This window comes from Lygodium microphyllum, chromosome 9, assembly GCF_053477565.2.
Source record: "Lygodium microphyllum isolate KBCC chromosome 9, Lygodium_microphyllum_v1.1.10, whole genome shotgun sequence".
NCBI classification, from domain to species: Eukaryota; Viridiplantae; Streptophyta; class Polypodiopsida; order Schizaeales; family Lygodiaceae; genus Lygodium; species Lygodium microphyllum.
In genome coordinates this window covers 59,728,056-59,800,144 of record NC_141143.1, presented here as the reverse complement: position 1 = coordinate 59,800,144, position 72,089 = coordinate 59,728,056, and the positions used below count along the sequence as shown (strand labels likewise).

The window sequence follows — 72,089 nt, the reverse complement described above, 5'->3', positions numbered from 1 at the left end:
TATATACTACACCAAGAATGTAAGGCTAGTTACACACTGCCCTGGATGGATGCAGCAATGGAAAAATATAGGAGTGTTATATAACATGTCAAAGATTTGATAGGGCCCACATTTTACAAGTGGACAAATTTGGGTGAGAGAACCTCCCTAGTTTGCAATTTATGAGTTTGCACTCTATATGCTCAAGGAAGTGTTTATGGTTGGTGAATTTTGAAATCGACTTTGCACCTCCAAATTAAACATTTTGTGTCCATCAGAGAGTTGTTTCCTAATACTAAGTGTTTGCTATACCATCCCCAAATGTCCAAGTACAAATTACAAATGTCAAATCTTCAATTGAAGTGCTAAGATGGCATTGATGGCAAATCCAAATTTTTACATGAAACCTACTAGAATTGCATGCAATGATACATCCTTTGCATTATGAAAGGAGATATACTAGTTGACAAATTGAGAAACTACCAATTCCAAGTCTAGCTTAGATATTTGAGATTTCAAACTCTTGATTGATAAAGATTCTACATTACTTGAGGAATGATAAAAAGTGATTGATATTTCCACAAAGCTCTTGCATATGAATATACACAAAAACTTGATGAAAGGAAAACTTAAGACATATAGTCCCTTATAGTTTCACAAAGCATATAATGTATACTAATAGATGCAAGGAAAAAAATATAATGGTATGAATGCATTTATTGTGCACATAAACATGTCAAAATTTGGCATGTCGAATGTGCGAGGTACATGTGCACATTTGCAATGTTGTGAGCTTACATGTCCCTTATAAGCTCATTTCTATAAGAATCCACACAAACTTACACATCTATGAGTTCAAAAAACCACTAGGAAGCCTTTACTTCTTGGGAAACCCCTTGACAATGCTATTAGATCCATGTATCTAAATTAATAAGATAATAGTACATCATAGTGTTAGTCAATATGATAATTTATTAGATTTATGAAAGAGAAAACCAAACAAAGTTACATATTGTAACCATGAAAGACAAGTTTTCAAAGAAGAAAATGTAAAAATCCTATAGAACTCTTATACTCACTTAGGTCTCAAACATACAAGATTGGGGTATTCCATGGATGTGTGCCCATACTCCTCACACTAGCAATAATATGACATTAAGCTTCTCAATATGTTAAGGATGATTTTTTAATTACTCCTTAAGACTCAAGGAGATGATAACATGGGTAGAAGAAGGCACATCCCTTTTTAAAAGTTTTAATGGACTGAAAATCTACTATATCATAATAAAATATATGCATGTATGCTCAATGTCAAGAATATCATAAAGAGTAATGAGTTCTAAGAAAGTGCATTGTTTAAATTGACAAGCTAATATTGGAAAACCATACTAGAAACATGTGTCATTAACAAAATAATGAACTTCCCAATGTAAAAAACAAGTTCATATATTTGCACAATTCATCCCTACATGCTAAGGAATTATTTTCGTCATTTTTTTCATTTCTCTTACAAGTAGAGGTTTCACCTTATCTTCCTTGTCTACCTTTTCACTTAATGTTGCATGATGCTTAACAAATAATATTACACTAGCACAATTCAAAGCCTAACCAAGTGATGTCACAAAGACAAAAGGGCTAGGAAAGAAGGCAAATGGGTAGTCGACAAAGCCACCATAGAGGCAAAAATACTAAGCACTAAGTTGCTTTAGGATTATGATATATTAACTCTTATAGCTTTAGTTATTGGATTCTCTTTTGTTTGGAGAGGATATGACAGATCCTCTTGAGGAGGCCATGGTATGGGATGTACTATGATAACCAATAAAACAAGTTAAATTAGCAGTTTGGTGAAATGTAGGTTTCATAAGGCCATGGAAACTTTAAAGTCAAGGGGACTCTAGAGGAAGAGGTGGATGGCAAAAGAGAGATTCGAGCAATTTTGGTATTCCTTGTCATTGTTGTGACAAAACGAGTCATATTGCAACCCAATGTTATCCTAAGAAGGATAATATCCACTATGCTAAATTGCAACAAGGAAACTATGCATCATCTTCATGATAAAATAAAGACAAAAATGAGTGCCTATTTGTTATGTAGCATATGATAAATGCTATTAAAGGAAAGTAGATATATGATTATGTATGGTCTATTGATTCATACTCATCTAATCATATAACTAGCCATGTTGAATGGTTTTGAGAGATGTAGGATTTACAAAATCTAGGTTATGTCCAAACGGATGATGATTTATGCCACCCAATGTCACACATTAGAAAAGTTTCATTCTCCTTACATGATGGTCAGACAAAGAGTATGTCAGATGTATTACATGTGCCATCCATCACAAAGAATTTAGTGTCTTTTGGCCAAACAGTAGAGCAAGGGCTACAAGCTCCATTTAATACAAAGATTATTTTGTGGAAGATTTTAATGATAAGTACAAGTTGGTGTTGAAATAGAAATAGGCTTGAAAGTTAAGTGCTTGAGGTCAAATGGAGGGGGAGAGTACCTCTCTAATGAGTTCAATGACTTCTTGAGATCTCATGGGATAAAGAGACAATTTATATATAAGTATATCCCACAACAAAATGGGGGTTGCAAAAAGAAAAAATAGACATATTGTAGAAATTGCACGGGTATCAACTGAAAAGAATTTTTCAAAACATATTTTGTTTGAAGTTGTTTATACTACTATCTATATTATGAAAACACTCCCACAAATATAGTTCATTGGATGATCCCAAAAAAGAATGTTTTACAGGCAAGAATCTCAATGTGTCACGCTTAAAAGTATTTGATTGTATTGCATATCTTCATGTGCCATATGAGCTATGAAATATGCTTGATTTGAAGAATGTAAAATGTATATTAGATACTTTTTAGAGCAGAAAGGATATCGTTATTATAACCCTATCACAAGTGAGTTCAAAGTGAGCAAGGATGTTGCTTTTTATTATATGAGTACTTTCTATGCATCTAGTAGTGATGCATTGGATGGTGATGATGATAGTTATGTATAGAAAAAAAGCAAGAATCATAGAGCCTTAGTGGATCAAAAATATCATTTAGTACTATATCTATAGTTAGTCCTTGATCTGGGAGACTAAGGAGCAGCCTCACATCTTCAAGTGCATTTATTAGTGTTGTAAGTAAAGACAAAGTGAAGAAAAAAATGATGTATTTGCTTGTCATTTGGAGTTCATGAAGATTCTAGTGGTTCAGAGAGTTTGGATGATGAGCTTGCAGTCACTACACTAGGTGTATAGAGAGCGCATAGTAATATAAAGGCTTCATTGAGTGATCCAATGGTAGATAGGTTTGATTAGAAGCCAGTAAGACGGGATCTAGTACCATTGTCTAAGGGTAAGAAAGATATTGGCTATAAGTGAGTCTATCAAATTAATCATAATGCAAATGGTTCCATTAGCAGGTATAAGGCTATGCTCAAACATATGGCATAGATTATAAAGAGACATTCAATCTAGTTATTAGAATGGTAGCTATTAGATGTGTGATTGCTTTGGCAGTAGCCACTGGTTGGAGTTTGCAAAAAATGGGTGTAAAGAATGCCTTCTTACATGATGAATTGCAAGAAGATGTGTATATGGAGCAATCAATAAATTATGAGGATATAGAGCATCCCACCTGTGTGTGCATATTAAAGAAGGCGCTCTATGGGTTGAAACAAACACCCAAAGCATGGTTTGACAAGATTGAAGAGTATCTTGTTAACACTAGCTTTTATGTTTCTAATACTGATCACTTACTTTATGTGAGAAAGGTAGATGCATGTTTGGTTATCATAGTCATCTATGTGGATGACTTGATTATTACAGGTGACGGTGAGAGTTGGATCGCAAAAGTCAAGGATTATTTAAAGAAGAAGTTTGAGATGAAGGAATTGGGTGAGCTGAGGTACTTTCTTGGTATTGAGGTGATCAAATGTGCTTACGGTATATAGCTATCCCAAAGGCAACTTGGATATGTTTTCCAAGTATGGTATCACAACATGTAAGCCTCTTTCAGTGCCATTGGTATTGGAGAAAAATGTAAAGTTGAGTGTTGATCTTAGAGATGAGATATAAGACCCTACTATGTTCATGAGGATAGTAGGGAGTCTAATTTACATGAATATCACAAGGCCAAACTTGAGTTATAGTGTTGGCCTCATTAATTAGTCTATTCAAATGCCTAGAAAGCCTCACTTGGATATAGCTAGATGCACCTTGAGGTATATGAAGTCCACTCTACATTATGGAATCTTTTATAAGACATGTATGGATATACATGTGTTTGAATACATAGATACAGATTGGATTGGTAGCATGTTTGACAAAATATCTACCAGCGGATTTCCCTTGGTAGTGGAGCAATTATGTGGAGTAGCAAAAAGCAACATATAGTTTATTTATTAAGTACAGAGGGGTTGCTATGGTAGCATGTGAGGTGGTATGTCTACAAATGTTATTGGGTGATTTGGATATACAAGGAGATGGTTCAATTGTCATTCATTGTGACAACATGAGCATCATGCAATTAGCTAGAAACCCAGTGTTCCATGCTAGGATAAAACACATCGAGGTGCATTACCACTTTGTGAGAGAGAATGTACTTACAAGGGAGATTGAGTTAGTATATGTCAGCATACAGGATTAGATAACTGGCATTTTCACAAAGGCATTGGATACAAAGAAGCTTTAAAATTTTTGAAGCTTACTTGGAGTTGCAGACATACAATTGAGCTTGGGGAGGAGTGTTGAGATGGCAAGCTCAATATATGTAGACATTGATGATGGCCCACCTGGCTAGATGGATCCACACATCTACACTTAGCACATCGATATTCATTATGATCCTCACTATCACTAATTATATTTGTTACACCTACCTACAACTAGCAAAGTTATAATGCCAATTGATTAGTATAGTCAGTTATGCACTATTTGACTTAGTATGCCACTTTCCTTTATGTTATATATTATCTATACTTTGTGTATATTGTATTGTGTGTGAAAAATGAAGAAGAAACTAGCAAGAAAATGTTTTGGCCTCCATCTATCTTCTTGTGTTCTTGAGTGAGCTTCCTCTTGTGTGTATGATGTGTGTTTAACACAATAACTTAAGCAAGTCTCCCCACCACATGATTCATAATAATAGAATGCAGAAATAGATTGTGATAGTCTTATTGTGTTTTATTCTACCCTATGTAGACCCTTTCTCTTTTCTAAGTTAACAAGATCTACTTCAAGTGTTTCCATATTTATCCACCCATGTTGTTGCAAACGTGTGGTAGAAATATAGCTATAATGTTAGTGGTACAAGTGAAATGCTACCTTAAATGTCCTAACGATTTTCACATAGCTTAATAATGAAAATTCCTAATAGCATATAAGTAAATAACATTGAAGTAGTGGATGTAGGATTTATTAGGGGCATTGTTATGGGATCTAGACAGGGTTTTGCATATGTATGCAAAATTGTGGGATTGATGATAGTAGTTGTAGGTGCTTATGGCTCATGAATCTACCTCTAAGCCTCCTTGGAGCTAATGTTCAAGAATGAGAGAGAGAGAGAGAGAGAGAGAGAGAGAGAGAGAGAGAGCCATTATATGTATGTATACAATGGGATTCTCTCTCTCTCATCTCCCACCTCTCTCTCTCTCCCTTCCTTCCTTCCCCTCTATCACTCTTTCCCCCCTTTGTTCCCCTCATCTCTCCCTCCCTCCCTCCCTCCCTCCCACACACACACACACAAAGAGAGAGAGAGAGAGAGAGAGAGAGAGAGAGAGAGAGAGAGAGAGAGAGAGAGAGAGAATCTCGTTGTATTCATGTGAGACTATTGAATGTTGAGATATCAAGCTCAAAATGAGCTAACACTCATGTACTTGGATGATCATTTTTGCATTCATATTATTGACATATTTAGTATCTGCATCAGCATATCATTCTAGGAATACTTTAGTCCACCTATTGAAGTTATGGGATATCTATATAGTCATCCTTCTAGTTATAGTGTTCACACTATGGACGACTTGCATACTATGTATGTTGTTGTACTCTCTCTTTTACTCTTGGTATATTGTTATAGTGAAAAATAAGAATAAGAAAAAAAAAAGACTAGGGTTTTCAGCTTTCTATCTTGTGTGCATTCTTCGTGTTTTTTGTGTCTTGCAAGAGCTCTCTCTCTCTCTCTCTCTCTCTCTCTCTCTCTCTCTCTCTCTCTCTCTCTCTCTCTCTCTCTCTCTCTCTCTCTCTCTCTCTCTCTCTCTCTCTCTCTCTCTCTCTCTCTCTCTCTCTCTCTACCCCATATTTTTTTTCATGGTATCAGGCATCCAATTTAGGAGCTGTGAGCCACAAGCACAAGAGTCTACAAGAAATCAATATTGTGGAGTACACTTGTGGAGATCTCTATCCTAGGATCTTTCATTGACAACCCATCTTTGTAACAAGCTCCAATCTACACCTATATGGCTAAATTTGCATTTTGGTGTGTTTCAACTTCCATTAAGGAGCTCTCTCTCTCTCTCTCTCTCCCCCATATTTTTTTTCATGGTATCAGGCATCCAATTTAGGAGCTATGAGCCACAAGCACAAGAGTCTACAAGAAATCAATATTGTGGAGTACACTTGTGGAGATCTCTGTCCTAGGATCTTTCATTGACAACCCATCTTTGTAACAGGCTCCAATCTACACCTATATGGCTAAATTTGCATTTTGGTGTGTTTCAACTTCCATTAAGGAGTTGGAGGTTGTCCGTGTGTGAATTTAGTAAGGTTTGCAAAATTTCCAAACCTCGTCATTTTGCAAATAGGTTGTAGGCATTGGATGTGGAATGGATTATTTCCAAATTGTCAAACATTATAGGTGTTGCTCAAGGTATGCTTATGTACTAAGTTCAGTACATGTGATAGTTTACCTAAGCTAGTAGGTTATTGATAAAAGAAAATTTTTGCATTTTATTATACAATGTCTAAGAGGTTTAATCAAGGTATCAGTGATAAGATTGACAAGTATAGCTTCCATGGTTGAAAGTTTAGATCAACCAATTTCCTTATGGGTAAACACTAGTGGTATATTGATGCCGAGTCTATAGAGTTACCGGATGAAAATTCCACAACTGAGTAGGCCAAGGCATGATTAGTTTAGTTTAAGAGGAATGGATCTACTCAAACATTCATTATATATGTATCAATGATACAAGGCATAGAGACAATTCAACATGCTCTTACACATATTGATACTACCACATAGTAATACAAAACTTCATTCAGATTAATACTACTTGGACTAGGCTTGATAACTTTAAGGATAAATGTTGATTTCAAAATAGAGATAAATCTTTTCACTTTTCTTTCCCTCATATGTTTGATGAAATTTTCACTTTTCCCAAGAAAGGAGAGACCAAAGAATAAGAAATACTTGAGCTAAGAAAGGAGAGACCAAAGCATTAGAAGAAGAAATGCCTTATCATACAAAAATAGAATTGGTCCCTATTTTTGTTGAGCTTACTTTCTTACTACTATGGGGTCAATAAAACTACACATGGAGCTTGTTCATTTGTTTGTTTGCATGGCATGATGAAGGAAGTGAGCTTTGAAGTGGAAGCATGGAGCAAAAGCAAGAGCTATAGTGGAAGGAGCAAGAGCAAGAGAGAGAGACACATACAATGTGGGAACTCCAATAGTCACAATGTGTGAACGGCCTTCCCTTTATTCAAATTTCACTGAAAGAGTAAAAAAAAAAAGTGACAAGATGGACACCCGCCATCTGCAATGTACAGGTGTGCGGGCATGATAGTATTGTCAGTGTAACTAATACACTTGGCAGCTAGACACATGCGCCTTTACCCCCAAATGACCTCTCACTTAAAGGCTAATGTGCCCCTAGTGAGAAGAGAACAAGAAAAAAAGTAACAATGTACAAATGTACATAAGTGCAACAAGATGAGGAAAGACGTCATCTCATCCAATGCCCATCAACTTTCTAAGGCAAAACACTCTGTTGAGAGACTTTTAGTAAGCAAATGTATGGAATTTTGGTTAGTTTAGATCCTGACAAGGTTCAACCGACTTGTTCTCAATAACATCTTTGATAAAGTGGTAATGCACCTCAATGTGTTTTATCTTCGCATGGAAGACCAAATTCTTGGCCAATTGAATAGCATTCATAGAATCTAAATGTAGTGTAGGGACCACATCGATAATGCCAAGGTCTACCACTAGACGACCTAACCAAAGAGCCTCCTTGTAAGCCTCAGTTGTGGCTACAACATACTCTACCTTTGTAGTATATAGGTCCGTGCATTTCTACACCTTAGACATCCAAGAAATAGCATCTCCAACAAAGATGAAGACATAGCCAAAGGTGGACTTACTACTATTTGTATATTATGCATAATCAGAGTTAGAGTATCCTGCGATTCTATATCCTAGTCACCATAACAGATACACATAGATTCTATGTCCTTCAAGTACCTCATGATACCCTTGACGACATCCCAATGCCATCTGCCAAGTGTAGCCATATAGTGTGCCACAACTCCTACACTGCAAATGCTATGTCAAGAAGAGTGGCTATCAACTGCCCACTATAGATGCATAAGGGATCTTGGCCAACTCGGCCTTCTTCTCATCAAAGTGTGGAAAATCGACCTAAGTAACCTTCACAGGAGAAGGTAAAGGATAGCCAATAGGCTTAACATCCTACAAATGAAACTACTCGAGGACCTTTTGGATCTACTCTTTCTGTGACAAGTAAAGGAGCCCCTTAGAGAAACAATGTGTAATGCGCATCCCAAGAATATGAGAGGCATGTCCCATGTCCTTCATCTCAAAGTTCTTCTTGAGATGACCTTTCAAGGCATCCAACTCATCATGAGGAGTCCTAGCAATCAACATATCATCCACATAGAAGATCAAAATCATAAGGCTGCCACCATGAGCCATCTTCCTGTATAAACACAGATCCATATCACTACAAGAATATCCCTGTAGATGCATAAAAGCATCAAACTTGTGGTACCATCCCTTGAAGGGAGAAGCCCAAGTGGAAGCATGAGCAAGTGTAAGCAAGAGAGGTGTAAGCTATGGAGAATGGAGCAAGAGAGCAAGAGAGAGAAACTCAAGATGTGGGAGCTCCAACGGTCACAATTTGTGACAGGCCTTCCCTTTATTCAAATATCATTGAAAGAATAAAGAATAAAGTAATAGTGATGGGTCTGCTGCAGTGTGCATGTGCAAATACTGCCAATAAAGTACAATGTGTATATGGAGTACAACAAGATGAGGAGTAGAGGTCATCTCATCCAATGCCCATCAACTTCCTAAGAAAGACAAAATAATCTATTGAGAGACTTTTCATGAGAAGACCTGTAGGATTTTGGTTAGTTGAAATCTTGACAAGGTCAAAAAAACTTCTCCTCAAAAACCTCTCTAATAAAGTGGTATCACACCTCAATGTGCTTTGTCTTCGTATGAAAGACCATATTCTTAGTTAACTAGATAGTACTCATAGAATTCGAATGTAATGTAGGAACCACATCATTCATCCACCAACAAATAGCCTAACCAAAGAACCTCCTTGCAAGCCTCAATGGGAATTGCAACATACTCAGTCTCTATAGTAGAGAGGGCCATGCATTTCTGCACTCTGGACATCCAAGAAACAACACCCCCAACAAAGGTAAATACATGTCTCCATATCCTACATCATTAGAGTCATTGTACCCCATCACTCATGTATCCTAGCCACTATAACATATGCACATATCTATTGTGCCCTTCATGTACCTCATGATACCCTTGACGGCATCCCCATGCCATTTTGCCAAGTGTAGCTATATAGTGTACCACAACTCTAACTGCAAAAGCTATGTCTCGGGACAAGTAGCTGTCATGGCATACATCAAACTACCCATTGCAGATGCATAAGGGATCTTGGCCATCTCAGCCTTCTGCTCATTAGACTATGGGCAGCAAACTACATACAATCGGTCTGGCTCATCTTCACAAAAGAAGACAAAGGACAGTCAATAGGCTTAACATCATGCATATGAAATCACTCAAGGACCTTTAGGATATACTCCTTCTGTGATAAGTAAAGGAGCCCCTGAGAGTGATTATCTCAAAGAATACATGAGGCATGTCCCATGTCTTTCATTTCAAAGCTCCTCTTGAGCTAAGTTTTTAGAGCATCTAGCTCATCAAGAGCTCTCCCATCAGCAACAATCAACATGTTATCCACATAGAGTGCCAAAATCAAAAGGTTGCCATCACAAGTCTTCTTTGTGTATAAACATAGATCCATATCACTGCGTGTATATCCTTGTGAATGCATAAAAGTATCAAACTTGTGGTACCATTCCCTAGGTGCCTGCTTAAGACCATAATGGCTCTTTCTCAATTTGCACACTAGGTGCCTACTTAAGGCCATAAAGGCTCTTTCTCAATTTTCACACTAGGTATTCCCTACCTTTTTCCTCAAATCCCTTAGGCTACTGCAGATAAATCTCCTCATGCAAGTTCCCATGTAAGAAATCCATCTTGACATCCATCTAATAAAGGTCTAGATCTAACTGAGCAACCAATTCTAGTACCATGCATAGGGTAGTCATATTGACTACAGGAGAAAAGACTTTCTTAAATGCTCCTATTTAAAACCCTTAGCAATCAATTTGGAATTATAAGCAGGCTTGGGGCGTTGAGGTGTACTCTTCAACTTGTACACCCACTTGCATGGCAAAGGAACCAACTCCCATATATGATTTTTTTGTAAAGAGTAAAATTTTGATTGCATAGCCCTCTCCTAAGAGTGACTCTCACCATGCCACATGGCCTCATCATAAGTGAGAGGCTCACTTGCATCTATTGCCCTATCACATAATCAACGAAGGGCTCAAACTGCTCAAGAGAATGTCTGGCTCTAGCAAAGTGTCTCAAGGCAGGCTTAGGAGCCTACACATTTTGTCTAACTAGCTATGTGGGAGCAAGAGGCTCCTCCTGAAATATAACTCTACGTATCTCGACTATCCGCTCAGGCTGCTTTCCGCTCAGGCTGCTTATACATCTTTTCCTCATGGAAAACTACACCATAGCTCTGGATGAATTTTCAAGCCTGTGGATCCCCTAGGTGATAGCCCATCTCACCTACATCCCCATAACCAAGAAAGATGCATTTCACAAACTTAGGATCTAGTGGTTGTCCTTGGGTACATGGTGGAAAGCCTCACAACCAAAGACATGAAAATGAGCATACGAGGGAGATTTTCTAGACCACACCTCTTTTGCAACCTAAAAGTTAATAGGACTGCAAGGAAATCGATTGATTAAGTGTATAACAGTAGTCACTGCCTCAGCCCAAAACTGTTGTGGTAAGCCTTCCTGGCTAAGCATACTATGAACCTTTTTCTGTATTGTCCTATTCATGCATTCATCCATACCATTCTAGGGTGGGGTGTATAGGGTGATCAACTTATGCTTAATACCCCTCTCATCGCAAAAATACTCAATAACTTTAAAGACATACTCACCCCCATTATTTGATCATAGGCATTTCATACCTAGACTAGTTCTCAATCAATGCAAGCCAATGCTAAAAGGTAGCCAAAACATTAGATTTTTATGGGATATGCCCAGACCTTATGTGAGTAATCATCAATGAATGTGACAAAGTACTTCACATCTCCTAATGACCGATAGGGCATAGGTCCCCATACATGAGAATGAATAAGAGCCAAATAGTGCCAAACTTCTTATGCACACTACATGTCTACCTACCATACAAACAATTATCACATGACTCAAAACACTTATGATCAAGGGGCAAAAGATATTGCAAATGAGTAAGCATTTTCATTCCCTTTAAGGACATGTGCCCAAGGCGATGATGTCAAAGAGATACATGTGAAAGTGCAGCCACAAACAAAACATGATCTATGGATCCAAATACAACCAAGGGATATAAAGTGGCAGACTTGGCATCACATACGAGAACAAGGTTCCCATGGGGGTTATCTTCCAAGAAGAATCCCCAAAGAAAACAAAGTAACCCTCATCATCCAGTGTGCCAATAGAGATAAGACTCTTCGTGATAGCCGATACATGTCAAACATTATAGAAAGTAAACATATTGCATGAATCAAAACTATAGCTAGATATCACCAATACCAACTATCTACAATACCAAGTCATTTTCCAAACGGATAGATCTAGTCATACTACGATACCACTCCCTATGAGGGGTCACATGAAAGGAAGCCCCTAAATCCATCAACCAACATTGAGTAAAACTAGGCAAGGCATTAGTCACATGTGACATCCAAATATAATCATCATTAGATTTAGGTCGCTACACTACATTGATCTCTTCGATCTTAACACTAGACTTAGCAAGGACAATTCTGCAATCATTAGACTTGTCCAGTGCTTTTCCTTTGTCCTTTTCCTTGTGGTTGTTATCACGCATTTTATGGCAGTGCGGCCTAATATGTCCTACTTTCCCACAATAATGGCATGTCAAATCAGACTTACGTCCATGGAACTTACTGCGAGATTGTCCACATGACTTAGAATGAGACTTCTGTGAGTCTCTACCATGGCAGTCATTCCCACTCTTGCCATTTTGACAACCCCAAACAGTCATCAAACCATGAGACATATGAGAAGCATCCACATTCTTCCTATTTATCTCCTCTATCTACAGTGCACCCTCTACATCACACAATGTTAGCCCATTCTTGGCCATATTTGCACGCACATGGCAATACAAAATGTGTCCCAAGACTCAAGCTATGTGACCAACAATAAGAAAGGTGGAAGATTGTCCTTAATGTCAATATCCTGCAGGATGACAATTGGCCAATGATAGCATGAAACTTGCTCAAATGCTGAGAAACATTGGTACTTTCCTTCATAATACGAAGGTCCATACGCTAGTTTAGCCAATACATCTAGGAAGCAGGGCTCTACTTATCATAGAGATTACGAATTTTCTCCCAAAGATCCCATGCAGAGACTGCCCATTTGTGACAACATTATAATAAACTTGCTTGTTGAGGGACAAGATAATCGTGGACCTACAAAGCTCATAAAAGTCACCCCATACATCCAAATAGCCCATTTTGAATGTCAAAAAATACATGCTACACCTTTACTCATTATATGTCTTCAAAAAAGTGGCTATAAAACCGTTTTTCTATTTCATCAAATTGAATGTAACAATACTAGTCCCAAAATTTCTTGCCTACTCACCATCTTCTTATAAAATTGGAATTGCTTCTAGCTTAATCCACCTTCTCATGTGCTAGTACTACATCTTACCCTTACTTGTATTGTCTCTCTCCAATTTCTCCCACAACTTTAAGCTACTTGTGAACTCTTCCACGCCTATCTACTACAATCCTATACAACTAGCCATGACTTTGGAAACTAACAATATGTTAATTGGAATGCTTTTGTGTGTGTGTGCGTGCGTGCATGCATGCTAGAGGCTAAATTGGCTTACAAGAGAGATTGATACCATCCATTTCGTGTCTCAAACTATCGTGCAAAAATTGAAAAGAAACTATATAGTTAAATGCATCGCATGTCTAGTCCTTATCTAGCATATTATATAAGGGTATACTCATGACAAGTCTTAGTGGCCCTAATGTCTAAGGCTTTGGAGGAGGGAATTGTGACATGTTGGAGGGCTTGAAGAAGTTGGTGATTTATGGTTAGGGTCATTGCCTCTGCATGTTAGGATGCCCTCTCGATGCCTTTGTAACTCTAAGAGGAAAAGACCAAGGTGATAAGGGTAATCTATCACTGGCCTAAGTGGACTTGAAATCTCTTTCAACAAGTGATAATATCACCTCTTAATCATATCCTTATGTGGCTATCTCAATCTCAAGGTGGCTGATGATATATTTATCTAGCAAATAACAATTGTCATAGCAAGGGATGTATGCACATCTATTTATCCTAGACAGTTGTAAACCTCTCATATATGAAAATGAGAAAATGGTCATATCTTGATAGGTAGGGACCATGACTAAGTCTCTTGGGTATGGATCTATATCACATCCTATTTTTCAAAACATTCATCTTCTCTCTTCAGAGTATAAAGCATGGGAAGACTTAATCTTATTTCAAGACATTCCTCTTCTCTCATGAGAGTATAAAGCGTGGGGAGAATCATATTGGAAGGGTGGTAACTTGTCAATGTCAAGTTCATGCCTCAAAATCTAGTGTACTATAGCATGACATGATAGTTGATTGTTGTGTGTAGCAATACCTTGGGGCCTCTAGAGCTTGGGATGGTAGCCTATATAGGCTCATGCAAAATAATTGTAGTATAGGTGATTGTCTAAAATGTGACCTCCTCTAGCATGGGGTGTGCTACAAGTTGTGCTTTGATTATCTCACATGCTTCAAAAGGATTACTATGAGCTTGGGAGATCAAAAAGGTTTGAGGTCGCTCCATGCACCAATCATAAGTGGAGAGGGTAGGGTCCCATGGAGGTGTTGTGCTATATGCTCTAATTAATCTATTAAGGGACCATCCTTCTATATAGATTTCTAAAAATGGAGATGTTGGGATATCATAGAGATGTGCTGCTATATCATAATCAGAGCAACTAATGTATTAAGGGGCCATCCTTCTATGTGGGGTTCTAAAGATGGTCCTCGTGATGATGTTGCATCTATGGAAGTGTAGCATACCCTTGTGTGAGATTTTATGATGATGTTTATCTCATGGGAAAAAGACTCCTTAGACAAGTAAAAGTGATGCCAAAATGTACATATATGTTTCCACTTGGTTACCTCTAGATGTGATGTCTCTCTCATAACTTGGATAAAGGTGTAAGTGTGATTTTTCCAAGGTTGAATTGAGAGCATATAAATCTAATGCATCAATGTGTCATAATCCCACCTATAAACAAGGTGTTAAGTTGATCATCAACATAGCATAATAAATTAACAAATCCTCCCTAGAGTGATGCAAGATGTCAAGATGATCAAATGTAAACTATAGGTATCAAGACGATTATTGACATAGCATAGTAAAATGACAAGCATCCCTAGAGTGATGTATCACCACCATGTTGTCTACATGTGAACTTAGAAATCTCATTTATACATAGGGAAAAAAATGTCTAGGAGAGTGAGCATTTTTCCCACACCCCCAAAATGCTATACATCTCCTTCAATGAACCATGTAGGCATCTTATCCCACCACTCCCTTATATGATACAATGATCTACTGCTCTTATATGAGCTAGCAACTCATGATGATTGGAATGTACATCAATTGGACATCAAAACTACATTTCTAAATTATAAGTTGCATGACGAAGCGAATGTTTTTTAGTCTCGTGATTTTGTGCAAAAGGGCAAGAAAACAAAATGTACACATCAAAAAAGGCTTTGTAAAGTGTAAAGCAAGCACTTCAAGCTTGGTGTGACAAGTATGCACATTGAAAAGGAATTTATATAGTGTACAACAAGCACCTAGAACAAGAAAACGAAGTGTACACGTCGAAAAAGGCTTTGTATAGTCTAAAGCAAACAACTTGTGCTTGGTATAAGAAGACGCATGCATACTTGACTAGATGTGGCTTTAAAAGTATTCCAACTGCAAGCACCTTATACGTCAAAAATGAAGGTAATGTGCCCCTGATCATTGTAATTTATGTTAATGACATACTACTTACTGAGCCAATGAGAGACATTGTTGGGTTTAAGACTAAGTTAAATTCAGCTTATGATATGCCAAAGGGCCTATTTGTAAAGAAGCCAAATCAAAAAATTGAATAGCCATAGCGAAGCCACATTATGCTTTGACTCAATGCAGCCATAGCCATGAAATATAAATGTGGACATGAATGAACAACAAGAAACACACCTCTTGCTATGGTGGATATGGATACTCGCCTCCATGAATAGTGGGAGAAGGAAACATCAAAGTGCTCCACAATGAGATTTACAAAATGATCAAAAGGTCCCAAAGTACCAATGCTTTGTATTGATGAGAACTAACAAATGTGTGCCCCATCATCACCACAATCATTGTTACCTTAGAAAGGACAAATATCCTCTAGACAATTGTATAGATTTGATTGCTCTATCTTTTTTTTTTTAATAGTGGGCTACTTTTTGGATTAAAATCTCAAGAACTAGCTGTTAAAAAATTTGCATATTTTTCCCGAAAAACTGGCCCTAAATACTTAAAATCAAAGTTTTCAGGCACATTTTCCCCCATTTTCTGTAATGAAGACGGTTAAACCCCATGCCCTTTCCTTTTGGGTTCTTTGAACGAGTTATGTTAAGGTTATTTAACGAATGTGCGACGCGTTCTGTGGGCACTCCTTGAAGAGCTGACTTCTAAAGTCCTGCATGTGTTTAGTGCTGATCAGCAGAGCTGCAAAGCTTCTCATGCAAACACGATGTTCAAAATGTACTGGCCATGATATTTCTTCTATCGATGACCTGGTGGATTCCTGACTTCATATGGCATGGATCTGTGCTCCATAACAATAAATTCCATTTTCAGAGAAACTTCTACTCATCTAACTCCAGATCCTTTTGGTGCTTTCACTGTTCAGTATAAATGATCAGAATCGGGTAAGCTAAGCTATCTGCTGCATGCAGCATTGTACTTTGAATCAGATAATGTTAACCTCCATTGCAATTATTAAAATTCAACCAGACTGGGGACTTCCGAGTCTACTTGCCTATCGTTTCTACATTTTGGGCTTTTTCCTATACTTACCAATCGTACATAAATAATGTCAAGGGTCTCTGGGTTGTACGTTTGGATGCGCACCTTGCATGTTTTAGAAATCATGGTTTATTTCTATAGTTTAGAGAGAACAATGTTACAACAAGCCCAAACTATTTTCTTTCGTCTTGTCAATTCTGAAGCGTTCAATCTTCTCGCATATAACAAAACTATCTTGAAATCAAAGAGTGTAATCTGTTTACAGACAACCAAACTACATGCAAAACTCTCTTAAAAGCTACAAACAATTCTAAGACCAATTGTGGGCCTCCAGAGAGCAACCTAGGATTGGTAATACTTCCAGACATAATAGTCTTGGTCATGATTTAAAAGTGTAATAAAGACCTGCCAACCACTATCAATGGGCCTCCAACCTACTCACACACACCAGAGGTGGTTTGGCAGGACTTTTGCCAATTCTTTGCCTCTTGTATTTCATGGTGCTTGTTCTTGGCAGCATATTCTCAATAGAAATGAGGTTCTGTGTGATGAGCACAAACTCTTCAGTGGTCTTCCTGAACTTGAAATAAATGTAAATAAGCATGTACATGAGGCCTCCGATGCGTTCACCCCAATATTTACAAATAAAACGAGGATGATCGTTTTACAGCGCACCAATTTGGTTCACAGCATTTTGATTCTAGCATTGACAGTGAAGTTGGAGAAATGCTACTGAAAGCGGACCACCACACAAGAGATGTCATCTGAGCTTTTTTGTTGAACTGCAAAGTCAACTAGTTGTTTCGCAGCTGTCTTTGGATCTTTCGTCTTCCTTATGAGATCAACGGCAGCTTGATTTTCTATCACCTGCAGTGAAGGCACAATCAATGATCTACATTTTCATTCTTAAGAGTGGCAATTGCATTATTGTCAAATATTTCTGCAAACACAACCAACCTTCCACAAGCCATCACTTGCTAGTATTAAGAACTCATCAGCACTCTGTATAAGCAAACAATAAACATCCGGATCCACCCTTAGGTGTGGTTTCAGATTCTTGTCACCAAAAGCACGACCAACAGCAAGCTGCCCATTAACACGTGGCACATCACCTGTGATGAAACATGCAAACAATTCAAGTACTTCGCCCAGATCATGCAAGATCACGGCAGAGAGTTATTAACCCTTTCTAGGCATGCACTCCTGTAGCTGCAAGTAAAATACCCAGCATTTACTGAATACTTAACTACCTCAGCTGGATTTCTGTTTAGCAAACAGCCTATGAGAGTCATCTCGAATAACAAGTGTGAAGATAGAAACACAAATTCCCTGTCCACTCCATTCTCTCTATGGAAAACCCCATTATGTTTCACAATTTAGCCTAAACATTGCATTGACAATTTGAGGTGTAATCAGCAGTCCTCTTCTGCTAGCACGTATTTCTTCAAACTACCTTGAAATTTTAGCTCCCATCTTTGCACTAAGTCTCTTATAACTGCTCCCAGCTGAAATGTTTCCCTTAGTGCTAGGAAGACTAAAAAACCTTGGATGAAACATGCAGAGTCCTCACAAAAAGATCCTACCTGGAAGAGCAGTTACAAATCCACCTTTCCTCTCAATGCTCTTTCTTTCAGATACAGGATCATGGTCTAGTGTTAGCTGTGTAGCAATTCCCGCTCTAGAAAGAACAGCCCTAGAATCACCAACATTTGCCATGTAGACACTGTTACCATCTATAACGATGGCAGTCAAAGCAGTCGAGCCACCAGTTCCTAGTTCTGCAGATTTCTCTAATATTGCTGCATCTGTATCCAGGTAAGCTTCTGTAATGGCTGTTGATGGGTCTGTCCAAAATGCAGGCTGCAAATATTGCGTAAGATTACTTGAGCTGTTTTTGGAAGAAAGAAACTTTTCATCTCCCAGCTCACAAAGCCTGCTACCTCAGTCAAAATATATTCATTGACCAGTTGCTGTAAATTGTATTTCTCAGCAATACCTGACTCAGGATGTTGTTGAGAAGATTGGCTTGCAGATATCGTGACACCTCATGTCCCAAATGGCCATCATACACAGCAAAGAGGCCCAGATCATGATTTTTAACACGCCTGATTTCAGTAACAATGAAATCTTCCATAGACCGGCTCGACTTTCCTTTCATGATAGCAGATCCATGAACAATATGACGTTGAAACTTTCCCCAGGTCTTCTTTCTATCAAACCCTGCAGCGATCTGCCAGCATTTGTAGAAAACAAGTCAAAACTGCAATATACATGCCAAACAATGATTATGAACAGCCTAGCCATAGATTTTATTTTGTATAATGACAACCTGTGTCTTTTAAGCAACTTGGATAACACTTAACTTGTCAATGACAACCTCCATCTTTTAAGAAATTTGGATAACACTTTATAAGCCTGTCAAATCATCACAGAATTCATGTATAGTTTTTGTACTTAAGATATGAGAATTCTGAATCTCTTGTCATATCTATCGTCCCACAACTCATATAAAACTGGTTGCAATATTCTCAACTCCACATTATGTGCAAATGAAAGTGTGATCCACGTGGCAAAAGCATATTCCAAGCACAGAAGATGACGTGACATGTAGCAGGAAGGGCATTTTGTACTGCACCAAGAGAGACCCGTAACTCCAACCTGCACATATAACATGGCACACACCATAGCATATAAAGATTGTAACTGTCAGCCCCTTCACACAGCTCATATGCATCAGTGAGGTTGCTTGCCGGAAGCTGAAGATGATGACAAGAGTGATGAGGGATGCTGGAATGAAAAGATGCAATGATGGAGTGATGTGACGGCTAGTCTTATGGATAACCCTTGTGGTGGCAAGACGGATCAATGTTGAGCCTTGATCATGGTACACACTGGTTCAAGTACAAGCCATCATGTGTAGAGAGCAAGTGCCAACACCAATGCTAGCAAGCCAAAGCTAGAGAGCCAGTGCCTATGCCCATACCTTTGAAATTCACAAGCCTCTTTGTCTTGTGTTTTCTGACCTACCTCAATATCGAGTGTAAATTGTAATCACTTTAATATCAGCTAGTTTAGGACCCATCCTTATTGTCAAAATGTCACTGAAAGCAATGTGTAAACAGTATAATTGAAATTTGAAGAGATGAAGACAAAGAATAATCTCAAAAGTGATGAAGAAGGGCAATACAATGCAGCCATAGTCAACAACAAAAGCAAACCTAGCACATATGCCCACCAATTGAGCGCAACATGGGTTGGCTAGCCTATGAATCTACAACATGATCGCAGGTTGGACTCGAAAACGTTCCCAATCAATAGATAGACTAGCCAAATGAACTATATTGTAGCTCCTAGCTAGAAAAAGCAATGTTTTTAACTTAGGTAGGCATGGGAATAAACACAAGGTGAGACAAAGCCGGTCATCTTGCTGCACGATGAAGTAATGGTACATTGGCACCTATGAGTTTGCAATGGGGAGTCCAAAGAATATGTGAAATAACCATAGCCATCAGAAAAGAAGAGGATGTTGGTGACGAGGTAAAGCTACATCGTAAGATGCTAGATGTCTAGGCTATTGAACCACCACAAAGACAACATGCAACTTTGGCACTTGACCAAAAAAAATCAAGCATGCAGATCTAGCAAGGCTCAATGAATGTTGCACATGCAAAAACAAAGGTCTATCTTGCATACTGCCTTGCAAACATAGCTCAAGAGTGCACGTGAGAAATTTTGTCTTCTGCTGCACCCACACATTTCTTTACTCTGTTATTCATTTTAGCTTTTCTTTACTTTTATTTTGTTTAGCACTGAAGCATCTCAATATGAAGCATTGGTATGCAAGTTCTAGCCTTTATTTCGGTACTTACATGCTGGGTTTCGTACTTCAGTTAAGGACTAACATGGAGGTTTGCACCAGTCCTTCCTAGGCTAAAGACATGGGTTGCTAGCCATTCCTTAGTAGTTTCATCTTCCTATGAACCTTGTTCTTCTACCAACATAGAGGCTTCATCTCCCATAGTGGATCTTCATGCATCTCTTGATGCTACCACAGTGGCTACTTCTTCCCAACTCTCCCAATTGGGGTGCTTTTTCATCCTTCTTCATGGCTCTCAAAACCACAAAAACACCACCATCAAGCTGCTCCTCTTTTGGCATTAACATCCATGGTTCAAAGGGGAATTTCTTGGTATATACAAGTTTAGCATTGTCTTCTTGTCCTTGTCATCGACATCCCTTCCCTCCATACTTACCCTTTGCATTGCATGATCATCATCAAGTTCTCTCCGAGGAACCTTGGTGGTGGCTTGATCACCCACTGCCTGGGTATCCATGGTCCGATTCTGGTGGTTCTTTGTTGAATGGACTCTAATGCGTTACTAACATTGTATCATTGTATTGTATCAAATTCCCCATGATCTAAGAGAGGGTCTTACTAGTCTAGATAGCTCGTGTGTGAGTATGTGTTATGCCAAGCATGGCTAGGTCATTTAGGCATTTTATTATGATCATTATGATGTGCATTTTATTATGATCATTATGATGCGCATTTGGACATTATATGTTGGTCGACCAATATTAAATGCTAGCTGACCTACTACCATTTATGGCATATTTTTGTCCTATTTATTCTAAGACTCCCTCCACGCTTTCACATCATCACTTAAAAGTTCCGTGGAGAGAGGAAGCCAATGCCATGGTCTTCTGTGTTTTTTCCTTCTTTCTCTTTTGTCTTGTGTTCAACAACCTATTTCAAAATTCTTTCATACTCCCATTGCTACATCCACTTCTGACATACCCTAGTGGTAAGTCACTTATTTTATTAACCCATTGACCCGCATTCAAATCTCCCTTCTCTATTCCTATACTAAATGACCATGCGGAATGTAGGAGTTGAATCCAAGACCTTCTAATCGTCATGCGTTCAATTTAATCAACTAAGCTACACCCATTTGGTCAAGTTTTACACACACGTGCACGGGCATGCGCATACAAACTCCCTCAAGTAGAGATTCTCTATGGAGAGGAGGCCACATTTTCTTAATAGCTAGATTCAGATTGAGCAAGTGGTAGTGACATAAGTAGATCTACCACAGGTTTTGCATTCACCGGATCCAATGCAATCTCTTGAAGTAGCAAGAACAACCTATTGTTGCACTTTCTTCTACAGAGACAAAGTACCGACCTATTTGCTTTTTGACTCAAAAGGTTGTTTGGCTTCAATCCAAACACCTCTCTTGTTGTCACCTCACTTCCCTAACACTTTGACGATCAGTGTTTGGTGTTTCCCGCATGAAGGGGGGAGAGTGCGCAATGGAGTGCGAGATTTAGATGCGAGCAGCAGAGCTGAGAGTTAGAGAGAGTGAGCGCAGAGATGGGTGTACTAGATTGTGATGGTGCACAAAGAATAAAAGAATGTATTTATATGTTAGGGTACAATAAGGGTGTGTTCACACTCGTATGACTATATACACGGAGAGGAAGGGACTTTACACCCAACAACCTCCCACTTAAAGGCCCGAAGTGGTACCTTTAAGCTAACAACTCCCACTAAACGAATGCAATGCTCATGCTGAGCCTTTGCAAGACACTTAGTGAGAACATCTACAAGGTTATTTTGGGTTTTGACCTTAGTCAGTGTGACAAGACCATCATCCAAGACTTGTCGAATAAAGTGGTACCAAACATCTATGTGTTTGGTATATGCATGGAACATGGCATTCTTAGCCACACATACTGCACTCTGGCTATCACAACCAAGCACTGGAGTATGTGAAAAAAGACCAAAATCCTTGCCCACACGGCCCAGCCAAATAGCTTCCTAAGAAGCTTCTGTGGCTGAAATATATTCAGCTTCTATAGTTCTCAGTGCCACAATTTTCTGCAATCTTGAACACCAAGAGATAGCCCCACCAGCCAAAGTAAAAACATACCCACTGGCAGATTTCCTAGTGTCAAGATCTCTTGCCATATCCAAATCACAAAATCCCTGCAACTCTAGTGTACCCTTTCCATAGCATATACACTTTTCTTGTGTACCTTTCAAGTATCTGAAGATACATTTCACTACTTCCCAATGTGGCTTGCCAGGGTTAGACATGAATCTACTAACAACTCCCACTGCATGAGCAATGTCAAGGCGAGTTGCAACCATGGCATACATCAAAGATCCACAAGCAGATGCATAAGGTATACCCTTCATGGCACTAGCAGCTGCATCATCCTTAGGACAATCAAATTTGCTAGGCTTTGTATGTGGCAATAAAGGCACACCAAGAGGCTTAGCATCACCCATATTAAACCTATCAAGTACTTTGCTAATGTACTTGTCCTGTGAGAAAAATAACAAATGCTGCCCTATGTCTCTTTTAATACGCATGCCCAAAATGTGTTCAGCTGCCCCCAAATCTTTCATGGAGAAGGCTGAACTCAGTTGCCTTTTAAGAGCATTCAAAGTACTCTTATGTTGTCCTGCAATCAACATGTCATCCACATATAAAACCAGCAAAATAAAACTTCCATCATCAGCCTTTTTAGTATATAAGCAATGATCTGCATGACTGCGTTTAAATCCATGGCTGAGAATAAAGGTATCAAATTTTTTGTACCATTGTTTAGGGGCTTGTTTCAACCCATATAAGTTGTGTTTCAGCTTACAAACCAAATGCTCTTTTCCTGGAATGGCAAATCCTGCTGGCTGCTTCATGTACAGCTCTTCATCCAAGTCACCATGAAGAAAAGCAGTCTTCACATCCATTTGATCCAACTCTAAATCCAAGGATGCAATGAGAGCAAACAAAACACGGAGCGTAGTCATCTTCATTACTGGTGAAAAGACCTCCTAGAAGTCTATGCCTTCCTTTTGTGTATAGCCCTTAACAACCACCCGTGCCTTGTACTTGGGATTCCCATCAATACATTTCACTTTGTAAACCCATTTATTAGGAATAGCTTTCCTATCCTTGGGCAAAGGTACAAGCTCCTATGTGTTATTTGCGTATAGAGAATTGATCTCTTCCTGTATAGCAAGCTCCCACTTTCTCTTGTTTTCACATGAATGTGCCTCTTTAAATGTTTGAGGCTCACCCTCATCAGTCAACAAAATGCAATCCAAAGATGGCTGAAACCTCTGTGGCTGCCTTCTGACACGTGTAGACCTTCTTACCCAATGATCTGTATTATCAGGCAATGGGCCTACATCTTGAGGAATGTGCACACCATCACCAAGTGGCTAATTTTCAGCATTTTCTTGCTGCTGTAATCTGTTTTCAGCATGTTCTTCTTGCTTTCCTATTTCATCCTGTGCATCAACTTACTGTCCATGATCTTCTGGCTGTAGCACAATAGGTTGCTGCTCATTTTCAACATCAAAAGGGACAGAACTTTCAGCTAATGGCTATTGAATAGCTAGCTGTTCATGCTGAAATTTGACCTTCTTTTTGTTAAGATCACCATGTGTAGCATTTTTTAGCAACTTTGCTCATTAAATACTATGTCTCGGTTGCATACTATCTTCTTGCCCTAAGGAAGCCAAACTCTATAACCCATCTCTCCCTCATCTCCATATCCCATGAAGATGCCCTTGATGGATTTCATGTCTAGTTTGGTCCTCTGTTCTACAAGTACATGCTGTTGAGAAACCCTTCACCCGCAATTTGCGTTTGTGTTTCTGTGTTTTGCATTTAGGGTTTGCAACCTCAAAAAGGGGCGCCATCCTAGACTGATTGTGCCTATTTATAGACTACTCTCTCATTCATTCCTCACGGCTGATTCATTCAGTCCATCACCTCTTCTCCCCAACCTCTCCACTACCCTCACACCCCTTCAAGAGGACATTGTGGTTCATGGTTCGTGGTTGTCTTCATCATCTTCCTTGTGCTACAACACCCTTGTTTCCTTGTATCACATTCACTCCATGATTCAAATCTTCATCATTCCATTCATCAGAGTTTCTTCTCTCTTCTCTTCTCTTCTCCATGTTTGCCGAGTTCACTCCGTGTTCCTCCCCACCAACCCTACTGTCTCGCTGGTACGTCGTCTTTTGACATGGTATCAAAGCTAGATCTACTCACCTAGCAGCGAAGATCCTCCACTCCAATGAAGACAAAGACCAGTGGCGGGTTCGGCATCCACTTCTTCCGCTGCATCAAAATCTCATTTTTGGAGGTTTCACGTGTTTTCAACTTGTTACCCACACCCCTTTCGTGAAGGACATCGCAGTCTCAGCTCTGTCCCTTACTGTCATCTACAGTCTGGCGACTGTTTCCAACCTATATCACACTGTTCGGAGCTGATTTCAGCATATTGACTGTTGGTGTTGTTTTTTCCTGCGTTTTAAGTCTTTCTCTCTCCTGCAGGCTGTCCTACCTGCCTCTCTCCTACAGGTTGTCCTGCTTGCGTTTTTTTGTCTTTCTCTCACCTGCTGCCTGCGTTTTTTTTAGTCTTTCTCTCACCTCCTACCTACATTTTTAGTCTTTCTCTCTCCTGCAGGCTGTCCTACTTGCGTTTTTAGTATTTCTCTCTCCTCACCTGCGTCTTTCTACCGATTGCAACCTCTTACTGCTGGTCACATTCTCCTCCCATTGGCAGCTCACTTCCAACCCTCCCACTACCCTCCCACCCCTTGAGGCGGACATTGCGGTTCGTGCTTCACACTGACCTCACACCTCTTAAAGCCAACATTGCGGTTCGTGGTTCATGGTGGCTGACCTCTTCCACCTCTTCCTTCTTCAACAAGGCACACCGGTATCCATGGCTTGTTTACCAATAGATAACCAGGCCCCCTGTGAGTATATGCATCTTCCACCAGGCAGTCATTGTGCCACCTCTCCTTTTTGGGCCACAGAGATTGTTCTGCATCAGCTATCAGAGTACTATGCTCAAGGCAATAAGATGCATCCAATGCGCACTAAGTCCTTTCAAGCACATGAAGGATCGATTGGTGCTACAACCTCCTAGAGATCGTCGCAATGCCACCGGCAGTCTTTTCCCACTTATTTTCAGTTACAATGGCTCCCACGACCTACGGATCTGCCGTCTGCTCCATCGAGAGACAGTGATTGTTTGATATCGTCTCCTCATCGGTTTGCTCCTTCGAGAGACAATGAATGCTGAACTCCTTCCTCTTCTTCGGCTACCCAGTCTGCTCTATTGAGAGACAGCGTCTGTTGCCCACCTCTTGCTCATTCTGAGCCCCACCCTTGACTACTCAGGTTCGAGAGGCTACCTCTGGAAGCTCTTCGACACCCCAGATACCTTCTTCAGCACGACCGACGGCACTTCCTCTGTCATCGGACATTTCAGAGTCCGTGATCGATGAGTTTTTGGATTCCCTATCTACTTCAGAGGGGGATGTTATTTCTTTTCCCTCAGAGGGGGCATCTACTTCTTCGACTTCAGCGCGGAGACCCCTCCACCTCCCACCTCAAAGGGGGAACCTACTCCACATGAAGTTCTTCACCCATCCTCTACTTTCTTGGGGTGGCTGTCTTACCCAGGATCTTCAGGTACCACCTAGATCGAGACCTTAGAGGTTCAGCCGCAACTTGGTGACGAGGCCTTCGTATTTCTTCCAGCATGGATGCACGGAGCTAGTGGCCTCTCTCCCAAGGTTGAGTTTTGGGTTCTTTAGTTCACTCTATCTACTAGTCTTTACTGCAGGTTCCCTTTCCAGTGGAAATCTTGGTTCTTAGGGATCCTCTACATCCTCCTCCTCTGCATTGCATATTTTCATCTTTGTATTAGGGTGCTTGGGCAAGTGAACAATTTTCCCACGAGGGACACTGTCCAAGTGGCACTTGTTGCATGAGCATTCTTCAATATATAGCATTGCATCTCCATCTCACTCTTCTCTTGTTCCCCTTTTTGGGCCTAAGAGGGGGTGTTGAGAAACCTTCACCCGCAATTTGCGTTTTTGCGTTTCTACATTTTGCATTTAGGGTTTGCAGCCCCAAAAAGAGGCGCCATCCTAGACTGACTGTGCCTATTTATAGGCTACTCTCTCATTCATTCCTCACGGCTGATTCATTCAGTTCGTCACCTCTTCTCCCCAGCCTCTCCACTACTCTCACACCCCTTCAAGAGGACATTGTGGTTCGTGGTTCATGACTATCTTCATCATCTTCCTTGTGCTACAGCACCCTTATTTCCTTGTATCACATTCACTCCATGATTCAGATCTTCATCATTCCATTCATCAGAGTTTCTTCTCTCTTCTCTTCTCTTCTCCATGTTTACCGAGTTCACTCCATGTTCCTCCCCGCCAACCCTACTGTCTCGCTGGTACGTCATCTTTTGACACATGCACAAAGGCATCACAACCAAAGATACATACGCAAATGGTCATATGAAGCAGGTTTGCCAGACCAAACCTCTTCAGAAATGCCATTTTTCAATGCACGATTGGGAGAGCGATTGCATACATGAACTGCAGCTTTAAGAGCCTCTCCCCAAAATTGATCTAGGAGATTAGTTGTGGACAGCATGCATTTGACTCTCACAAAGTGTGCGATTATATCTTTCAGCCATGCCATTTGATGCAAGATTATAAGGGACTGTCAACTCCCTCTTAATGCCATGCATCTCACAAAACTTGTTAAATTCATTTGAGACATACTCACCCCCATTATCTATTCTTATGGCTTTCAACTTAAGCCCTTTCTGTGTAGTAACAAAAGCATAAAACTTTTTAAAAGCATCCAACACTTCCTTTTTGCTCTTAAGTACATACACCTATGACTTTCTACTGATATCATCAATGAAAGTAACAAAGTAGCGTGCACCCCCGTACGAATTAATAGGCATAGTGCACACATCAGAGTGTACTAAGTCAAGAGCATTAGACTTCTTAACAACACCAAAGCAATAAGGAGACTTCACATGTTTTTCATATAAGCAATCATTACAAAATTCGAGACCAGATCCTTTAACATCAAATCTCCCTAAAAAGAAGAGAACCTAAAGGCCTTTTTGGCTCATATGACTAAGTCTTTTGTGCCAGAGCTCCATCTGTGAATGGACTTCAGCCACAGCCAAGAACTTGCCAAGTAATGCTTTACAATGCAAATAATATAAAGTCCCCCTTTTGTTGCCTTTAACAATCAGCATAGAGCCCTTATGGACCTTCCAAGATTCACCACCAAAGATAGTAAAATACCCTTTAGCATCAAGCTGCCCAACTAATAGTAGACTTTTCTTTATGCCAGGTACAAATCTGACATCTTGCAAAATCAGCTCTTGGCCATTTTCAAGGGCCAAGTGAATGGTGCCAACACCCTCTATCTCACATGCATAGTTATTACCTAAGTAAACCTTGCCTAGGCAACCTGCAGTGTATTCAGAAAATGACTCCAAAGAGGGGGTAACATGAAAAGAGGCACCGCTGTCCACTATCCATGATTGTGACAGCCCATCATGAGCTGAAAGTAAGGTATCAATTACCTTCTTTTTGGTAATGTGCATATCACTTGCTACTACCATAATATTTGCATCATTACATGAGGCTACAAGAAGTATCTCTTCAGTGTCAGGAAGCTCTTCAATGACCACACTAGATGCAACATTTGCCTTTGCAACTTCTTTTGAGAAAGAGCTGTCATCATCTTTCTTATCATCCTTCTTTTTCTTACCCTGTTGTTTCTTTCTTTCTTGCTCTTACTTGAAGTACGGGCAATCGGGCTTTTTATGCCTTTTACGCCCACACTAATAGCATGTGACATCCTGTTGTTTACCCTTGCTTTTGCTTTTGCTTTTGCCTTTATTGGCTGCATTACCCCTCTTTTCAGACATGCCTCTTACATGGTAAGCTGAGCCACTGCTTTCACCACTAGACTTTCTTCTAATTTCTTCATTAAGGATTGAACCTCTAACACCATCAAAATTCAAAGCAGGGTTATTACTAAGTGACACAACCAAAGATTCCTAGCTGTCAAGCAAAGTCATCAATAAGAAAATAGCTTTCAATTTATCATTGAAAGCCATCAAACCAGAGTCTTGCAATTGACTCAAAACCCCTGTGAAGGTACTCAAATGCTCAAATACTGGCTTAGACTCATCCAACTCCATGTTCACAAGTTTACGCATAAGATGCACTTGATTCATAGGAGCTGTATTTTCATAAGTGTCCTTAAGCTTTTTCCATATAGCATAACTTGTATCAAGATGCTTGATGTCCAAGGTGCTTGATGTCTATAAGTACATCATCAGACACTGCCATCTTAATGTGGCCTTCTTGTTAAGTCTAGCCCAATCCACATCTGTCATAGCTACAGGCTTAGTCTCCAAGAGAGCATCTTCACAGTCCTTGAAAAACAAAATGCCTTGCATCCTATCCTTCCACAAGTCAAAGCCAATGCCATCAAAACTCTTGATTTCAAAAAGGGATTTAGTGTCACTGCTGCTAGAAGCATTTGCAGCTATTTTCAGCAATACACGAGAAATTCAATGCTGCAATTTATGACAGCAAAAATGAGCTGAATATTCAGCTGATTTCAGCCCAAATTTTCAACAAATAATAGCAAGATTCAGTCCAAGTATTTGTACAGTAGTAGAACAAATGACTTTCAACAATATGACTGCAATTTCAGCATACATTAAATGCATACATCACTACCAGGTAACTCCCACTTCAGCAATATCACCAAAAAAAATACATCTACAATAACCCCAGATCTGCAAATGAACATGAATAATCAGCAATACAACAACTCAATGGGAGCTACCCAACATGTGTACTGCATACATATGTGCTCGTGTCAACTTCTAATACACAAAACACCAAGAAATCTCTGCAATTTCTCCAAAATCGCGTAAGCGAGAGATAAAAAATGCTCAAATCACTCTACTATGACAACAAGATTGCTTCAGCAATATTCCCGAAGTGCATTTCACACATCAACTTTGCCAAAGTCCACAGATTTCAGCAAAAGCCCCAAATTTTCACTATCAAATCTGCCCCAATTGCATTAATACATGTTCCCGAGAGCGTAAACTGGGCAAATTTAGCAAAATTTCACAAAATTTTGCAAAAGCCCCGAAATTTAAAGTGTGCACAAATGTCAGCCAATCTAACTTAGCTAAATAAAATTTCACCAATACAGCAAAAGCCCCAAATTTTATGGGTCCAATGTTGAGAAATTTTACTCAAATGAGTAAAGTTTCACTAAATTTAGCGAAATCCCCAATTTAAATGTGCACAATGTCTACAATTTCTGACGTATATGCCTCAATTATGCATGAACAACACTAAATCTGGAAAAGCCCCAAATTTCTAAGCATAAATCTGCACAAATCTAAGCTTTGTGCCTCCAACATGTGAACCCTTGTTAAGAGGAAGGGGGTAACTTTGAAATTTTTAAAAAAAATATATTTCTTTTTATTAAAAAGAAACTGATGAAAAGGGGGGGTCTGTCGACCCTGCCCCGAAGGTTGTCATCGCCTGCCGGTGCCTAGTCCTGGTCATCGCGCAACGGAGTCGCCTGCCAGCGCCTAATCGTCGCCTAGTCCCAATCATCACGCTCGATACGAACTCCAATCGTCTACCCCATGCCACCTGTTACAGGCAGCCGCCCATTGACTGGTCCATTGCTGTTCCTACCATCACACTAGACCTGTTGCCTGGTCCCTCAACTGTCGCCTAGACTATTCACCGCCTAGACTGTTCGTCACCACGCAACAAGTCACATGCAAACGCTGCAGTGTCACCTGCGACTTGACTGTTGCCTGTGAGCTGCCAACTACTCATCTCCTTTTGGCGGTCTCGAGAAGCAGAGAGTTAGAGAGAGTGAACACAGAGATAGGTGTACCAGATTGTGATGGTACACAAAGAATGAAAGAATGTATTTATATGTTAGGGTAGAATAAGAGTGTGTTCACACCCGTATGACTATATACACGGAGACGAAGGGACTTTACACCCAACACCACAATCTGACACTTTGACCAATAGTTGTTAGATATGCTCAATGGCCCACCCTCATAAGGTGCCACCAATGATCATGGTGCTCAAAGTTGTAAGGCCCCCATTATGAGGAGAAAACATATATAAACCCGGATATTGGTTGAGTCCTTACTTGTATGTCAAATGAGGTCCATGTGATCGGATGGCAAAAAGGTGACCGCTGTGGGTCTAATCTTTGGGTTAGACAGAGTAGTTAAGCTAGCTAGTAGTAACTCGAGGCACATTGCATCAAGTTGCAGGGTAAGGGAGTTATCAAGGCCCCCTATTTTGGGGTTCAGGGGCCACGGAAGCAGCCGCTAGCTAGGGGTCCCACGAGGGCCAACGGCCCCCTTAGCGAGTAAAGGGAATATTCCTTCGCCAACTAGTGGAGGCTCATATGGTAGGTCGGTCAGGTGGACCTAACCGCCTTCACGGGTTATAAAAGCTAAACCCCTTCACAGCCATCTATCATCTATCTTTCACCCAGTCAGAGTTGTTCCAACTAGCCTTAAGCTCTTCACCTATCTTCTGTCTAGATCGTCTAAGCTTCACAGTGGAAGCACACGGGTGGATAGAGCCATCTTTGTATCAATTGTTTGGAGCTAAAGAATTTTTTTAAATTCTCCTATTATTTGTTATGTACCCTCTATCTCTTTCTCAAATTTTGTTCATTGTAGCCATGTAATTTTTTTTACATGGTATCAAAGCCCAAGGGGCTCTAGAGATCGAAGAATGCCCAAGAGGTAAAGGTTTCAACAACAAAGAGGAGCAATGTCGTCTTCCGAAAGCAGTTTTGGTGCATCAGGAAGCGGTGCAAGAGGTGGTATTGCTGTATCGGCTATTCAAACACTGAGGATTCGTCCACCAACCTTCAGCAAAGACTAAGTTAGATGGTACAAACTACACCTTGTGGAAGTTCAAAATTACAACTATCCTTGATTCCTATGAGCTTTTGAAGACTGCGTTGGAAACTAATGCAAAACCACAGCCTTACCCCCAACCCATCAAATTCTAGTATGATGATTCCTCCGAATGCAAATCTTCTACGAACTTGGAAACGAAGAAATGCAAATGCATTGTGTGCCTTAGTTACAAGTTATTCTGACACTGTTCTCACTTTGATTCAGCATATAACCAAAGCATCAGAGGCTTGGAATGTACTGAGGAGTTAGTATGAAACGCGAAACCAAACAAGGATTCAAAACTTGGAGAATCAACTAGCAACGAAGAAGTTTGCTGAAGGAGAGATGATTGAAGCATTCATCACTCGGATTAAGAATCTGCACGACCAAAAGGCCGACGCTGGGATACAAAAGACTAGCAAGGAGCTAGCGAGGAGGTATCTTCGGATTTATCCACAAAAGTTTGAAGGACCAATAACTGCCCTTAATACTCAGATGAGACCTCAAGCTTTGACTTTTGAGGAGTTTTGTACATTACTGATGGAGGAGGAGTTGAGGTTGAAAGCTCAAGAAGAAAGCAACAATGGAGATGCTACATTCTCTGCCAATGCAAAAGGCAAAGGTGGTTCCTCCACCAAAAATGATGGTGACAAAAAAAAGAAGGGCAGTAAGAAGAAGTTTCAAGGAGAGTGCTTCTACTGCAAGAAGAAAAGACATGCAATCGCAAATTGTCCTGTTAAGAAGACAGATGAAAAGAATGGTACCCTTAAAAGTAAAAGGAAAGAGACAACCAATACAACTGAAGCAAAGTTGGAGTTATTCATGGCGACCATTGAGGAAGTGTGCTCCTCGGCGCAAGAAAAATCTACCACTGACTCATGGGTGTTGGATAGTGGCGCCTTCCGTCACATGACCAACAAGAAAGGTCTATACAGTTCTATCCAATCTCCACAAGAATCCATCACTGTGACGGTTGCAAATGATGCAAAATGTCCTGCTACAAGCACAGGTACTATTTCTTTTGTTGTTGTAAATGGTGAAGTCAAAAAGCTTTCAAATGTATTGTATGTTCCCGAAATTAGAAGAAATATGTTATCAATTGCTGCTATAACTGATCTTGGTCATGAAGTGAGGTTCAAAAAGACAAGTGCAAAAATTCTCGATAGTGTTGGCAAAGTTGTTGGCAAAGGAGAAAAAAGGAACAACCTGTATGAGCTAAGTGCTCTTACAACCACTGCTGGAGTGGGCACAAGTAAGCTTTGGCATGAAAGGTTTGGACACATTGGATTTGCAATGTTGAAAAAGATGCACAAGCAAGGTATGATTGCTCACCTACCTACAGTGACTGAATTGAAGGAACCATGTGAAGCTTGTATAATGGGCAAGCAACAAAGAAAGGCATTTCTATAGGAAAGCAAAAATAGAGCACGGGCTCCTCTAGAGTTGATGCATGCTGACTTGTGCAATAAGATGCCTACACCGGCCTTGGGGGGATCTTCTGATTTTATGTTCAACAACTACAGTAGAAAGATATGGGTGTACTTCCTTCGTAATAAGGCTCAAGCTTTTGATAAGTTTAAAGAATGGCTAAAACTTATTGAGAATGAAATAGGAAAAAGTGTGAAGAAATTTAGAACAGATGGTAGTGGTGAGTTCAACTCAAAGAAGTTTGAAGACTTTTGCAAGAGCAAAGGGATCAAGCATCAATTGGCGACGCCTCACACACCTCAGCAGAGCAGTGTTGTGGAACGCAGGAATCGCACCATTGTGGAGATGGCAAGATGTATGCTAAAGGGCAAGGAATTGCCAAACCATTTTTGGGCTGAAGCTGTTAATACTGTAGTCTACATTCTAAATCAAAGCTACACAAAGGCTCTCAAGGGAAAAACACCTCATGAGGCTTACACTGATAAAAAACCATCTATCTCACATTTTAGAATTTTTGGATGTGAATATCATGCACATGTTCCAGATGAGAAGAGAAGCAAGTTAAATTCAAAAAGCAGAAAATGTATCTTCTTGGGTTATAGTGATGAGCAAAAGGCTTACAAATTATATGACAAATTATATGACCAAGAGGCAAAGAAGATCATCGCGAGCCGTGATGTGGTATTCAAGGAGCAGCCGCATACAATGGAGGAGAAGAAGGCAATTTCTTCCACTTTATCATCAAGCAAAGAAGTAGTCCACTATGAACGTGTCCCGAGAGATGTCCCTATCTTTAAGGAGAAGAAAGCATCATCTTCAAATAATGAGGAAAAAGTTCACCAACATGACATCACCCCACCGGAAAAGCCATTGCCGCATTGGGTGAAGCAGCTCTGTGACCACAATAATCCTATGCCTACATCTATTAAGGAGACGGTAAACGGACCAAGGGGGTCTCAGAGAATAGAGGAGCAAAGAAGGCTTCTGCTCACATAGTCAATATGGCCTTGATGGCTGAGATTATAAGAGAAGTAAAGGAACCAACTGACTTAGAAGAAGCTATTGCAGATCCACCATGGAAGGCAGCTATGGAAGCAGAGTAAGACAGCATAATGAAGAATGACACTTGTTGGGAGCTAGTGGATCGCCCAGCAAAGCGAAAGGTTATTGGCACCAAGTGGATTTGAAAGGTAAAGTACAAGGCTAATGGTACCTTAGAAAAGTACAAAGCCAGATCGATTGCCACGGGATTTTCACAGGTTGAAGGATTTGATTTTCAAGAGTCATTTGTCCCAACTGCTAGAATGACCACCATTCGCACGGTACTTACAATGGCCAGTTTACCAAAAGAATATTAAGTCAGCGTTCTTAAATGGTGACCTCAAGGAGGAGATGTACGTGGCTTAGCCACCAAGGTTTGAGGCCCCCCGTTCTGAGAACAAAGTGTGTAAGCTGAAAAAGGCATTGTATGGGCTGAAACAAGCCCCCAAAGCATGGTACCAGCAAATAGATAAGTTCTTTTTAAGCTTAAACTTCAAAAGATGTGCCTCAAATGCTAACTTGTATGTTTACAGGGATAGTGAAAAGTCTATAGAGATTGTCCTATATGTGGACGACCTTATTATTACAAGTGACTATGAAGATATGATCAACCAAACTCGAAAGGCTTTGAGTTCTGAGTTTGAAATGACACACTTGGACTTGCTACACTATTGTTTAGGTATTGAAGTCTGGCAAGAGCCAAGAAATATCTTCATCTCTCAAAAGAAGTATACATGGAAGATCTTGAAGGCATTTGGCATGACCGAGAGCAAGGAGATAGCTACACCTATGGAGATGAATGCAAAGTTATCCATTGAGGATACATCAGCACTAGCAGACATTGGAAGGTACAGAAGGTTGGTCAGCAATCTGCTGATCTACTTGTCTAACACCAAACCAAATATCAGTTTTGTTGGTGGTGTTTTGAGCAAGTTCTCAAACAAACCTCATGAGAGTCATTGGAAAGCCGGGATGCGAGTACTCAAATACTTGAAGGAAACTCTTGACTATGGTATCACATACAATTCCGGAACTTCTCTTGTGGGGAGCTATGACTCAAATTGGACAGGAGACAATGATTCCAGGAAGTCAGTTTTTGGTTATTGTTTCTCTTTGGGTTCATGAATTTTCTCTTGGATTAGTAAGAAGCAGCCAACAGTGGCATTGTCTTCTACCGAAGCAGAGTACAAGCAAGCTTGTTTTGTTGCATGTGAAGCAATATGGTTAAGAAGGATCCTATGGCATATGGGAGTGTAGGATGAAGAACCTACTGTGCTGAGATGTGAAAATCAAAGTTGCATCGCCATTGCCAAAAATCCAGTGTTTCATGCGCACACCAAACATATAGAGATCCAGTATCACTATGTGCATGATTTGATCAAGGATGAATAGTGGAACTAGTCTACTATCCAACAGAGGAGAATGGAGCGGATATCTTCACCAAAGTACTTACAAAGGATCTGCTTCAAGTTCATCTTTAAAGACTCGGCATTGGACTGAGGAGATAGTTCACCTACAGGTGGACATTGAGAGAGGGTGTTAGATATGCTCAATGGCCCACCCTCATAAGATGCCACCAATGATCCATGGTACTCAAAGTTGTTAAGGCCCCCACTATGAGGAGAAGCCATATGTGAGCTCGGATATTGATTGAGTCCTAACTTGAATGTCAGATGAAGTCTATGTGACCAGATGGCAAAAAGGTGACCGTTGTGGGTCCAGTCCTTGGGTTAGACAGAGTAGTTAAACTGGTAGTAACTCAAGGCACATTGCATGGAGTTGCAGGGTAAGGGAGTCATCGAGGGCTCCTATTTTGGGGCCCGGGAGCCGCGGAAACAGCCCTTGGCTAGGGCATACCAGGGGAACCAGCGGCCCCCCTAATGAGAGTCCAGGGGTAGTGCCCTCGGCCCGACAATAAAGGGAATATTCCCTAGCCGACTAGTGGAGGCTCGTATGGTAGGTCGGTCAAGCCAACCTAATCACCTTTACGGGCTATAAAAGCTAAACCTCTTCACAGCCATGTATCATCTATCTTTCACCCAGTCAGAGTTGTTCCAGCTAGCTTTAAGCTCTTCACCTATCTTCTGTCTAGATTGCCATCTAAGCTTCACACTGAAAACGCACAGGTGGACCGAGCCATCTTTGTATCAGTTGTTTGGAGCTAAAGAATTTTTTTTAATTCTCCTTTTATATGTTGTGTACTCTCTATCTCTTTCTCAGATTCTGTTTGCTACGCCATGTAATTATTTTTCCAGTAGTCACAGCACTTGGGATTCGTCTCTGGTGGACGTCACTCTCCAGCACTGCATTGCTCTATCCTTGGGTATTCTATACACATACATTCATTTACAACATTCATTCACTTCACAGTTTCTTCTCTCTATGTTTAAGTTTTGAGTTTTTACATTTTGCGTTTTGTGTTTAGGGTTTGTTGTCTCTATCTGAGTCTCAGTGTTTTAGTCTTGATCGTAAATGCCGTGTTTCCTCAGTGGAAACCCTAACATATCTTCACATGGTATCACTACCAGTGCTCTTCTAAAGAGTATCCTGCAATGATTGTGAAGGCTAGTCTTTGTGTGAAACTCACACGCGACACAATTCAGACTCATAATATCTCAGGCACCTTCTTCTTCGAATCCTATGACGCCCTATCAAGCTTCTTCTGATTATGGTCTCGAGGAGAAGATAGATATACCTTAACCTTTAGCATCTTCTTCTTCTCGTTTTGGTCAACAAGGATAGAAGTCATCGCCATGATACATCAAGAGAGAGTTGCACGATCTGCCATGGGAGAGGAAGCCTCCATGCAAGTAGAAGAGCAAAATTCCAAGTAGATGGAACCATGAAAGGAACGGTGCGTAGCTTCTGTCTCCAGCTGAAAAAGGATTGCTGCAAACCTACATGGTAGCCCTACATTGAAGTACAAAACCTTGCAAAAGAGATCAAAATCTGCAAGCACAAAGGTAAGTAGTGAGATGCTCCAAAAAAAAATGAAAAGTAAAGAAAAGTAAATCCAAGTGCAATGCAATGAGCATGTAAGTATGCAATGGAAGTATGAAAAGGGAAAGGCTAAGTGTGTGGCTACCATCGTGTACATTGAGGTGGAAAAGTGGGCCTTGATGGTGCAATGGATGTGTAAAGTGCAATAGGAGAGCCACTAGTAGACCACTTGACTAATCCTTCAAGAGTAGTGAAGGAGATAGGCCATTGAGGCTGTCCGCGTACCATATGTCAAGTAGCCATTGGGTCAGATGGTGCAACAATGGGAGGTGTAGCCCCATTGGATTGGCTAGCCGGAGTGGAGATAGTTGCAGCAGTTTGCTATGGTTTTCTAGGCAAAAGACCTTGGGGACCTTGGTACAATACTCATCCACATGGCTCGACCTTTGACAGCGTGTGCAAATCCTATTTTGCTTAGGAATTTGTTGCCAAAGGGGTCGGGTTTCTTTGGTTCCGTCGGAGAAAGGGATGTCACCCTTGTTTTGGCTTGCCTTCGCATCTTGCAAGTTCTTGCCACTGTTGGTTTTCCCTCTCAAAGAAAAGGCAACCAACCCTCGCCCCTTTGAATGAATGTGTGGACGACTTTTTGTGGATTTGATAGTGCAGCCTTGCATAATGCAAGAACTGTCACAGTGACAATCTAGGCAGTGAGATAATGTGCTAGATAAAATGGAAGTATTTGTTGGGTAACTTGTTCAAGAAGAATGTGATCTAATCGTCATTTGAGAGCAACCCCTGCATTAACTCAACATTGGCTATGGCATTGCAGACTCTCCATTGGCAGATGTAATTAGGGTAAGCTAATCGAGCTCAGTACCAACGTCGAGGTCCCAAAGTCCCTAAGATTTGAGCACTTGTTGTATGAAGTTCGACCAAGTGGTGAAATTCAACCTGTTAAAATGAGTCTTATCCATGAAGGCATTCTTAGCTGTGGCAACAGGAGTGGTAGTGCTAGGAGATGGAGGTGTGTAATGGAGGTAGGGTACATAGGGAGAATAGGGAGATGGAGTGTAGTACACTTGGGAAGTAATCCCAGAGTGCCATAATGCATACAAGAAGTGTGTATAGCAGATCTAAATGTGGACAAGGGCAGATTGGGTATGGGTATGGTAATCGCTTGTGGAGCCCAAGGTAGAGGGATAGGGACATAGGGAGCAGTGGATATGGAAATCCCTACAGAGGAGTAATCCGAGGGATGTGGAGCAGAGGATGGAGATTTTTGCATTTGAAAAGGTCATGGGGGGTTTGTGAGTGTCCAAGGATAGTTAGTGGGATGCGCATCACAACCATCTCAGTGGAAGGATGTGGTAACATGGGGGTATATGGAGATACAGTGTTAAAGGCTGACATTTTTCCTAATGATGCGCCAAGAGGTGGAGTGAATGGAGGATCGGTAGATAGTGGGATGGAGAAAGAGAAAGTGTTAGAAGCGGAGATTGAAGATCCAATCCCTAGTATGCTTTGAGCGGAAGTGGAATGTAATCCAAGATGTTGGAATGAAGATGTGAGTAGATCAAAATGTGGAAAAGATAGTGGTGGGATGGGAGGGAGTTGAGAAGTGTGGTTTACTTGCTCAAATGAAACAGATGGTAGAGACATATATGATAAAGGGTATCTACTTCGAGAGTCTATTAAAGTAAACACGCTGAAAACCATCTAGCTTTTGCACACCAAAAGGGGAAACAAGAGAGGATTTTGAATCATATGACTCAAAAGGGTTATACGAACTTGACATAAGGCTTGGTTGAGATAAAGGAAATGGCTTGCCAAATGCACCGAATGTTGTGGTCCTTCCAAGATCAGAGAGATGGCCAGTCTCACCAATTGGTCCATATGGACTAGTAGCACTCAGAGGAGTATAAACCGAACTATACGTGATGTGCAAGTACTCCTTAAACTCTTCGTATGTAGTGGATTAACCATATGATATTTCTTAGCTATGTGAGAGATAAAGAGAGAGCAACCACAATCTAGAATTGTTTAATGGTGGGGTTTAAGGCAAGGCATACAATCAAGAGCATGGAGTTGCTATGTACATGCATATGTAGAGACAAATCCACACACACACACACACACACATGTGCAATAGCTATTTCTCAGTTAAAGAGAGACTCATGTAGTGCATGAATTGTATGAATTTATTAACTCTAGAAAGAGAGAGGAGCCATGGCATAGCATCGTTTAATGGTGGGCTAGGAGGACATGTTATATTCAAAGACCTTCTAAATATGATAATATGAGAGCCTAAATCTTGCAAATTATTGTCACTTTGTTATCTACATTATGTACCCATTTTCCCAACATGATTTCCCCAACATGTTGGCGAGTGATTATGGGCCTTGGTTTTCAAACTACAAAAAGAAAAGTAGATTTGAAAAGAGGAGAGAGAAAAGGATCAAAGCATGTGCTCTGATACCAGCTGTAATTAAGGAGACCTAGGAGAGAGGTGAGAGGAGAAAGAAGACTACACATACAAGAGAGAAGAGAGAGGAAGACTAGCAAAAGAGAGAGAAAGACAAGGAAAGAAAGAGAAAGAGAAGGGAAGTTATGAAAGCTAGAAGGAAGGTAAAGAGAGACTGAATTATTGATAACTCATGTCCTAACTGAGCCACTTACACCTTTTACACCCCCGCCGTGTAGCTAGATATTTTCTCATATTTTCCCCTATTTTTCTCGTGCTATTCCATTCTTTACACATTTAATGTGCTAAGCCCTTTTAACTTGAAAGTCTCTCTATCTTTCATTAACCTTAGTCTGGGCATTAAAAGTTTAATTTTCTCAAGCCCAAATGACACCACAAGTCATTTCTAAGCGCCCATTGAATGCCTAGGACCAATATTGTCACCAGGCACCCACTAGTACCTATCCAGCATAACTTGTATCACACTGCCCAACTTCGGTTGTCCAGATCAAAAAACACATCTGGCTGCTCCTAGGGGTCCACTAAAAGGCAAATCCAGTAGCTCCAATGCAGAAAACACAGCTGTTGGCACCAAAACAAGTAGCATGAAGTCAGCTAGCTCATGGCAATCTCAATCGAGACAACAATACAATGTGCACAACAAAGGAGGAGGCCTCCTGCAATAGGCGGTGTCCAGACCAGAAACACATCTGGCTGCTCCTAAGGGGCTGTCCACTAAAAAGCAAATCCAGTAGCTCCAATGCAGAAAATGCAGCTGTTTGCACCAAAACAAGCAACATGAAGTCAGCTAGCTCATGACAATCTCAATCAAGACACCAAAGGCAATGTGCACAACAAGCTATGTGCTGGAATGCATATTTGCAGAGTTGGCTGAATGGCTGAAAACTACTTGAACTGATGGGAAATGCTGCCCAAAGGCCACAGTTGGCTGAGGCCTCTGGGCACAAGTACAGGCCTCTGGCTGAATGTCAACCAGCAGAATTACAGGTGACACCAGCAAAAACACAGTAGAAAACTGTCATAGATGCTGATGATCAGCATCTCCTTGAAGGGAGTAGACACTTATCACACTGAAACGAGGCTGGTTGAAGCACATAAATGCATTAGAGGTGTCAGAGCTCTATAATATCCCCCATTAAGCTCAATTATGCGGCCCACAACCAGGAGAGGACATAAGCACATGTTGCTAATAACATGTGGGGAACCAGATGTTACAAGGTTGTCAGCCAACAGCACATTTCCATTTCAGAGACTCTGGACAAAGATTATACACTTAAAAGGCAGATGGGAGAGGATATAGGGAGATCCAACGTATATGAGGAGGCAAGTCACCTTCTTTGACCTGGCTCTTTTGTTAGCCTCATACCAGACACCTTGGGAGATCTCCATTACCTGTTTATATCCTTTCATCTATGTGCAATTTGTCGTATGTCTTCAAGTGATAGCCTGACGCCCTTTATGGCTATCTATTTATTCATGTACAGACACTAATAGAGAAGTGGAAAGGCTGTGGCCCTGGCCATAGTGCCTTTCAAGAATTGTATGGCGTGAAAACAGCGATTCATACAATAGAACTTCAGCTGATTTGTGCCTAAACACAACTAAGAGCTCAAAGCTGAAATTAACTTAAGAGAGTAGGTAAGGAAGAGAATCCAACACCATGAGAGGTCCCAACACAGCAAGTTGCAACAGGAAACAGTCTCAGGGGAACTTGCACAAAGGGGAAACTGGCACAGGTCTCTGGAATGCAGCAGCCAACACACATTTCACTATGACAACAATCTGACTGTCAAACACAGGTGCACAAATCACACATTCTGTCGAGCACATTTTTCCTTTATCTGCATCTTTCCATGCTTGGATTTCCTCGATTGAGTTCCGTCAGTCAGGATGCGTTATATAAGCGTCGACCGGATCATTTCCAAGATCTCCTCATCCGTGCACCAGACAGGGAGCGTCAGCAATTTAGAGCTACACAAACACCTCCAGCATCAAACTCCAGTGCAGTGTTCTCATTTCTGAACTGTCCTAGCACTAACCAACCAGGAGATGAGCGAGCAGGGAAGGCACAGACCTTGATCCTCTGAAGAATGCTTCGCTTTGGCCGAGGAGGGGAGGTACTTTCCTGCATTCTGAGCGCTTTCCAGCTCCTCCTTCTTGTGAACAGACCCTGATCTCGCAACTGGTAGTCTGAGAAGAGCTGATTTGTAATTCCATTTCTGGGGCCTCAAAATTCAATTTAAAAATTTCCTGCTGGTACTCATACTTGTATCATGCACGGGGCGTCTAAACATGCTTTCCATTTTCCTAATTGCCTATTAGTGCTAATACTAGTACTAGTATATAATAAGACTCTTATCGCATGCACCAAACATTTTGTGCTTCGCAGCAGTTCGTAAGTGTGAATCGCACTACCCACTTCTGTATATTCTCACAAATTGTATGCATATGCGTATCATTTCTTAGGTCACATTTCTTGTTTAATTATAATTTGTAATAATAATGGCAACACATCTCAATAACGTAGCTTTGCATAAACCCTTGATATCCTTAATATCAATGCATACGCTTAGAAGTCCTCTATTTTGGGAAACATGCTTGTATATATAGGGCAACGTTAAGCCTTCCGAGCATGCAATGATCGCTTGTCACTTTGTGATACAACGACTTGCTCGATTAACTTTTGCAAGTGAAGCCAAGTTGCCATGCCACTCGCAACAATCACTTGCGTAAGCTTGTGGTAGTCAGTAGTAGAAGTAAGAGAAGGAAGTACCTACACTTCATTTGTCACTTTCTATTGGGTACAAGCAACATGAATGTCTTTACGTAGATCTAGTAATATACATGGATACACATCCTAAGGATGTTATTGCATGCATATTCAAAAGGGGTATGCACAAATGCAACTTGGCACACCTGCCGCCCCCCACCTCCCAATTGAAGCATGATTGGGCCCACACACGTACACAGACCTCAACTACCCTTATGACTTTCTAAAAGCTAGCCATGCAATGGAACAAGGGGATACATGTCAAGCATGACCTTCTCCTAACAAATTATGAGACTTTCAAACAAGCTTCATCAACGTGGTAGGCCAATCCCCCCCACAACCTTATACAACCATACCACCACCTCATTAAAGCCACCACAAGCCACAGGTTTGCCTTACATATCCCTCAAACTTTCAAATCATTTAAAAAATTATTAATTAAAAAGGGTGCTAGTAGAGGGATGACAATAAATGAGGCGAGAGAGAGAAAGAGAGAGAGAGAGAGTCTATGTGTGTGTGTGTGTATGTGTTTCACTAAAACATAGAGCAAGAGTCAAAGCTTAAAAATACTTACAAATTATTGTTGGAGATAATTTGTATATTTATAGCAGTAGTATACAAGACATAACAATCCAACTTCCACCATAGGCAAGTCATAACATGGTAACGCTTGTCTTCATAGGCAAGGTTAAATTCTTGAAACGTGTGGTTCTTAATGACCATGAGTTGATATCATTACGGGGAAAAAATGTATGATTTGGGATTTAAAAAAGGTGGTGGAAAAGGGGCAATGATAACTGTCACGCACACACACACACAGATTTTGGGCAATAATGGAAGAGTCGTTGCATTGTGCGTAGTAGAGAGAGTAGTCACAAGATCCCATGCTTACTAGCATTGATTGCCCATGGAGAAGCAAGAAGATCAAGACCATCATTGTGCTCACCATGGCTTGCACTTGCTTGAAGAGGGAGTGGTTTAACACGTGTGCATGTGCACAGCACACACACACAAAGAGAGAAATCTAGATAGAGAGAGATTGTTCAAGAGAGTAGAGATAGATAGACAAACAAACAAAAAAATAGAGAGATATAGAGATAGCCTTAGCACATGAGGTGCAATAATAGCCACACAAAAGTGGAAATGCAAGTGACTAGATTGAGATTGAGAGGTTTCTATTGCTACATGTTCTAGCTCATTAACTTCCTCTCTCCAAGCTAAACTTCTCATGAGGCTTAGGTCGATATTTCTTACTAGATTCTTGTCATCCCTTGAGCTTCCACTACATTTCTGCAAGTTCTTTTGTAGCTTCCTCTTCTTTATGTTGCAGTTCCCTTACCTCCTCCTTTCAGATCTTCTATCAACTCTTGCCCTTATGTTCCTTCAAGCATGGAAGATACTTCCTACATTGACACCGCAAGAGGCTTTTGGGATGTTGATACCTTCCTTGCTATAAGATTTTGATGTCCTCCTCTATTATTATTATAATTAGGATGCCTCAAATCCCACTAGGGTAGCCTTGCATGTAGTTTCTTACCATTGGTATGGGTGGGCCCAACAAGTTTGTCGCTTCTTGGACAAGTTGCAAGCACATGAATGATGTCTAGCAAGGTGGAATGACCTCCTTTACACATTGCAATATGGCATTTATGGGTATGTAAAGAAAGTAATACATGATTGGCCATGTCAAAAATATGCAATTGTCGATTGCTAGAATCCTACATGGATCTTATGGCACACAAATGTGTTGCATGGTAGGTCAATTGAAGGTCACATCAACAAAGACTCGTGCCCTTCAACCACATTGGTAACCACCCATCCCCATGTGCTCAACACAATATAAAATGAATTGATTGCACATTTTGTGTGGTCACACATGGAGGGAGAATGAGAGAGAGTTGAGAGATGTTTTATATTCAAATTTTATTAAATTTATCACCAGAAATGATAGAAAACAAGTCCTAATTGTGGATAAATGATTAAGCATGCTATAAGGTAGTTTATTAGAGTGAGATAATGGCCCCGAGTTATCAAGAAACTAGGGTTAGATTTTCACACTTGGTTGTTGACTAGCTTGACAAAATTTTGAATGAACAAGGCTTGTATGTCATTTTTTAGTAGTTCCTTGTTCTCCACTTGTAGAGTTTGTTGAAATACATGCATGTGCACATAATGGCACAACCTAGAAGTAGAGAAAAAGATCAACAAGAACAAGAGAAGATGGAAACAATGAGTAGGCATGTCTAAATAAAGACACCTCATCTCTTAATCTTTCTAGTCCTTTATTCTCCCAATTTGTCTCTTAAGATGTGCACTTCTCCATTTCTAGTCATTTCAATGGTTAATTGATCAATAGAATTGTTAAAGACTCAATAAGCCTTGAACTAAGTTATGTTGCTAAATTAGTGATAAATTCTTTTAGATTTCTAGTTATCAAAATTTAGATTGCTTATTTGTGTCCATAAGAATTCATCAAAAGTGAGCAAGTTATTATGTTACCCATTTTTATCAAATTATTAAGCTCTAACTTAGAAAAATTAAACATTGTTTAGTTAGGCCTCTTAGAACTTGCAATGGGTCATGAGCCAATTGTCATGCTCCCCAAATTTGTTCTAAAATTGCTAAGTTATTTATTGATAACTAAAAAAGTATTATATGTGCTCTTTAATAACAAATGAAGCAAGCCCCCGTCTTGAAAATGATAGGCTAGAAGATAAGCTAATGAGAAGACACCATGCACAATGTATGAAAGAGAGATAGAGAGAGTATGGAAAGTAGAGCGAACTATAGTTATTAATTTCATTGCTTGCAGCTATATATACACATGGTATATTGAATGAGGTAGGTGAGCTCCTATTCTAAATATATGAGATATTTACAATGAGGATCATTTTGGGATCCTTTCATCCACTTATTGCATATCCTTATCTCTAAATATCTTATCCAAACTTTATCCTAACATCCCCCCTCAAAAGGATTCCATTAAAAATAATAGAAAATATAACTGAAGGAAATTTGAGTGATGGAAGGATTGTTTGGTGGCTTGGGAGTTCTCTCATCGAGTGGATTTCTTGCTTGGCCAACTGCAATATTAGCTTGAACTGAAAGATCATCCAAGCTCTTGAAGCATGGAGTGGGTAATGACATTACTTCATCTTCATTAGAGTCAGATGAGCTAAAAAGAGTAATGGATTTGGAAGTGGAGATGGGTGATGGAGGATGACTATTGGTAACAATGAGGGCACATGGGGGGTGATGCTATTCGTGGAAGACATTGCAATTAGGCATGTCGATCTTTGAAGAAGTCTTACAGAGGAGGAAGTCTCTTTGCTTCTCAGATTACCTGCTAGTTTTGAAATGAGTAGTTCAAGAGATGAATACGACAAATGAGGTTTCTTTGGAGCTAAAGACAATAAGGATGGATCAGTAGATGAGGTTCTGAGTATCTCTTTCTCTTTTTTGCTTGTTGTTATAGGTTCCTTTTATGGAGCAGTGCTGAGTTGGAAGGGAGACAAGGAGAAGTATTTAGCTTGGGAGTTATGATGGCAATGAGTAGGGGAATGGGGTTGAGGTAGAGGAAGAGTTGAAGATTGCATAGGGGCAATAGGCATAACAATTGTTGCTAGGGAAATGTGGTTTGTTGATGCAAGTATTCAGGTGCCATGGATGCTAATTGGTTGAGCTTATCTAAGCTCCCTACAATTTGTAAATGATGATAAGGCTGGCTTGCTTCAGTTAGAGAATAGTAAGGAAGACTATTGAGAGAATGGAGAGGAGAAGAAGGTGTTGAAATTTGCACATTGGCAATACACTAAAATTCAAGTCGTCACTTGTGGGATGAGCTGGAAGGAGAATTTATTTGTTTTTGGCCTTTAGTAAACCTTTGAGTAAGAGGCATTAAGTTTTCTTGGACATGTGCAAGAGGTTTGTCCCATGTGATAGGTGTATTGGGAATCTTTTGAGTATTAAAGTGGGAAGACGATATGTAGGACCCAGTGTTTGAAGTGTGATTGTCAATGGATGAGATGGGAGAGGAGGTGGATTTCAGAGGTGCAACTAGATAGAGAGTAAGAGACTAAGGATTTGTGGTGGTTAAGGATATCAAAAAGATATTGACTTCATGAAATATAGCACTCCTACCATAGATAAAGACTTTTTGTGGTCAATATTGACTAGAAAGGCTATTCATCCAAATATCCGGAGATGTGATAAGCCAAGAGGGTGGCCAAATCATAATTCAAGGGAGTATGATTGTGAAAGGAAGTAGAATACAACCTATTTTGGGGATAAGTTGCAATGGCAATGGCTTCTTCCCAATACTCTTTCTTTAAGATGTGCCATTGATAGTGTAGCTCTTATTGCTGCATTTAACAAATTGCAATTATTTTGTTAAGCAACTCCATTTTGTTGTTATCACGTGTTAGAAGGACTTGCTTGAGATGTCGCATCAAACACACACTATGCACACAAGAAGAAGCTCACTCAAGAACACAAGAAGAGAGATAGAGGCCAAAATATTTTCTTGTTGGTTTCTTATTCTTCTTTTCAAACACAATACAATGTACACACAAAGTATAGATAAGATACAACATAAAGAAAAGCGGCCTACTAAGTCAAACAATGCATAACTGACTATCTTACCTAGTGCTATAACTATGTCAACTAGTAGGTGCAACAAGCTAAATATAACGAGTGATAAGTTAGTGGCTATGTGTGGGTCATAATGGCCACCAATGTGCTAAATGTGGGCGTGCGAACCCATCTAACCAGGCGGTCCATCATCAATGTCCGCACATGTTGGGCTTGCCATCTCAACACTCCTCCTCGAGCTCAATTGTATCTCTACAACTCCAAGTAACCTTTGAAACTTCCAAAGCTTATCTACACCCAATGCATTTGTGAATATATTAGCTATTTGTCCTTGTGTGCTCATATATACCAGGTCATCTTCAAGCAAACACTTCCACCTCACATGCAACACATGGCACCAATGAAGCCTTTGTAGCCTTGTTGCCAGGTATGCCTTGGTTGCCGCCTTAGTTGTAAGCAACAGGATGCCATTGCGCAATTCGCTGTGTGACAATCATGCTGTTATGAGGCCAATGCAGCAGAAATCTTCATATTTGGCATCAAAATCAGCAATGTAGTATCAAAAGATATTGGCTTGATTCTTGATGTTGTTGTTGCTTGATGTTTGATTCCTCTTGCTGATTTGGAGTGATGCTTTGCTGGAAACTAAGTAAGAACTCATATCAGAGTGGCATAAACTGAAGTGGAAGAAGGACTTGAGCTTGGTGTTGGATGCTTGGTCTTGAGGTCTTCAAATCATTCAAAGTCTCCCCTCCTTGCTGGTTTGATGGGTGAATCTTACTGTGAACTTCAATGCTCAGTTAGATCATAGTGGTAGGGCCTTCAGCGTGCTGGAAGGAGTTGGAAAATGGAGTGAAAAAGAGCTTGAAGCAAAATGGCTATGAAGTCTTTAAGGTTTCTAACAGACCTGATTGGTTTTTTGGTCTCAATAGTCTATAGAGGCAATCATTTGATGAATCCTTTGATGGGGAAAGAGCTCATAAGCCAACCTTCAATTGCACTACGGTTGCAGGGAAGATCACGGCCTGTGCACACAGCAACAACAATACGTCTAGAGGAAGAGCAGATCTGAACAATGAAGACAAATTTTAGCAATGTTGCCGACTTACACAGGAGATCATGTTGAGCTGTAAAGTGGTACAGAGAAGCGCCTTGAGGTGTAGAGGATATGTCTGCAAGAAAGAGTCAATAGATATTTCCTTGTTTGCTCTTCTTCAAGTAGACATGGAGAAAAACCATGTCTCCTTTCTTGAATATTTGCTATTGCCTTCCTAGGTTAACATAGGCTTTTTATGGATCGTTGGTTGCTTGTATATCTTGTCTCATGCCTTAACTTATTCATCTATTTCTTCCAAAATATTCTTAGAGGCTTCCACCTTTAGGGCAAGATCTGAAAACTTGAGCAATGTGAGACAATCTATCCCATATAAAGCTTGAAAAGGGGTCGTCTTGATGCTTTAATGTAAACAACATCATGTGTTGAGTTTTCAACAAGTATTGAATTTATTAAGAATGAAGCCTATGTGTACAACTTGTTAAGAAAAAATAAAGCTTCACACCTCATATAAACACAAAAGAAATTTGAAATCTTTGACTTAAGTCTTCACGTCTAAGCAAAGGAAAATTTTTGCATATCAAAAAAGTCAAAAAAGGATTCAAAAAGTGCCATGAATCATGTAGTAGGGGGACTTGCTTGAGATGTTGCACTAAACGCACACCATACACACAAGAGTAAGCTCACTCAAGAACACAAGAAGAGAGATGGCGGCCAAAATATTTTCTTGCTAGTTTCGTCTTCTTCTTTCAACACAATACAATATACACAAGGTATAGATAAGATACAACATAAAGACAAGCGGCCTACTGTAACGTGTCCACTTGATATCTTCAGGACACGTCTTAGCAGTCCATCGGAAAGGACATCTAGAAAGCTCCGCCCTGCACTCCCATGGAATGTTACGGGGTTTGTGATCTAGGACTTTCCGCGTCTGCCACGTAGCGGAAGTATTCCGGTCGTTCCCACATAGGACCGACCTAATTTAGGGTTTTCTTATTGGTCATTTCTTAATGGCAACTAGCGTCAGACCCAAGCGAACTACTTTACGCATAAATGCTAGGCCCGAAGCGGATTCACGCTGCACTTGGTTCAAGGAGAATGGGAAACGAGAGGGATGCAAAGCTCAATCTCTCTGCCATAAGGCATTGTCCCATTCCGTTCCCCTAAAACAACATAAATCGGGATCAATCATAACTCTAGGTCAACGCTTTCGTTGTTCGTGTTCTTTGACGATCTTCCTGCTGTCCATCGTGATTTGAGAAAAGTTCCCGGCCAACCGGGACCACCCATCCGTAGGACGGACCTATGGCCCATCCTCCGCACTTTCCTCGGGTTGTTTTAGTTATTTAATTACCTAACACATTAGTTGGACATGTAACAATCAGCTTCTTTAATTAACCCGTTAGGCAAATTCCAAGAAATTCACTAGGAATTAATACGTAACCTAATCATACATATTGCTAAAACTAAAACTCCTATACCCTAAATACTTGCCCACATTCACTGAATGTAGGGACAGTGAAACATATTTGGAAAGTGATCTAGGGTTTGTACTTAAGAATCTTATGAGATGAATCTTGGAACCCTAGGACTGATGACGTCGGCCTAATGTAATCAGGAACAGATTATTTCATGACTCCATTCAATGAGTAGTATAGTCTCATAGTTCGATGCGATGCTTGTGCAACAAGTGCAGAGTCGTATGGTCTTGTGATTGGATCACAAGGGAATGGCCAATTCTCGCAATGAGGTTGTAGGTCCTTATGCAAGTTATCTTGCAAAAGGATGAATAATCATCCTAATATAGTATCTTTCTTGAGTAAAGATAATTGTTTGGAAGCAAAAGACTAGCCGATAAACTAAAATAATCTATGAACTTAAAGATTTGACCAAGTCGGGTTAGTAGGGTACGACCTAACCCAGGATATAAGGGATCTTGCTAAGTCGCAAGTCATCCCGGATCGAGTGATGGACGCATTCGAAAGGAAGGATTCATTTCTTAGTAGTTTGCCAACAAAAACAACCAATGGAAATGTTTGTGCTTGTTACAGATTTAAGAGCACTGTTTGGCTTTGTTTGATCAATGAATTAAAAGATAAATAGATATCTAATACTTCAGATTGAAGGCCTGAAGGGAGAGGCAGCTTCAATTACCCCTGACTCCCTGCCTGACCCTAACCAAGGAGGTTGTTAACCGTGCCGGGAAAGTGGACAGAACCCGCCGCGAGAGGTCTCTCCGTGGAGCGCTACTTGGAGCATGAGGACGCTTTGGTGCCAGGGGGCTCTGGCCATAAATCCCTCGCCTTCCGGGCCCTGCACAAGAGGCTAACGTGACTCGAGATTGGATCTCGAGGCCCGCATACTAGTCTACGGGCGGAAACTTGGATTAGTGATCCCATTCCAAACGAGTACTCCGCGGTTTAGGTGTTTAGGTTTATGCCAATTTGTTTAACTCTTGAAGATAGTTACGTTATCATTTCATAAACACATGACTCGTTGTCTATGCATAAATTGATTTTTTCAACCCTAACTTATCGATTTAAGGTCAAGCATAGGTTAGGTTAATTCCAACTAATCTTCCTATAACTTTGCGAACAAAATTCATGCTAAACAAGTAACCTTTTACTTGATAATTTATGCAGTTGACAAATGATAATTGCCTAGAGTTATGCATCGTAAGAATCATTTCATGCCTTGCACTTTCCTAAGGATTCCTAGCACTTTCCATGATGATTTATTGCGAATAGGATATGGGTTAATAATGCGATATGCAGTTTATACTTCCATGCTTAAACGAAGTATACTATTTTAATGGACATTAATCTAATTTTAATTCATTGCAATGCATAAAGCTATTTGCTAGAAATGCATTTATTCTTCCTTTATTTTGTTTGTTTTATTGAAAATATTAATGACTAAATTCCTCTGTCGTGAGCATTTAGGACAAAAATGTATCCTATTTCCAACAACTATCCTTGCATGATTGAATTACAACAATACCAAATAAAAATTAGGAAGGAAAACCTGGGCTTGGGGTGAGATGTCCAGGTGGATGCTAGGAGATGATCCTCCTGCGGTTGCGCCTTGGGTTTTCTCAGGAAGCACCGTGAATGCGGCTTATTCGACTTGGATGCAGATTTATGACTTGGCCGTCTCCTTTCCATGCATAGCTCTCCTTTGTGACAACTTGCACCGTCTTTCGGAAATGGTTTCTAGAAGGTTTCCTCCTATGAACTTGATTGGGGATTTCCTATAGGAAGGGCCTTTAAAACCTCGGCTTAAAATGTGGGCAAAAGGCCTTGATCTCAATGGGGTAACAGGCTTTTAAACCCCACTTGAGAGGGCAATACGAGGGCTCACGGAAAATGGCTTTGGATCCTGGGGCTGGGTGGAAAAGAAAGGGGGAAAAAGGATGTGTAAGACCTTCAAGAGGTTATTTTGTGTGAGAAGGGGAAAGGCCTTAAAAGAGGCACATGAGGGAATTTTATATGGGGGAAATAAGGGTTAAAGATACCGTATGAAGACCCTTTTAGGAAATTTGGGGGGAAAGGGCTTATAGAGCCTTAGGAGGAAATTCGAGGGGGGGGGATAGTCCTAAAAAGCCATAGGAAGGGGGGCTTCTTAGGAGCTATAGAAGCTTCCTAAGAAGCTTCTGGTGCTGTGGAAACCCACGTGGCAGAGGAAGGTGGTAGATGGTGACGTGGCCATGGTCAGGCGGACTGCAGCGACAACTTCCCTCCCCTCGACAAATTCTGCAACGCCATCAGCCTCCTCTTTCCTCCTCACGGCAGTTTGGCGGCGTTGCTTCACGGCAGCGGGACCTCTCTTCTCTCCCTTACACATTCAGAATGGCGTTCAGCTTCATGGCGGCCCTCTCTTTCCTCTCAGAGCTTCACTCTCTGTGCAGAGCCTTTTCCTCCCCTTTCCTTTCACCCCCCCTAGTTTATATAGGTAGGGGGAGGGAATCCTCCCTCCCCTGCGTGGGCACGCCATGGCGATTTGTTGCCAACGAGCTCCACCGAGGAGCTTTTACATGCATTCTATTCCCCTCCCCCTCCAGCACGACAGTTGGTTGGGGGGGATAAGGAAAAAGAAATTTTCCATTATCCTAGTAGATTATCAAAATGCAATATTATTATCCCCACTACTTATAAAAGGGGGGGTTCACGCGTGATTTGTAGTGTTCAGTAGTATGCTACATTCTCTCCCCCTTGGAGGAACCGAGATGTCCTCATCTCGAGATAAACTCGGGATTTTGATAGTTGAGAGTGCCTTCATCTATCCAAGTGGCATCCTCTTCGGGATAATCTTTCCACTGGATGAGGCCTTCTCTCAAGGTTCTGGATCTCAATTATCTCTCCCTAACATCTAAGATCCTGTCAGGCCTTAGTTCAAGGACTCCTTGACTAGGCATTACAACTTGTTGGTTGTCAAGTACATGGTTAGGATTAGATACATACTTCTTCAATAGGCTGATATGGAATACATTGTGAACCTTTAGGTTCTCAGGGAGTTGCAGTTTATAAGCATTAGGTCCTAGGCATTTGAGGATCTTGTAAGGTCCACAATACCTGGGACTTAGCTTCTTGCAATCTCCTAAGGGTAGGCCTTTTGTCTATCCTTGGCAGCTTGGATGTCCTGTCTTATTGACTTTATTTGGTCATCCATCTCTTCCAACATCTGCCTTGAAGCTTCAACCCTTAAGGTTGGATCTGAGAAGTTTAGGGGACTTTGATAGTCATGACCATACAATGCTTGGAAAGGGGTCATCTGAATGCTTTGTTGGTAAGAAGCATTGTAGGCAAATTCAACTAAAGGCAAGTATTGAATCCACCTCTTCGGCTCCCGACAGCAGTATGCCCTAAGCATATCCTCGATGACTTGATTTATTCACTCTATTTGGCCATCCGTTTGGGGATGGTAAGCGGTGCTAAAGCAGAGTTGAGTCCCAATGGCTTCAAAGATAGCTCTCCAGAAGTGTGATGTGAAGAGAGAATCACGATCACTAATGATTCTTCTTGGTAGCCCATGTAGCTTGAATATCTCCTTGATAAACAATATTGCAATGTCTGAGGCTTTATAGTTTGTCTTTACTAGAATAAGGTGTGCAACCTTAGTAAGCATGTCAACCACAACCATGATGGAGTTGTATCCTCCTTGAACTTGGGGTAGGCCAACAACAAAGTCCATACTGATAAATTCCCATTTCATTTGGGGGATGTCAAGCGGTTGCAGCTTCCCTGGCATCTTGACATGTTCGGCTTTGATACGTTGGCAAGACAAACACTCGGTGACATACTTGAGAACGTCACCTTTGAGCCTCTCCCAATGGTAGCTCTTCCTAACTGCATTGAGAGTCTTGGCATAGCCAAGATGTCTCGGGAAAGGGGAATCATGAGCTTCCCACAATATCTTCTGCTTAAGTGACTGGCTTGCTGGTATACACAGCCTTGTTCTATAGTAGACAAGTCCACTATTGATAGAAAATTCATGATACTTAGCCTGGAGCTTTTGGTTCTGATCCTTGATAGAGATCTCCCTTAGCATTGTTTGGTAGGCCGGATCATGGCATGCATCCTCTCTAGCTAACTAAGTATTGGATTGTTTGGCATAGATACTTTTGTAGCTAGGGATCTAGCTGTTGATGGGTTCTGCAAGATTAGGGAATTAAGGAATGCCTTGCGACTGAGTGCATCAGCAACTACATTCTCTTTCCCTGGTCGGTACTTGATTTCAAAGTCATACTCCTCCAGTACTTCAATCCACCGACGTTGCCTCATGTTGAGCTCGTTCTGGGTAAAGATCCACTTGAGACTCTTATGGTCAATTACTAGTGTAAACTTGTTACCCAATAGGTAGTGTCTCCAAAGCTTTAGAGCATGGATGACAGCTAGTAATTCCAGATCATGCGTAGGATAATTCTTCTCATGACTCTTCAATTTCCTTGAAGAGTATGCTACAGGGTGATCTTCCTGCATGAGCATACAACCTAAGGCGAGTGTGCTAGCATCAGTTACTACCTCGAACTCCATATTGAGGTCTGGAAGTTTTAGGATAGGTGCTGATACCAAACTTTGCTTCAATCTGTTGAAGCTATTTTGTTCAGGAGTTGACCATGCAATGGAAGTTTGCTTCTTCAGTAAGTCTGTCAGAGGTGCTGCAATCAAAGCATAGTTTTTGATGAAGACTCTATACCATCCTGTCAATCTAAGAAAGCTGTGTATTTCTTTGATAGATGTTGGTATTGGCCATTCAAGCACATCTCTGACCTTGGCTGGGTCCACTGAGATTCCTTCTGCTGATATTATGAATCCCAGATATTCAATTTGACGTTTGAAGAATGCATACTTCTTTATCTTAGCATACAACTTATGTGACCTCATTGTCTCAAGGACAATCCGAAGTTGGGGTTCATGATCTTCTTCCTGTTTAGAATAGACTAAAGTGTCGTCGAAGAAGACGAGGATGAAGTCATCAAGATATGGCCTAAAGATATCCTGCATTAACCTGTTGAAGGTGATAGGTGCATTCGTAAGTCCGAATGACATAACTAGGAACTCAAAGTGCCCATATCTTGTATTGAAGGTCGTCTTGGGGATATCTTCTTTCTTGATCCTTATCTGATAGTAACCCGACCTGAGATCAATCTTGGAGAAGATCTTTGCACCCTGAAGACGATCAAGAAGCTCATCTATTCTAGGAATAGGGTACTTGTTCTTGACAGTCGATTGATTCAGCCCTCTGTAATCAATACATAGCCGAAGCGTTCCATCTTTCTTTTTCTGGAACAGGTACTGGAGCTCCCCACGGTGAACTGCTAGGCCAGATGTAGCCCTGATCTAGCAGTTGCTTGGGTTGTTCCTTCAGCTCAATTGCTTCTGGTATGGACATTCTATAAGGTCTCTTTGCAATTGGCGTAGCTCCTGGTACTAACTTAATCTCATGATCCACTTCTCTTTGAGGCGGGAGCTCTATCAACTCTTCAGGAAATACGCCCGCGAATTCCTTTAGCCAGGAAGGTCCTTCACTAGACTCTTGCTTCTGATCTAACTTGTTGAGCTTAATTAAGTAGACATGTAATCCTTTTTTGACTCCTTTTATGATCCGAGATGCTTTGGCCAATTGAATTTTTGGCACTCCAGCCTCACCTTGAGTTGTGACTAATTCCCTTTTAGAGTTCCAAAAGGAAACTTGACCCTTTCCACAATGAATGTGGGCGTCCTTAGGCTTAAGCCAATCCATTCTGAGTAGACACTCATGGATACCTAAATTCATGACTCTGAATTTAACCGAAGTCTTCTTTCCTCCCAGAAAGAATTCCACCTTAGCAGTTTGCCTGGTATAAGTAACCTCATGACCATTTGCCAATTCCACAAGCAAGGTAGGTGCCTTTACTGTGGCTATTCCTAATCTTTTTGCACAAGCTGGTGAGATAAAGGAATGTGTACTGCCACAGTCAATCAAGGTCTTGAAACTTTTACCGTGATAGTCCGACGGTGTCTGAATCACCGAGAATTGGCGATTCGGGCCTTTCTTGTGTAGAGTGGCATGGACTGTCGCCCTTTCGAATTCTGCTTCCATGGTCGGATCTTCTTCTTCTTATTCTTCGCACATTTGCCTATTGGCAACGCAGGCGGTTCTTCCTCTGCCTCAGGTAGCGGCTCCTTGACCATGGCTCGTTCCTTGGAAAGGTGCTTGGTGATGTCCTCCTCCAAGTTTGGGACATTGTCTCTTGAAATGACTGGGCTCGTTGCAGTGGAAACAACAGAGGTTTGAGCCATTGCTTTGAGTAGGAACAAAGTTGTTGACGTTATTAGTCCTTGCTTTCTTTCTTTGTCCCTGATTATGATCTTGAACTCTCTTCATTTGAGGTCTGAATGCTCCTCTGTTTGGGTCATTATAAGATCAAGTTTTGTTACCCCTTGGTCTAGACTGTACCTCCTGAATTATGGGCGTAGCTCGAATGAGTGAGTCCTGAAGATCTGATGGATGCATAGATTCGAGACGGGTGTTTACTAGTGGATTTAAACCAGGACAAAATTTGGACACCTGCTGTGTCATGTCCATCTGTGGTGCATACTTTAAAAGTGAGACGAATTTAGAGTAGTATGCGTCAAGAGTGAGCCCCAGCTGTTTTAGCTCGTAGAACTCATTCATTTTCTGTGTGCGATATGCAGGTGGTAGGTATCTTCCTTGCACGGCTTTCTTCAGCTTCTCCTAGGTAACGGATCCCTCCGCGATCCCTTGATCCCTGCACCATTGCTTCCACCAAAGCCTGGCTTTGCCGGTGAGCTTTAGCTTGGCAAGCATAGCCTGATTGGCGGGTGCAGTACCGACTGCTTTGAAGTAACCCTCCATGGATTCAATCCAAATTTCAGCATTAGCTTGGACGGACCTGCCTCTCCCGTCAAACTCGGGCGGCTTAATCTGCTTGAGAAGAAACTTCTTCTCTTGGATTACAGCAGTACTTGATGTAGGAGGCGAACTAGGAACCTGTACCTGGAGTTGTGCCTGGATAAAGGTTTCTTAACATTATTATACGATAATCGTTATTGATTTATATTACATCTTCAATTCTGCTATCATGCAAGCAATGTAGCTACTTAACTTTTTATCAATTCTCATGCACAATCAGACATTGATAAAAATAAGTCTTATTTGTATTTATATGGGCATAGCCCTTTCGGAATATAACATTTCTTGCGATGATAAGCCAACTATTACATTTAGTTTGGGGAGAACAATGTTGTATTACATTTATCTACAGGAGCTGTATAATAGTATGGTTTCGGGTCATGGATCTTCAGGAATCGGTAAGTCATTGGAAGTTCAGGGTATTCTTTCCTTTGGAACCCATTCTTGTCATGGCACCCCAACACTTTAATCTTGTCGACGGGGATTACACGGGTTACTTTCTCATATACATATGAGTTCATCTCAACCCTTCGACCTCGAATATGTAAAACTGAGTTTACGTGAGCTTCCACAAAAATGAATAGCTTCACGACTTTCAGGTGTTCCAACCACGATCCTTTTTAGGTTGGTTTGTAGATAAGCAAACCGGTGGGCGGCTATATAGTAGATTCCTGAGTCACTCGTCCATCTTTGTTCCATGTACAAAGGTGATGGATTATAGATTTGCTCCAGGATGTTCATCATCTCAACCCTTTGTCGATAATGCGGAGAATGCATTGCAGTCATAAACACGACTCGAAATACTAAGAACTTGTTCCATGCTTTGTAATTCTGCAAGACAGCATTGAAAGTAAGGAAATGTTTGGATAGCAACATTTGCTTTACTTTATCTTATTAAGATTTCATAAAAACAATTCCGTTGTTGGTTGGCTATGATACCAACTGTAACGTGTCCACCTGTTATCTTCAAGACACGTCTTAGCAGTCCATCGAAAAGGACATCTAGAAAGCTCCGCCCTGCACTCCCATGGAATGTTACAGGGTTTGCGATCTAGGACTTTCCGCGTCTGCCATGTAGCGGAAGTATTCCGGCTGTTCCCACTTAGAACCGACCTAATTTAGGGTTTTCTTATTGGTCATTTCCTAATGGCAACTAGCGTCGGACCCAAGCGAACTACTTTACGCAGAAACGCCAGGCCCGAAGTAGATTCACGCTGCACTTGGTTCAAGGAGAATGGGAAACGAGAGGGATACAAAGCTCAATCTCTCTGCCATAAGGCATAGTCTCATTTTGTTCCCCTAAAACAGCGTAAATCGAGATCAATCATAAGTCTACGTCAATGCTTTCGTTGTTCGTGTTCTTTGACGATCTTCCTGCTGTCCATCATGATTTGAGAAAAGTTCCCGACCAACCGGGACCACCCATTCATAGGACGGACCTATGGCCCATCCTCCACACTTTCCTCGGGTTGTTTTAGTTATTTAATTACCTAATACATTAGTTGGACATGTAACAATCAGCTTCTTTAATTAGCCCGTTAGGCACTGGTTCTTTCATGTAATCATATCACTTGACATAGAAAAACAATATCAGACAAGTTCCTTATTAACAGGTTATCATATTTATCTTTGAAATACAAAAAGTCCAGCCGGTAGGCTTATCCACAATCCGCCCGAAGGCTATCCAGCAATCCACACGGATCATTAATCCAAGTTTTCGCCCATAGACTAGTATGCGGGCCTCGAGATCCAATCCCGAGTCACATTAGCCTCTTGTGCAAGGCCCAGAAGGCGAGGGATTTACGGCCAGAGCCCCCTGGCAGCCAAGCTTCCTCCTGCTCCAAGTAGCGCTCCACAGAGAGACCTCTCGCGGCGGGTTCGGTCCACTTTCCCAGCGTGGTTAACAACCCCCTTGGTTAGGGTCAGGCAGGCAGTCGGGGGTAATTCAAGCTGCCTCTCCCTTCAGGCCTTCAACCTGAAGTATTAGATATCCATTTATCTTTCAATTCATTGATCAAACAAAGCCAAACAGTGCTCTTAAATCTGTAACAAGCACAAACATTTGCATTGGTCGTTTTTGTTGGCAAACTACTAAGAAATGAATCCTTCCTTTCGAATGCGTCCAGCACTCGATCCGGGATGACTTGCGACTTGGCAAGATCCCTTATATCCTGGGTTAGGTCGTACCCTACTAACCCGACTTGGTCAAACCTTAAGTTCATAGATTATTTCAGTTTATCGGCTGGTCTTTTGCTTCCAAACAATTATCTTTACTCAAGAAAGATACTATATTAGGATGATTATTCATCCTCTTGCAAGATAACTTGCATAAGGACCTGCCAACCTCATTGCGAGAATTGGCCATTCCCTTGTGATCCAATCACAAGACCATACGACTCCGCACTTATTGCACAAGCATCGCATCGAACTATGAGACTATACTACTCATTGAATGGAGTCACGAAATAATCTATTCTTGATTACATTAGGCCGACGTCGTCAGTCCTAGGGTTCCAAGATCCATCTCATAAGATTCTTAAGTACAAACCCTAGATCACTTTCCAAATATGTTTCACTGTCCCTACATTTGGTGAATGTGGGCAAGTATTTAGGGTATAGAAGTTTTAGTTTTAGCAATATGTACGATTAGGTTACGTATTAAGTCCTAGTGAATTTCTTGGAATTTAACTCATTCCAAACGAGTACTCCGCGGTTTAGGTGTTTAGGTTTATTCCAATTTGTTTAACTCTTGAAGATAGTTATGTTATCATTTCATAAACACATGACTCGTTGTCTATGCGTAAATTGATTTTTTCAACCCTAACTTATCGATTTAAGGTTAGGCATAGGTTAGATTAATTCCAACTAATCTTCCTATAACTTTGCGAACAAAATTCATGCTAAACAAGCAACCTTTTACTTGATAATTTATGCAGTTGACAAACGATAATTGCCTAGAGTTATGCATCGTAAGAATCATTTCATGCCTTGCACTTTCCTAAGGATTCCTAGCACTTTCCATGATGATTTATTGCGAGGAGGATATGGGTTAATAATGCGATATACAGTTTATACTTCCATGCTTAAACAAAGTATACTATTTTAATGGACATTAATCTAACTTTAATTCATTGCAATGCATAAAGCTATTTGCTAGAAATGCATTTATTCTTCCTTTATTTTTCTTGTTGTATTGAAAATATTAATGACTAAATTCCTCCATCATGAGCATTTAGGACAAAAATGTATCCTATTTCCAATACAATTATCCTTGCATGATTGAATTACAACAATACTAAATACAAATTAGGAAGGAAAACCTCGGCTTGGGGTGAGATGTCCACATGGATGTTAGGAGACGATCCTCCTGCGGTTGCGCCTTGGGTTTTCTTAGGAGGCATTGCGAATGCGGCGTATCCGACTTGGATACAGATTTATGACTTGGTCGTCTCCTTTCCACGCGTAGCTCCCCTTTGTGACAGCTTGCACCGTCTTTCGAAAATGGTTTCTAGAAGGTTTCCTCCTACGAACTTGAGTGGGGATTTCCTACAGGAAGGGTCTTTAAAACCCCGGCTTAAAAAGTGGGCAAAAGGCCTTGATCTCAATGGGGTAACGGGCTTTTAAACCCCACTTGAGAGGGCAATACGAGGGCTCACAGAAAATGGCTTTGGATCCTGAGGCTGGGTGGAAAAGAAAGGGGGAAAAAGGGTGTGTAAGACCTTCAAGAGGTTATTTTGTGTGAGAAGGGGAAAGGCCTTAAAAGAGGCACATGAGGGAATTTTATATGGGGGAAATAAGGGTTAAAGATACCGTATGAAGACCCTTTTAGGAAATTTGGGGGGAAAGGGCTTATAGAGCCTTAGGAGGAAATTCGAGGGGGGGGGGGGGGGGGGGGGATAGTCCTAAAAAGCCATAGGAAGGGGGGCTTCTTAGGAGCTATAGAAGCTTTCTAAGAAGCTTCTGGTGCTGTGGAAACCCACGTGGCAGAGGAAGGTGGTAGATGGTGATGTGGCCATGGTCAGGCGGACTGCACCGGCAACTTCCCTCCCCTCGACAAATTCTGCAATGCCATCAGCCTCCTCTTTCCTCCTCACGGCAGTTTGGCGGCGTTGCTTCACGGCAGCGGGACCTCTCTTCTCTCCCTTACGCATTCAGAATGGTGTTCGGCTTCATGGCGGCCCTCTCTTTCCTCTCAGATCTTCACTCTCTGTACAGAGCCTTTTCCTCCCCTTTCCTTGCACCCCCCCCCAAGTTTATATAGGTAGGGGGAGGGAATCCTCCCTCCCCTGCATGGCCCCGCCATGGCGATTTGTTGCCAGCGAGCTCCACCAAGGAGCTTTTACATGCATTCTATTCCCCTACCCCCTCCAGCATGACAGTCGGCTGGGGGGGATAGGGAATTTTTTTTTTGCCATTATCCTACTAGATTATCAAAATGCAATATTATTATCCCCACTACTTATAAAAGGGGGGGGTGTTCATGCGCGATTTGTAGTGTTCGGTAGTATGTTACACCTACTAGGTCAAATAGTGCATAACTAACTATACTAATCAACTGGCAGTATAACTATGCCAGTTGTAGATAGGTGTAACAAATATAATAAGTGATAAGCCAATGGCTATGTGTGGATCATAATGACCCTTGATATTCTAAGTGTAGATATGTGTATCCATCTAACTAGCCAATCCATCATCAATATCCACACATGTTGAGCTTGCCATGTCAAACCCCCCCTTCCCCCCCCCCCCCCCCCCCCCCACCAAAGCTCAATTGTATGATCTTGTGTGCTGACATATACCAAGTCAATCTCTCCTGCAAGTACCTTCACTCACGAAGTAGTAATATACCTCAATGTGTTTTGTTTTAGCATGGAATTTGGGTTTCTAGATAATTATATGCTACTCATGTTGTCAAAGTGAATGACAACCAGATCATTTTCCTACACATCCAAATCACCCAATAACTTTTGCAGTTGTACCATCTCACATGCTGCCATAGCAGCACCTTTGTACTCAGGAAAGTAACTATATGTTGCTTTTTGCTACTCTATGTAACTGTTGTACTACCAATGGAAAACATGAACCCATTGTTAGATCTTCTATCAAAAATATGCTACCAGCCCAATCTGTATCTATGTATCCAAATACATGTATATCCTTACCTACCTCATAAAGAAGTCCATAGTGCAAAGTGAAATTCACATACCTAAATATGTATTTGTGTGCATTCAAATTAGGCTCTTTAGCATTTGCATAAACTAAATGGCAAGGTCAATAGCATACCTCAAGTTTGGCCTTGTGATAGTCATATAAATCAAACTCCCTACTATCCTCCTGAACATAGTAGGGTCTTCTATCTCATCCCTAGCATTAACACTCAACTTTACATTTTGCTCCAATGGTACTGAAAGAGGCTTACATGCTATCATACTATACTTGGACAACATATCCAAGTCGTACTGCCTTTGGAACAATCATATCCTATCATTGCATCTAATCATCTCATTACCAAGAAAGTACCCTAGCTCACCCAAATCCTTCATCTCAAACTTCTTCTTCAAAAGGTCCTTGACTTTGGCAATCTCACTATCACAATCACATGTAATAATCAAGTCATCTACATAGATAACTATGATGACTAAATCTACATCTCCCTTTCTCACATAAAGTGAGTGATTAGCATTAGAAACATAAAAGCCAATGCTGACAAGATACTCTCCAATCTTGTTAGACCATAGTCTATGTGCTTGCTTGAGCTTATAGAGCACCTTCTTTAACCTACACACATATGTGGAATGCTTTTGAATCCTCATAATATGATGGTTGCTCTATATATACCTCTTCTTGCAATTTACCATGCAAGAAGGTATTATTTACATCCATTTTCTACAAACTCCAACCTTTGGCTACTACCAAAGCAATCACATATCTAAGAATTGCCATCCTGGCAACTGGATTGAATGTCTCTTCATAATCTATGCCAAATGTTTGAGCATAGCCTTTGCAACTAGTTTATAAGACCTGCTAACAAAACCATCCACATTATGCTTATTTTTATAGATCTACTTATAGCCAATAGCTTGCTCACCCTTAGGCAATGGAACTAGATCCCAAGTCTTATTGGCTTCTAATGTAGCCACCTTCTCATCCATTGCTACATCCCAATGAGCATGACCAACAGTATCCTCAAAACGAGTGTGCTCAACATCCTCAAACACCTTTGGGATGTAAGCATAATGGTAAGCTGCATGATCTTCAAAGTTAAATCTTTTAATAAGATATCTGGCATTGCTAGACTTGCATAACACTGGATCACTCACAGTGGATCCTTTACAATACCATGTGCTCTCTATACACCTAGTGTCCTTACTGAAAGAATACCAAGCTCATCATTCAAACTCTAGTGAAATCTTCATCAAACACCTTTGGGATGTAAGCATAATGGTAAGCTGCATAATCTTCAAAGCTAAATCTTTTAATAAGATATATGGCATTGCTAGACGTGCATAACACTGAATCACTCAGTAGATCCTTTACATTACCATGCGCTCTCTATACACCTAGTGTCCTTACTGAAAGAATACCAAGCTCATCATTCAAACTCTTTGAACCAGTGGAATCTTCATCAAACCCCAAATGACTAGAAAATCTATCAATACCATCTACCACTTTCTTCTTTCCTTTGTCTTTACGTGCAACACTTGTAGATGCACCAAAAGATGTGGAGTCTCTTCTTAGTCTCCCAGACCAAGGGCTAATTGTAGGTGTAGTCCTAAATTATTTTTTTGGTCCACTAAGGCTCCGTGATTCTTGCTTTTCTTTTTGTACATAACTATTATGATCATCATCATCATCCAATGCGTCACCACTAGATATATACCAACTACTCATCTCATAGAAAATAACAGCCTTGCTCACTCTAAACTCACTTGTGATAGGATTATAATAGTGATACCCTTTACATTCTAAAAAGTATCCAATGAAAATACATTTTCCATCCTTTCAATCAAGCTTCTTTCATAGCTCGTCTAGCAAATGAATATATGCATTTCAACCAAGCACTTTCAAGTATGATACATCGGGCTTCTTGCCTATAAAGCATCCTTCTGTTGAGAAATGTGCAATCACATCCACTATAGCCTCTTTGTAAGGAATAACAAGGCAAATAATCACATTGAAAATTAGTCCTTAGACTAGGTCATATATGCATGGTTTATTAAAACCATAGTTGGTGAATACCATGGTCCCTTTTCACCTTTTTCTTCCTACTAATACCACAGTACTGTAAGCCTATAAAAGGCACTCATCCCCAACTCATTTCATCTATCATTCTCATCTAGTTGTACTTGCATTATGCTTGGATAATATCAGTTGTTCTCCTTTGTCATTAATTATGCCTCATTATGATTGTCTATCTGCGCATCAGTGATCCACCTTAGCATGCATCTTCAATATTTTAACATGGTATTAGAGCGGGTTCCAAGCTAATGAGTCATTAGGTCACTAATTAGGTCATTTTAGTTTGAATTTTTGGCTCCCTCCACTTTCCCATGAATCTCTCACCTACCTCCATAGCTACCCACCTTCATTATTGGAGAGCTTGAACCTCTCTTCCTAGGTATTGTTAGCTCGTGCTTTGTGCACAGATCAGATGTTGTATGTGTACGTAGTGAGTGCCAAAAGGTCCCCTAGAACAAAAGAACTCTATTTTTACACAAAAACAAGAGAGAAGACTTGCACGACATGAAGCAAAAGACTAATTGGGTACAATCTCCCCCCATGCCTTGTGTGAGCGCTCCACAAAGCATGTATTTGATATATTATTCATCTCCAAGCTCAAAAATAGCCCAAATTTACAATTAGCACGCTTTAGCTTTTGTGTTTGCTTTTGTCCAACTAAAGTATAAAGCGGTTAGACGCCCAAAGAGTCGGGTTGTGCCTAAATACAATGCCAAATAATAAATATTTAACTCGTATATCCATGCGCATACAAAATAATAAATATATGTCAAGCGCTTCAATAAATAAGCGCGCCAAAATAAATATTGGCATCACGCCTAAGATGCACGCCCATCAAAAATGATAATTTCTTCTAAATAACTTGAATACATGCTATCGCCCAGTGCTTCTCAACGCCACCGCTGCCTACTCTACACATCACTGAAGTATTCACAATTGTTAAAAAAAATAATAAAATTAAACCGACAAAAGCGAATACCTAGCAGTCTTCAACTACAAAATAAATAAACTGGTTAGAACTCAATCTAACCTTAATTTATTACAAGTACGCACTTTAAACTCATAAACATCCATTAATTTAAATATGTATTTTTCGGAATCACCCGCTATGGAATCACCCACTTGCACATTAAATTAACAAGACGCCCGAAAAGGACAGGCATCCCCATTAACTTTTCGCACAAGGAATCCACCTTGTGTATGAGCCTCGGCAATAAATATAATTTTACGGAATCTATCGTAAAACCTCACAGAATCCATAGTGCAATATGACCCCTGGCATCATATGAGCGCCAAAAGGTTCCCAAGAACAAAAGAACTCTACGTTTGCACAAAAATCAAGAGAGAAGACTTGCACGACATGAAGCAAAAGACTAATTGGGTATAATCTCCCCCCATGCCTTGAGCACTCCACAAAGCATGTATTTGATATATTATTCATCTCCAAGCTAAAAAATAGCCCAAATTTACAATTAGCACGCTTTAGCTTTTGTGTTTGCTTTTGTCCAACTAAAGAATAAAGCGGTTGGGCGCCCAAAGAGTCGGGCTGTGCCCAAATACAATATCTAATAACATATATTTAAATCGTGCACCCATGAGCATACAAAATAATAAATATATGTCAAGCGCTTCAATAAATAAGCACGTCAAAATAAATATTGGTGCCACGCCTAAGATGCTCACCCATCAAAAATGATAATTTCTTCTAAATAACTTGAATACATGCTATCGCCCAGTGCTTCCCAATGCCACCGCTGCCTGCTCTACACATCAATTGAAGCATTCACAATTGTTAGAAAAAATAATAAAATTAAAATGACAAAAGTGAATACCTAGCAGTCTTTAGCTACAAAATAAATAAATTGGTTGGAACTCAATCCTAACCTTAATTTATTACGAGTGCGCACTCTAAACTCATAAACGTCCATTAATTTAAATATGTATTTTACAGAATCACCCGCCATGGAATCACCCACTTGCACATTAAATTAACAAGATGCTCGAAAAGGACAGGCATCCCCATTGACTTTTCGCACAAGGAATCCACCTTGTGTATGAGCCCCGGCAATAAATATAATTTTACGGAATCCACCCCCGCAAAACCTCACGGAATCCACCTTGGAATATGCCTCCTGGTATCATTGCTTTCTTTTGAGGAACTCGACTCAGGGCGCTCCTGCCTATCACTTTAACGTGCAACATTGGTGTCTCTCCTCTCCAACATGCGCCTACATATCGATTTCCAAATCTGTGACCTATTCTTACTGTCGATCAATCCGCATGCACAATAATGTCAACAATTTTCATAGGACATTAGAAGCCTACTATCTAATCTACCTCCCCATCAAACCTTATGCCATATAATCACCTCAGTGAGCTACAATAAGCAAATTACTAGTCGCCTACTATCAAAACCCTAAAGAGGGCAACCATAGCCATTAATCTCCAAGCTCATATTTTACTTCATTTTCTCACTTCCTTTGGCTCATGTCACTCAACATCAAGATCAACATCAAGTATATATTATCTCTTGATACTAACTAGTGTTGGTTAACACTAATCTTATTGTGTCCTTTCACACGCTGTCGTATTGCTACGCATCCGAGGTGTGGAATCCACCAAAAAGTTGTGTGTGCGACATTTGTTACTTTGTACATACTTAGTCATTGTGTTTGCATTTTTGTTCTGCATGGGCAGTATAGTGGAGAGGGGTTTGGAGCAAGAGAAACTTATCTGTAATGCTCTGTTTGACATGTATGCAAAATCTGGCATGCTTGGAAAAGCCCAAGAAGTATTTGACAATATTTCAGCTCGAGATGTCATATCATGGAGTGCCTTGATTATAGGTTATGTTCAACATGGATATGATGAGCAAGCAGTGATGTGTTTTGAAAAGATGTAGCTAGAGGGCCTCCTTCCAAGTGCAATAATATTTTCTTGCATTGTGAAAGCTTGTGGCAACATAGGAGCTGTTGACAAGGCGAAAGAAATACATGATGAGATTGTGAAGTAGGGATTGCTGGAAAAAGATGTTGTTCTTGACATTGTATTGGTGGATATGTATGCCAAATGTGGTCTGTTTGCAGAAGCACTAGAAGATCGATTACCATCTACCTTGGATCTTGCAATGGAGGTTCCTGAAGTTGAAAAGCTAAGGGCTGCAACAGAGGTCATTAATGAAGAGCATCTTATGGGACTTATAGACCTTGATATGCAGAAGGATGTGTCTATAACAATGGATATGGATGATGGATTTCGAAGTGTTACCAAGGAGAAGATTGGACCTAGCCATCCCATCCTTGATGAGACTCCTGTTCTAAGAGAAGAGTCAACTACTTTCGGGCCTCAAATATCTTCACCAGTCATTCAAACTCCCAAAGTTGCTTTTGAGGACACTGACATTTTGGGAAACATCCTTGGAGGAAAAACACCCAGTCTTGATGTTGTGCCAACTCCAGCATCAACTAGGTGAGATGGAAGAAAACGGAAGCGAGTCTTTGATAGCGTGTTGATCTTATCGAGCATTGTGCTTCTACCCCTTCCAATGGAGGAAGACATGGATTTTGGAAGGATGGATTTTGAGCAGAATGAAACCACTCCCAAATTTTAGGTCTCAGAGAAGTTGGACAATGATGCGACGCATGTGTGGGTTGAGCCAGAACCACAAGCTGAAGCACTTGAAGTGGAATGTTCTAAGCTGGGGATCTTAAGTTCCAAGTGTGATTCACTTGTTACTACCTACATTCCTCGTCGCTACATTGAAGATCTAGAGTCAACATCTCCAGAGGCAGTGTGTGAGAAGGTTGGAATGTGCACTGCTGCATCATTTGAAGATGCAACTAGTATACCCTTGACAATGCTATGGCATAGTTTTATCAAAGATGACACATCATTCAGAACCACACAGTTGCTTCAGAAAGCCAAAGTTGTAGATGAAACCAAAAAGGATCGGTAGTGCTATTGTGAGGGGCACTTTTGGTACTTCAGCATCAATTTCAGCCTCTTCTATGATTCCTGCTTTGTCCTCTACTTCAGCTTCATCATCGACTTCTGCTTTAAGTACTTCTACGGATGATTTAAAGCAGATTTTGCAAAATATGTCTATGTATATGCAGCTTCAAAATCAGCAGACACAATTGTATATGCAGCAGCAGCAACTGTTGCATCAACAATAGTTGTCTCAGCAAAGGCAACTATATTCGGAGCAAGAGAATGTAATCAGCGCGACTAAGGCGATTGAAGCAGTTGAGAATGAAAAGAAGCTATTTGATGGCCGTAATGTATCGGCTTATTTGAAGACATACGAGATTAAGATGGTATTTTTTGGAGTACCAACAGGACTTATGAGTAAATATTTTCTTCACCTTGTCACACCCACCTTGAGGGTAAAAGTGACTGATGTTTTCCTTCAAAATTCGCATTGCCAAGATTTTAAGAAGGCCCTGAAAGAGGAGTATTTTCTTGAGGACTTTGGGATGGCTACACGGCGGTCATTCCGAGAGTGGGTCTGCATGCCAAACAAAGGCTTAGCTACTTCAGAATTGATACCAGAATTTGAAGAGAGGTATAGTCAGCTTGATGCCATTGAACAAATAGCATTGGATGTTGAGAAAGTTGAGCTTTTCTTGCAAGTTGCAGATCCTGCTCTTCAAGAAGAATTAGGAGAGCTTCTTGAGGATCACACGAAGCCTATGGGTCTTAAAATAGATTGGCAAGATGCCCAGGATGCGGTCTCGACTTTGACCAAGAGGCGGATATGGAAGACCCGCTTACAGAATGGATCTATGACACCGACGCCGTCTTCTCTCTTATGTCTGCTTCTACCCCTGTCATTTCTTCTCTTCCTCAGCCAGTTTCTTGGCCTATGCCAATGCCTACTGTTTCTAATCCTCATGTTCCTCCTATTCCAAGACCGATGCCGGCTCCTTCTGCTCCAAAATCATCCGCTCCGTCAGTTCCTTCCTCTCTTGATGACATAATCAAAGGCATAACGGATTTGACACTAGAGTCAGTTAAAGCAGAATTGGTGGGAAAATTGAAAGAGCAGTTTGCTTCGATTGCGCCTACTATTTCTACTAGTGCTCCTAGTGCACCTAGAAGTGCTCCTAGTGCACCTAGGAGAGATCGAAGATGTATTTGGTGTGATAGTACGGACCATCAGCATTGCAGGGATTGTGAATCTTTTCAAGATGCAAGGAGGAAGAATTTGGTATTTCGGGGACAAGATGGCAAGTTCTGGTTGACTGAAATAGAAGCTCTGCTTGCTACCAATTTTGGGAAAGGCGGAATGAAGAAATTAGTAGATGATATGGCTTCGCGTACTTCCTATGTAGCAGCTAGAGGAGATGCTTCTGCATATGGAGTTCAGATTGAGAAAGGTTCAGAGAGTCAATCAGCATTATGGACCTATGCTATGGAGATGGCAAACAAAGGGACAATTCAGCATACTGTTTTGACTAGTGTAGGTTCTAGCATCAAATCTAAGACAGGTTGGGATTCACTATTTGAGACAGGTTGGTTCTAGTGCAGGTTCTAGCATCAGATCTGAGATAGGTACACTATTTATGCCTACTTGGCTAAGTCTCAGGGAGCAAATGTACTTGTTGAGGAGAAGTGTAAGAGAGATGAAGAGAATCCAAATGCAGCTAAAAAGACTAGAGGAGGTGAGTTTGTTACTCCACCTACTGCAGGGCCATCTTTGAGACCAGGACCAGAACGACAAATGGAGGATGCTCAAAAGAAAGAAAAGAGGTAGGAGCCTAGACAGAGAGCGCAGCCAGGATTTAGATTGATGTCCGATATTGAGACATCTACAGACATGAAGAAAATCTTTAATGATAAGATACTTGGCAGTGAGGTGACTTTTACTATTTCTGAGGTTTTAGGCATCTCGAAAAGAGAGTTTCAAGATCAGTTCCAAGAAGTCATGAAGAGGAAAAGACATACATTTCCTACTACTGATACACAGGGAGTTTTGATTGGGGAGTTGGATGAGGATGAGGATGAGGTTATGGTTGAGAATGCTTCTGTTTTTCCGCAGACAGAGAAGAGGGTTCAGCCTATGCATTATGCTGAAACTGATGAGCCTATCTTGGTACCGCATAGTCATTTTTTGCGGAGTCACTGGGCTAGGGAAACTACAGAAACAATGGTAAAAATTGGAGAGAAACAGGTGCCTTATGTTGCTTTGGTGGATCATGGTTCAGGGATTAATCTCATAGTTCGTGGAGTTTATGAAAGTAATAGATGGCCTATGGATGCAGAGCATGGGTGGCGTATGAGAGCCGCCAACAACACTGCAGGTGATTTGTATGCTACCTGTCCCAGTGTCAGGATTTCTATTGGAGATGTAGAGGAGGATTTCCATTTCTTTGTGTAGGATTCATGCTCTTACCCCATAATCCTTGGATAGCCATTCATCACAGAGATGCACATGGAGACGAAAGTAATGGATGATGGATCTGCTTATGCACGGATTCGCAGTAAAGATGGTATAAGAGCAGTCTAGTTTATGACTGTGTGTGTAAATCATGCTAGAAACAGGGATACTCTTCGAGATGCACCTTTACCCACTATGAAGGATTTCATTAGGTACCGCTGTCCCACGAGACGACGGTGGTACAGAGCAGAGGAGATTGGAGTTCTCGCCTCCTGGCAGCAGTGTTTTCTCCTCCAATTTTGTTGGAATTTCAGCAAATAGTTCGATGAGTTATCAGAAGATTTCTAAGTTGCCTAGAGCTGCCAGGCAGTACATATGCAGGAAGGAGAAAAATTTAAAAAATGGAGGTGTTTAAGAGGATGATGAGCATACAGATGGGATGTATGATAGTATGGTTTGTGCAGATACGATGAGACAGAGATGGAAAATATGTTGAAAGCTGATATGCAGAGTTGTCATAGTAATCTATCAGTGCAGTCCTTGGACATGTTTCATGAAATTTCAGATTTTGTGTCACAGATAGAGTTAGAGGCTGAGGTGACTCAGCAAAAAGTGTTGAGTGCTGAAGAAATTCAGCAAACAGAGTTTGCAGCTGATTATGATCAGCCTACAGAGACACAGAGGGCTAAAAACTTTCAGCCAACAGGGTTTATTGTTGAAATATTTCAGCATCCAGAGTTTAGGGCTGTTCCTATGCAGTCCATAGAGCGGAGGGCTGAGGATATTCAGCCACACCAGAGGGCAGAATTGCTGATTTACAGCATGATTTGAGAAGTGTAGAGAATCATAATGAAGCTAGGGTTGACATGAAATACAAGACTGCGGATAAGAAGGTGAAGCCGGTAGTAGCTGGACCGCTTCCACCTAACAGTGATCAGCAAATAGAGAGGGCTGCCAAACAGCCAATTTTGAGGAATCCAAAGCATATAGGCCATAAATTTTCAGTAGAGACTCTTGCTGAATTAAAAATTGGAAATGGCGATTTCTTGCTACCTTCAGAGAAGCAATGCTTTCAGGATATTCTTGAGCAACATGGAAAGGGTTTTGCTTTCTTTTCGCATGAGATTGGATATGTGAATCTGGATATTGTTGCCCCTATGGTGATCTTTACTATTCCTCATATTCCATGGAACCTTTGACCTATTCCAGTGCCTAGGGTACACCTGCCAAAGCTAGTTGACTTGTTGAATGAGAAAATCAGGATGGGAATCCTAGAGCCGTCATCTGCACCATACTCAAATAGGTGGTTTATGATTCCAAAGAAGAATGGTACTCTCCGATTTATATAGGACATGCAGCCAGCGAACAGAGTTACTATCAGGAATGTTGGTATAGGTCCAGTTGTGGATGAGTTTGTAGAAGCATTTGCTGGATGTGCCATCTATTCTTTAGGTGATTTGTATTCGAGATATGATCAGTTTCAGCTGGCTTTGGAAAGTAAGGACATAACCATTATGAGAACTCCTACTGGGCTTGTCAGGATGTGTACCTTGCCTCAAGGTGCCACTAATTCTGTTGCGCATATGATGAATGCCATGCATAAGGTCCTTCGTGAGTACATACCTCAGCTTACCATGCCTTTCTTGGATGATGTGCCCATTAAGGGGTGTGCAGAAGAAGAGAAGGATGAGAGTCTAAATGAGCAGGGATGTAGATACTTTGTGGCTGATCATATTGCAATTGCAACTTGTGAAAAGATTTTGGCTAGGTTAGAAGAAGTGAGCTTGACACTATCAGGGCAAAAATCTGTTTTTTGAGTAAATGAGGTTGTCATTGTTGGACATATGTGTGGGTATTATGGCAAGAAACCTTCACCTCAGAAGGTGGATGCTATAGGCAAGATTACGGAGTATTGTTCTACCACTTCAAAGGTACGGAGATTCATTGGAGCTTGTGTGTTTTACATGATTTGGATACCCCATTTTGCACACATAGCAGATTGTTTATATCAGCTGCTTCGAAAGGGGCAAATTTTTTTTGGGATGAGAGCCACACTAGAGCCATGCAGAAATTGAAGATTGCTCCTACTCTCAGGAAAGCGGATTATAATTGCAGAAGGCCTATTGTATTGACAGTTGACACTAGTCCAATTGGCATAGGTTGGGATGTGGGTCAAGATGATGCAGATGGAAACAGGTACGCTATTCGGTTTGGGGTGAAAGTCCTAAACGAG

The 72,089-nt window shown here is 40.8% G+C and overlaps 1 protein-coding gene across 1 annotated transcript; it reads right to left on the bottom strand.

The window, feature by feature from the left end:
• Positions 1-16,880: 16,880 nt before the first annotated feature.
• Positions 16,881-41,669, bottom strand: LOC148031081 (putative protein phosphatase 2C 58). Its single transcript, XM_087684605.1, has 5 exons — positions 41,481-41,669; positions 18,674-18,907; positions 18,261-18,537; positions 17,635-17,789; positions 16,881-17,544 (listed from the first exon to the last, which is right to left on the bottom strand). Exons 1-5 carry the CDS (start codon positions 41,535-41,537, stop codon positions 17,407-17,409), a joined length of 861 nt encoding a protein of 286 aa, XP_087540731.1. The 5' UTR covers positions 41,538-41,669; the 3' UTR covers positions 16,881-17,406.
• Positions 41,670-72,089: the final 30,420 nt, after the last annotated feature.

What these genes read in the sequence shown, in the direction of transcription:
- LOC148031081 (XM_087684605.1), bottom strand. Translation starts at nt 41,537, where the DNA reads ATGCAGGAAAGTACCTCCCCTCCTCGGCCAAAGCGAAGCATTCTTCAG. An exon ending in TCAACAACATCCTGAGTCAG is followed by an intron (nt 18,538 to 18,673) that starts GTATTGCTGAGA and finishes CAATATTTGCAG; the next exon opens with CCTGCATTTTGGACAGACCC. An exon ending in CAAGTGATGGCTTGTGGAAG is followed by an intron (nt 17,545 to 17,634) that starts GTTGGTTGTGTT and finishes CCTTCACTGCAG; the next exon opens with GTGATAGAAAATCAAGCTGC.